General features: G+C 42.8%; 4 protein-coding genes, 1 non-coding gene and 1 pseudogene across 9 annotated transcripts; 4 read left to right on the forward strand and 2 right to left on the reverse strand.

Annotated features, from left to right (window-relative positions):
• Positions 1-8,031: 8,031 nt before the first annotated feature.
• Positions 8,032-17,730, forward strand: CENATAC (centrosomal AT-AC splicing factor). Of its 3 annotated transcripts, XM_037147190.2 has the most exons (11): positions 8,045-8,252; positions 8,396-8,559; positions 8,977-9,075; positions 13,433-13,499; positions 13,572-13,634; positions 13,967-14,031; positions 14,175-14,280; positions 15,900-15,930; positions 17,148-17,237; positions 17,319-17,451; positions 17,538-17,730. In XM_037147190.2, exons 1-11 carry the CDS (start codon positions 8,133-8,135, stop codon positions 17,596-17,598), a joined length of 999 nt encoding a protein of 332 aa, XP_037003085.2. In that variant the 5' UTR covers positions 8,045-8,132; the 3' UTR covers positions 17,599-17,730. The 3 variants fall into 3 exon arrangements, with proteins under 3 accessions (XP_053528483.1, XP_037003084.2, XP_037003085.2); XM_037147189.2 differs by having other exon boundaries at positions 8,039-8,252; positions 17,319-17,730; XM_053672508.1 differs by lacking the exons at positions 15,900-15,930; positions 17,148-17,237; positions 17,319-17,451; positions 17,538-17,730 and adding an exon at positions 15,155-15,369 and having other exon boundaries at positions 8,032-8,252.
• LOC119050816 (U2 spliceosomal RNA) lies at positions 16,304-16,488 on the forward strand. The gene has a single exon (XR_005082815.2). It is a non-coding gene; the product is annotated as a U2 spliceosomal RNA (small nuclear RNA).
• On the reverse strand, positions 17,696-20,240 carry RPS25 (ribosomal protein S25). 2 transcript variants are annotated; one of them, XM_053672517.1, is made up of 5 exons: positions 20,130-20,240; positions 19,806-19,901; positions 18,350-18,533; positions 17,834-17,931; positions 17,696-17,747 (listed from the first exon to the last, which is right to left on the reverse strand). In XM_053672517.1, exons 1-4 carry the CDS (start codon positions 20,130-20,132, stop codon positions 17,837-17,839), a joined length of 378 nt encoding a protein of 125 aa, XP_053528492.1. In that variant the 5' UTR covers positions 20,133-20,240; the 3' UTR covers positions 17,696-17,747; positions 17,834-17,836. The 2 variants fall into 2 exon arrangements, with proteins under 2 accessions (XP_053528492.1, XP_037003088.2); XM_037147193.2 differs by having other exon boundaries at positions 17,696-17,743; positions 17,833-17,931.
• A 51-nt stretch (positions 20,241-20,291) lies between these two features.
• Positions 20,292-24,390, forward strand: TRAPPC4 (trafficking protein particle complex subunit 4). Its single transcript, XM_037147192.2, has 5 exons — positions 20,292-20,805; positions 20,934-21,108; positions 22,864-22,967; positions 23,649-23,775; positions 24,037-24,390. The coding sequence occupies exons 1-5, from the start codon at positions 20,631-20,633 to the stop codon at positions 24,113-24,115; spliced, it is 660 nt and encodes a 219-aa protein (XP_037003087.1). The 5' UTR covers positions 20,292-20,630; the 3' UTR covers positions 24,116-24,390.
• A 656-nt stretch (positions 24,391-25,046) lies between these two features.
• On the reverse strand, positions 25,047-31,487 carry SLC37A4 (solute carrier family 37 member 4). 2 transcript variants are annotated; one of them, XM_037147187.2, is made up of 10 exons: positions 31,442-31,487; positions 29,845-30,187; positions 28,746-28,978; positions 28,197-28,440; positions 27,548-27,706; positions 27,224-27,309; positions 26,616-26,729; positions 26,331-26,396; positions 25,845-25,983; positions 25,047-25,731 (listed from the first exon to the last, which is right to left on the reverse strand). In XM_037147187.2, the coding sequence occupies exons 2-10, from the start codon at positions 29,990-29,992 to the stop codon at positions 25,565-25,567; spliced, it is 1,356 nt and encodes a 451-aa protein (XP_037003082.2). In that variant the 5' UTR covers positions 29,993-30,187; positions 31,442-31,487; the 3' UTR covers positions 25,047-25,564. The 2 variants fall into 2 exon arrangements, with proteins under 2 accessions (XP_037003082.2, XP_053528473.1); XM_053672498.1 differs by lacking the exons at positions 26,331-26,396; positions 31,442-31,487.
• Positions 31,488-33,253: 1,766 nt separating this feature from the next.
• LOC119050733 (small acidic protein-like) lies at positions 33,254-38,024 on the forward strand (annotated as a pseudogene).
• The last annotated feature ends 24,184 nt before the right edge of the window (positions 38,025-62,208 follow it).

Raw genomic sequence — 62,208 nt, forward strand, 5'->3', positions numbered from 1 at the left:
CCCAATCTGGGCTGTAGAGGGGCTGAGTCACCTGCATGATTTGATGTTTCATAAAAAAACTGCAGGAGACATGATGCATGAGTGGGAGTGTTGTCGTGATGAAGTGCCAGTCACCAGTTGCCCAAAGCTGCAGCCCTCTGAATCATCTAAATAGATTCAGTGGAGGAAACTTCAAGCTTAATGCAAACTTTGGTGCAGATTCGTTACTGTACATGCTTAGTCATTTTGAATGTGATGCCTTCACAGTACCCAAGCTCACTCAACAGCATCTACCACCCCCACTGACTAGTACAGTGAAGTCACCATTTTTCACACATGTGCGTTCCAATCCACTCTCCTTAGCTGCCAGGTTACACTGATGTTGTGCAAACCATTCTTCACATATTAACCATGGCTAGACTTTTTTCTGGACATACCTCGTCATGTGTGCCAATTTCCAACTAGCTCATGTTTTCAAATACAGTTTATTAATTGAAACATTTTATAAATTTCTCTCCCTTTATTTTTTAAAGATTTTGTTTATTTGTTTTTAGAGTGAGGGGAGGGAGGGAGAAAGAGAGGGAGAGAAACATCAGTGTGTGGTTGCCTCTCACATGGCTCCCACTGAGCACCTGGTCTGCAACCTAGGCATGTGCCCTGACTGGGAATCAAACTGGCAAGCCTTTGGTTCGCAGCCTGTGCTCAATCCACTGAGCTACAGCAGCCAGGGCTCCCTTTATTTTTTGCCACATTACAGTTAGCATTATATTGGTCTGTTTAAAATTATATGTGTAGGTAGTTATTTTTATTGGTAAAATTCATTTCAGGGTAGTAAAGATGGTCTTACAAAATACTTGCTCAATTCCTAGAGTGTTAAGGCTGATGGCATACACAAAATCAAGGAATGTTTACCATACAGTCCCTGTCTCAGTACTTAACCCACAGTGACACTGGTAATAAGTGAGAACAATACAATGGAATGTCACATTCATGTCCAAGCCCCCCCATGTCCAAACTCCCAGAGCCTAGCTAGTAAAAATGCACTGTTTGCTAAGAATTGTAGCTAGTAATTTCTCTGACAGGCAGGTTCAACATTCTTTGGAAGCACAGAGAAGATAGCAATTAGCTCTGTCTGAAGGAGCTGGGTAAGACTTCTCACAGCAAACATTAGCACTGGATCCTTTTGCCAGGTCTAGATTTAATAGCTAGTAGTTTTCCAGAAATGCTCAAAGCCAGCTCTGCCCTGCAGGGGTGGGGGTGGGAGGAGTGAGGGGGACAGGGCTAATAATGCTCCCAGGAAGCAGAGGTGGATGTCAAGGAGGTGGGAAAGAGCAGGGATGAGATGGGAAAAAGTGACTAGTGCCAAGAAAAGGTTAGACACATGCAGATGCCCAGTTGAAGCATGTGGAGAACTGCCTTTCCCCAATCTACCTGGAGATGCTTTGTGCTGATTTTCTCTTCCTGGACTGTCTGGATGCTAATTTTTATGTGATATTCACCTGAAGAATGAGTAGAGGGATGAAGTCATTAGTGTCATTCACTCTAGGCCAACCCAGCACGCTGCAACCACAGTTCACTCCCCTATCACCTGTAAGAGGGGCGGAGTCAGTGGCGAATCAGGGTCGGGCAGGAAAGATGGGTGGGACGAACAAAGGAGCACAAACAGCGGCTGGCAGATCCCAGTTGTGGGGTGGCAACGTGTGGAGCCAGTGAGGGCACAAGGTGGCTGGCTGACCGCGGTCAAACATTCGTGCGCAGATAAACCAAGTGAAGGAGCGAGCAGTGAGACAGACCACTCGTGCTAGGGCCCCAGAGATGGGAATTAAAGCCTGAACGCACCACTTGGAAAGACTTTCAGGGTCGAGGTGCCAGGAGAAGCTCCCAGGCTCACAGAGAGTTTGTTGGAGAGACCCACAGGGTCCTGGAGGGTACACAAGCCCATGCACCTGGGAACCAGCACCAGAAGGGCCCAATTTGCTTGTGGGAAGCAGCAGAGGGGACAGAAATCTGAGAGAGAGCAGAACAAATGCCACTGCCCCTCTCTGACCCCGCCCCCACATACAGCATCATAACCCAGTAACCTGGGTTGCCTTGCCCTAGTGAACACCTAAGGCCCCGCCCCTCATACATAACAGGTGTGAACAGACCAAAACATTATGGCTTAAGAACAGCTCAAAGCCCCAGAGCCAACAAATCTAAACAACCAAGAGATGGCTAACCTTTCAGATGCACAGTTCAAAATACCGGTGATCAGGGTGCTCACAGAATTGGTTGATTCTAGCCACAAATTAGAGGAACAAATGAAGGCTACATTAAGTGAAATGAAGGGAAATGCACAGGAAACCAATAATGATGGAAAGGAAACTGGGACTCAAATCAAGGGAGTGGACCAGAGGGAAGGAAAAAATGACCAAACAGAAAAGGATGAAGAAACAAGAATTCAAAAAAATGAGGAGAGGCTTAGGAACCTCCAGGACATCTTTAAATGTTCCAACATCCAAATTATAGGGGTACCAGAAGGGGAAGAGGAACAGCCACCAGTGGAAAACTTGTTTGAACAAATAATAAAGGAGAACTTCCCCAATCTGGCAAAAGCAATAGACTTCCAGGAAATCCAGGAAGCTCAGAGAGTCCCAAAGAAGTTGGACCCAGGAAGGAACACACCTAGGCACATCATCATTACATTAGCCAAGATTAAAATGAAGGAGAGAATCCTAGAAGCAGCAAGAGAGAAGGGGACAGTCACCTACAAAGGACTTCCCATCAGACTGTCAGCTGATTTCTCAAAAGAGACCTTACAGGCAAGAAGGGGCTGGAAAGAGGTATTCCAAGTCATGAAATCCAAAGACCTACAACCAAGATTGCTCTATCCAGCAAAGCTTTCATTTAGAATGGAAGGGTAGATAAAGTGCTTCTCAGATAAAGTCAAGTTCAAGGAGTTCATCATCACCAAGCCCTTATTATATGAAATGTTAAAGGGACTTATCTAAGAAAAAGAAGGTAAAAAACATGAACAGTGAAAGGACAGCAAACTCACAGTTATTAAGAACCACACCTAAAACAAAAGCAAACTAAGACGACAGCTAGTGGAACCATAGAAATGGAGATCACATGGAGGGTTAGCAACAGGGGAGTGGGAGGAGGAGAAGGGGAGATAAGGTACAGAGAATAAGTAGCATAGATGGTAGGTAGAATATAGACAGGCAGGAGGGCAGGAATAGTATGGGAATATAGAATTTAAAGAACTTGAGACACATGGACATAAACAAAAGGGGGGAATGGTGTGGGGAGGGGTGTGCAGGGTGGAGGGGAATGAAGGGGGGAATAGGACAACTGTAATGGCATAATCAATAAAATATATTTAAAAAATGAAAAACAGACTTTAAACATCTCAGAAATCCTACTTAAAAACCTGTGCAGGGTGGATATGGGGACTTAATAAAAAGGAGTATCAAAAATAACTCACTGCAAAACTCCAGGCTTTTGCTTGGTGGTATCATTCACTAGGAGTATGAAAATAAAGGATCTTCTGAAGAGAAAGATGTAGGGTAAATGGAGGCAGTCTGGTTTTCTCACCCAGATGTCTGGCAACTAAAGAAAGCAGTTTCCCATAATCTTGAGAATAGGCCTGATAAGTAGTATTCTCTTAGCCTTGAGACTGGGTCTGAAATATTCTGATAGCCCTGAGTGGGCTCACATGCACAGAATCTTGCTGTTATACAACCTGTTTTGGCTCTCTGTGAGCTTTGTTTCTTTTCAGTACTGAAGGGGGTTGGGACTTCCTGCTGGGTGCCATGCTGGGTGCCACGCAGAAGGACAGGTGACATGCAGTGTGATGTGCAGTAACACATGCAGGGGCACATGCAGTTTGCAGCATACATGGCTCACCCTGAATAAAGGCATGTAAAGCAACCCCACGATTCCATGAATATTCTTCTGTCTGCCCGAATCTTGTGAGTCTGTCAGGCCTAGAATGGTCACAACACAGATGTTGAGTTCCATTTCACACAAGGCCAGTTCAAATGGCAGCTGAATGAATATTTGGTGGTGGAGAACTTTAGGGAAACAATTTCAAAGCAAAATTGCAGATGGCTAAAAAGTTAGCAGGAGTTGAAGCAGATAGTGTAGACTCCTCTAAGCAGCTTTGGAGCATATGAGGGAAACTGATAGCTGGTTTGATCAATGGTTGTGGTTTGACAGAATGATCATCTTGGAAGGCCAAATGAAGTAATAGTTTGCCACAAGAATGTGGTGAAAATATTTCTGTATTTAATGTGTAAAGTGAAGCCAAGAGGACCTAGGACCTAGACCAGTGAGCATCTTAAACTTGACTGAGCATCAGAATCACATGAAAGGCTCATTAAGCCATGGATGGCTGGGCTCCACACCAGATCTTCTGATTCAGAAGGTCTGGGGTAGGGCCCAAGAATTTGCTTTTTTTTTCATTGTTGTTCAAGTACAGTCGTCCCCATTTTCCCCCCATTAGTCTTCTGTGCCCTACCCACCCCCACCTCCCACATTCAATACTCCCCCCTACCCCTCACCCCTGTTGTTGTCTTTGTCTGTGGGTCCTTTATACATGTTCCTCGTCTTGACCTTTCTTTCCCCATCCCAGTTATGCCCCTCCCCCACTCCCCTATGGTCACTGTCAGTTTGTTCTTTATTTCCCTGTCTCTGGTTAGAAACTGCATTTCTAACATGCTCCTGGATGCTGATGTTGCTGATCTGGAGGCCCCACCTTGTGAACTACTGGCTTAGACAATCTTTGGCTTAGAAAGGCTTGACTGTATATAGTAGGATGCTCTCTATACAGATCTTCCAAACAGCTCAAAGTTAGGGTGTGAGTGAGATTTTAAATTACTTCTTTTCTAAATATTAAAACCTATTTCAAACTTTACTATATAAAAATATTTCTCAAGTGTGTCATATGTCATTCTAAACATACATATTACATATAATTTAATGTCACCCTAGCCAGCTCAGTTGGTTGGAGCATTGTTCTGTGAACCAAAAGGTTGCAGATTCAATTCCTGGTCAGGGCACATGCCTGTTTCAGTTTTGGGTGTATAGGCAAGGGAACTAATCGATGTTTCTTGCATTGATATTTCTCACTCTCTCAGTCTCCCTCTCTACCCTTCTTTCTAAAATCAATAATAAGCATGTCCTCCAGTGAGAATTTAAAAAAAGAAGAAAAAAAAGAAAGAAAGAATGCCTTATACAAAGGGGGACCAAAAACACCCCCAGAATTTACTTATAAAAATTGTGTATTTATTCTTACATGTTTAGACTTCAGTCACCTTCAAAGTACTTTCCATTTGACGCAATACACCTACTGAGACTTTTTTTCCACTGCTCTAAGGTTTTTGAACTCATTGATTTTGATGCCTTTTAGTGCTTCTGCCATGGGTTTTTTTTCCTCCATCTCTTCCACATTGGCAAAATGTTCTGCTTTGAGGACTTTTCATTGGGGAAACAAGAAAAAAATCACTCCAGGAAAGAGCAGGTGAATAGAGAGGGTGGGGCATGGGGATCATGCCCTTTTTGGTCAAAAACTGCTAAAACATGGTGCTTGTAATCACCCATCATGAAACAGGCAAATATATTGAAAGCCTTCAAAAAAAAAACTCACTGGAGCTGAACACAGCCTCTCACAACACCACTAGCTAGTTCACTGATTCTGATGGGTTCCTAGAACACTACCTAGCAGGGGAAGACTACTACAAGGGACCTGCACTCCAGAAAATAATTCTGGGTTGGTTTTTTTTCAGGGGTGGGGGGGTTCCCCTTGTATCATCTATTTTCTCATACCTTTAAAAATTACAGAATAACTCTTAACTATTCTTATTGTCTGAGAAATACTTGGTTTCCAAACTAATTATAAATAATAATATTATGCATCACTTAAAATTTTTTATTATGGAAAATTTAAGACATACATATAGAAAGAACAAAATAACAAACTCCTATCTATGTACCCAGCTTCAACAGATTTTTACCTGTTACCCTATGTATTACCCACATCTCCATATTATTTTGAAGCAAATCCTGGATAGCCTATGATTTCGAGTGAAAATATCTCCTGTATTATTCTTGGTTCACGGATACTTCCTTAGCCTAGATGCTGAGGAGAATCTGTGGGCTCAAAGGGAAAGAGTTTTCAAAAAGTATTTCATGTAAATGGCTAATTGAGTTCTATATAGATTTATACCCGTTTATACATTCAGCAACAGATTTGTGAAAGAGATTAAAAGAAGTCAGAGTTCACAAAAATGGCTGCTGATTGTTCAGATTAGTTTTTGGCATATTTAAGAGATTCTCGTAAGATCCTCTTACATATTGGTAATCTTTTAAAAAATATTTTATTTATTTATCTTTAGAGGGGAAGGGAAGGAGAGAGGGAGAGAAACATAATGTGTGGTTGCCTCTCACGAGTTCCCTACTGGGACCTCACCTGCAACCCAGGCATGTGCCCTGACTTGGAATCGAACCGCGATACTCTGGTTCGCAGGCCCGTGATCAATCCACTGAGCTACAACAGCCAGGGCTACATATTGGTAATTTTTTAAAAAAGGGATGTGACTACCTAATATTATTTGATCAGTGACTTAAGTCATATAGTATTTACTGGCCATTATTTTAATGATAATTATAAGACAGTCTGTGGAAGTGTTATGTCTTTTTGCTAAAGGTACTTTATAGACTGAAGAAACAGAAACTATATAACTATGTTGAATTAATATCCCTGTTTTTTGCAGAAACAAAAATAATAAAATTTGAATGCAAGAAGGAGAAAACCACTGTTCTAGAGCAAAGCCTCTGGCAGCTGGTAGATGCTGAACAGTTCTATGAGTGACTGGGTAAGAGTAGTCATTTTCAGGAATGGAGGTCTTCCTATAGTTAATAGACCAGATGCAAGGTAAGGTTACATAGGAAGATGGAAGGTTAAAGTAGAACTTCAGTGTTTGGGTCCAGAGAAAGTACAATTTTAGGTCAAGAAGGTCCAGGATTGACCCTACCACAGAAATGATGGGAGGTCAAGGAATTGAGTGTTGCAAGGATTATCAAAATTGATCATATCTGGCAAAGGCTTGAGTCTAAAGGGAAGCTTTAACAGGAATTCAAGATCTGAAGAGGACTCTGGCTATTTTCTGGTCTTGAATTATGTAAAGGTGACTGTGTATATATCTACAGACATTGTGACCCATCCAGGTTAATGTACAGGTAACAAATCTACAAGAAGTCTGCGACTGCACCAGCGCTGCCTACTCATCTTTTAAGTAAGGGTGGACTAGGTCCCAGGCTTCTATGGAGGAACTCTAGGGTAAAGATCACAAAACCTAAGGATATCAGCTTTATAAAAAAGCATTTGCCTGAGGCCTGCCCTAGGGATTGGGATCAGCACCGACAGGATGGCTGCTGATTCTAACTGGCTTGAAAAGAATTAAAAATTCCACTAGTTAGCACTCGTACATATTAAATGATTTTTTACCTTTTATAATTTCCCTTTTACATCTTTACAGAAGCAATGCTTACAATACCTTTCTGGGGTGTGACTGATTAGGTCTTAGATGCCACCCTTAACATATCTTCTTTACAGACGGCTGGTACTGAAGAGCTCGGGGGCCCAAGGTGCTGTTTTCACTGCTTAACACCTGTGCAAACTTCCACAAAGATACTTCCTCCCCCAGCCTCAGTTTTTCCACTTGTAAAATGCCAATAATAGTACACTACATAGGGTTTTTGTGAGGATTAAGTGAGGTAGTTAATATAAAGCACTGGACACACAGTGAGCTCCCTATAAATACTAGTTATGATTTGTTACACTGTCCAATACGGGTCCTTGTCAATACCTCTACGTGTGTGGCTTACGGTGTTGCAGTTTTATTAACTGTTGCGTGTGCTCCTTCCCGCGCATCTGCACAGCAGCCTGACTACTTTTTCCGGTTAGCGTTTGGGAATGTTGATGACTTGGCTGCGTTTGAGCCTAGAGCCGGTGGACGAATTGCGCAGCCGCAGGAGAGTTTGCTGTGGTGCCCGCCAGTGGTACGGTGCAGCGGAGTGCTTCTGGCCTCGCCCCGCCCCCTGGGGGGTGATGAGGCAACAACCGATTGCGTAGGATCCGCCGCACGTCGCAGTTACCCACCTTTGGGCCGATGGCGCCGGCTCAACGCTGCGCATTGTGCCGCCAGACCTTCTTCTGTGGTCGTGGCCACGTCTACAGCCGCAAGCACCAGCGGCAGCTGAAGGTGGCTTTGGATCGGCTCCTACCCCAGGTGCGGCGGGTAGGCTGGAGTGGACCGCGGACGGCCTGGGCGCAGGGATGCGGGCGGTTCAGTGAGGACCCAAACGGGTGGGATCTGGGGGTTCTCGCGCGCGTTCCCACTTGGCCTCTTCCGGGTTACGCTCTCTCCCGCAGGTGGAGGCCGCTCGAAGGGCCATCCGCGCAGCTCAGGTAGAGCATTACGTGCCCGAGCACGATAGGTGCTGCTGGTGCGTGTGCTGCAGCTGTGAGGTGCAGAAGCACCTAAGTCACGGAAACCTGACAGTGCTCTACGGGGGGCTGCTGGAGCACCTGGCCAGGTGAGATTCGGGCCAGGACCCTCATCGAGCTTGTTCTCATACACACGTGGGAGGGAGGATTTAGGGTAGCCGAGAGGAGAAACGCTTTTTCGATTTGATCAGGGTCGATGAATTGTCACCTTACATAGGCTTTTGGCTGCTGTGGTCCCAGTGGTGTTGGTGTTCTAACTAGAAAAGCCAGCAGGGCCGCTATCTCAAGGTTAACTCCCAACACCTCCTCTTAAATTCTCAAGTTTTTATTGGAAAAGGGAGACTGGAAATCTGGAAGACTACTAATTAACAATATTTCTCTCTCTCGGCGTTGCCCAGAGGCAGAAATCCAGAAATGTCAGTTTGCATTACTTATTTCTTGTGCCTAAGAAACTGAGTAATAGTGTATAATCTGTCATTGAGATTATTCATACTCTCCATTCTCAGCCCAGAGCACAAGAAAGCAACTAACCGATTCTGGTGGGAGAACAAGGCTGAGGTTCATATGAAAGAGAAGTTTCTCATCTCCCCTCAAGATTATGTACAGTAAGTCACTGCTTATGAAAGATGAAGTACCAGAGTGGGATTTCTCTGGATCTGTGTCAAGTACAGGAGTTTCCTCTATTAATTGGAAAGTTGAGTAAAGACTTCATAACTATTCGTTTTCTTCATAGCACTCATTATTCTAGATAGTATATTGGACACAAAAGAAATATGATAGCATCTTTGAAAGATTTATATTCTAATTGGGGACTGGATTTGCAATGCATTTAGCAAATGGAGAACAATATATAATAAAAGTTGACTAATTAACTACTTAAATGTGTGGCACTATAGGAGATCCTTCTGCATGGTGTGGGCCCATCTCACACTCAGAAAGGATGTGCCTAGTCAGCCTAGGCATGGGAATGTAACCTGCAATCTTTTGTTTCTCAGAACAATGCTCCAACCAACTGGGCCCCTCTGGCCAGGGTTTTACTCTGTGTAGTTTTAGACTCTATTTGAACTGGCCTGTGGAGGACCCTCAGGAACAAGTGCAAGAAGCTGGTCAGCACAGAGGAAGTATGAGCCCTGACTGCCTCAAGAAGACAACACAGGCAGCCTCATGACACCACTTTTATTAGGACCATATTGAGATTATGGGATATGTAACCCAAGGGGATCCCAGAGCTAAAGTTAGAAAAACTCATGGTATCTATTATTCCTTTCTATTCAGTGTGGAGAATAATGAGGGGATGATAAGAAATGCTTAAATCCCACTACCTTGCCCACAGACCTGTGGTTCAGACTGGGAGGAGATGGGAATTTGAAGACAAAAACCACTCACTCCTCATACCTAACCCAGTGTCATATGATTTTGGTGGGTGAATAAAGTACAGTTGAGCAGAAAAGTTTTTAATTGAGAATTATGAGGATGGACTCTTGAAGCTTTTATTTAAATGTAGTTTTCAATTTTAACCCTATAAATTTCAAGCAGGCGTACACATACAAGACCAGACAAGGACAAGCCTGACTGATAAATAATGATAAAATGAGCCACTTTTGGGTTCAGACAATTTTTACTTACAGAGACAGCAAAAAGAGTAAGCCCAATTGCCAGCTTCCCAGGTCCTTGTCCCACATGCCAGAAAGGACTAGGCTGAAACAGAAAGGGCTAGGTGACATAAGCATGAGTTGTTGGGAGTTGCTGAGGAGCCAGACGTAGGCTGTAGGTACATGGGTTTAACATCTTCAGTTCTAGTCTGAGAAGGGCGGGACAGAAAGCCCCATACTTCATCAGAACTCCAGAGTTGATGAGAAGCTGCTTCATTGTAACCAATGTGCTCACTGCCTGCCACAATGAAAGCCAAACTTGTGAGACAAGGTGCTAGTGAAAAGGAAGAAGGTTTATTGAGATGCCCACAATCTGAGAAGACAGTCACTCTTGTCTCAAAGCCCATCTTAACATCTCAGAGCAGGCAGAGGGTGCAGGCAGAGGTGGGTTTTTTTTCCCCCCAGAGGTTTTTATAAGGAGGAAGAAGGAAAGCTGAACAAAGAAATCAAGGGAGGGGGTCATTGAAAAGTTCTCTACATACAATTTTTTTTTTAAGATTTTTATTTATTTTTAGCGAGAGGGAGAAAGAGAGGGAGAGAAACAGTGATATATCATTGCCTCTTGTGCATCCCCTACTGGGGACCTGACCCACAACCCAGGCAAGTGTCCTGACTGGGAAACGAACAAGCAACCCTTCAATTTGCAGGCTGGCTGGCACTCGGTCTACTGAGCCACACCAGCCAGGGCCCATTTGTGCTTCTTAATCCCTTCACCTATTTTCCCATCTGCCAAACACCCCTCTCATCTGGCAACCAACACAATGTTCTCTGTATGTATGATTCTATTTTTGCTCTTCTTATTTCTTTACTTTGTTTTTTAGATTTAATCTTTTATAGATATGTATTTATTGCCATTGTATTATTCATATTTTTTAATCTTTTAAAAATGATTTTATTTTTCTATAAAGGACACATGGACAGAACCAAGGGGGAGGGTAGAAGTAAGGGAGGGAGATGGGTTTGGAGGGGATGGGGAGGAGGCGGGGGAGAAAATATAGACAACAGTAATTGAACAACGATAAAATAATTTAAAGTTAAAAAAATATTTTATTTTTATTTATTTTTTTAGAGAGGGGAAGGAAGGGAGAAAGAGAGGGAGAGAAACATCGATTGGTTGCCTCTTGCATGTCCCCAACTGGGAATCTGGCCTGCAATTCAGGCATGTGCCCTAACTGGGAATTGAACCGACAATCCTTTGGTTTGTAGCCCATGCTCAGTCCACTGAGCTACACCAGCCAGGGCTATCTTTATTTTTTTTTTAATTCTTTTTTCTTCTTGCTGTTCTAATTGGTTGTTTTTTTTTTTGCTTCCTTATATCCCACATTACTGATTTGATTCTTGGCTTCATCCACTCTATTGTTGTTTCCCTATAAATTTTTTTTCATTTCAATTGAAAATGTATCCTTCGTTTCTGACTGCATCTCTTTTATGTTGTTGAGGTCCTCAGTAAGTTGATTGACCATCCTTATAACCAGTGTTTTGAACTCTACATATAGTAGATTGCTTGTCTCCATTTTCTTTTAGTTCTTCTTCTGTAGTTTTGACCTATTCTTTCATTTGGGATATGTTTCTTTGTCTTCTCATTTGGGCAGCCTCCCTGTGTTCGTTTCTATGTATTATGTAGAGCTACTTATGTCTCCCAGGCTTGGTAGAGTGGCTTACTGTCGTGTCCTATAGGGTCCTGTGGTACAGCGTCCTCTATTACTCAAACTGGGTACTCAAGGTGTACCCATCATGTGGGCTGTGTACACTACCTGTTGTAGTTCAGCCTTGATTGTTGTTGGCACTTCCAATGTTAGCCACCCACTGTGTTCTGTCCAGGGTCACACAGCATAAGCTCAAAACAATCTGCAGATGGCTCTACTTGTGCTGGACTTGGAGTTGCCCAGATGAGGCCATGCTGTGACTCAAGGCCAGCTGCTGCCAGTGCCAGGCCTGGGGCAACTTAGTGAAAGGTATGGGGCTTGCTGAAGCCAGATGCTGCTTGTTTGAGAGAATTTAGGAAAATCTGGAGCATGGGCCAAGACAAGCCATTTATATGGAAAAGCCACTGGAAACAGCTTGGGTGGGCCTGAAATTTGGTTGGGGCCAAGCCTCAGGGAATCACCTGGGTAGGGCAAACAGTGATAGCCAGGTTGATGGAGTCTCAAATATGGCGTTTCCTGCTGGCTCTATGGCTCTGTTTAGGGTGGGCTCAGAAAATGAACAATGGCTTCCACCAGCACTTCTGTCTGGGAGAAAGCTGCCCCCAGCTTTTGCCCTGATGCCAGACAATTTAGATCCTCCCCATATGTCTCTGATGCCTTTCAATCTGGTGCCCCTGCACTGGAGCTCAAAGGGAGTGAGTCCAAGTAAGTCTGTGCGCTGGCCCTTTAAGAGGAACTTCCTGGGATTCCAGAAGTTTCTGTCTTCCACACTCTCAACCCTCGCTGTTTTTTACAGCCAGAAGTTACAGAGACTTATCTTCCTGGCACTGGAATCCTGGTCCAGGGACCCCTCACTCCTGAGATATCCCTCCCAGTTCTTATCCGCCACACACAGGTGTGGGACCAGCCCATTCTGCATCTCTGCTCTCTCCTAGCAGTCTCAGTGTTGTTTCTTCCTTATTTCCGTAGTTGTAGGACTTCCACTCCGCTTAATTTCTGACAGTTCTGAATGATGGCTGTTTAATAGGTTAGTTGCAATTTTGATGTAGTAGTGCAAGAAGACTAGCCATGCCACCGACTTCCTACAGATAGGAAATCTGTACTTCTTAATCCCTTCACCTTTTTTACTTGTTCACCTTAGCTCTTTGTTTCTAAATATTACTTTCTACCAAAAGGAACTAGATCTCCTTGGAGAAGTGGTCAATTCAGGTTTGGTGCAGGGAAAGTAGTACATGGTGAGACCATGGAGTGGTCCAGAGGACAAAAGAGCTGGTTTGGAGGGGTTCTTACTGTCCACATATGGGATAATTTGAGTATCAAGAATAATAATTGATTTTTTTAAATGTGGTAATGGTTTCATGGTTTAATAGATTGTTTCTATTCTCAAGAGATGCATGCTGAAATATTTAAAGTCAAGTCTTATAATGTCTAAAACCCATTTTTAATCTGGCAAAAAAGGAGATATGTGTACAAAAGAGAAGTGGAGCCAGTATGGTAAAATGTTAACAGTGACTCTGGATGACGTACCAAGGTGTTCGTTGTACTATTTTCTTTCTGTGAATTTAAAATTACTCAAAATTTAAAGATAAAAGTTATTTACTGAGGATCTTTTCACAAGTAGCAGGACTTGGGGTCCTGGGCTGACTTGCCCTTTTTCTTTTTAGATTCAAGAAATCCATGGTGAAAGGTTTGGATTCTTACGAGGAGAAAGAGGATGAGGTGATCAAAGAGGTTAGTTAAAGGAAAGGCCTCTGAAGCACCCAGCCCCCATGATCTTGTACCTAAGCAGCCTTTCTCCCTCAGATGGCAGCTCAGATCCGGGAGGTGGAGCACAGCCGTCAGGAGGTGGTTCGGTCCGTCTTAGAGGTTGGTTTCCCTTGGAGAAGCCAGACCAGTATCCAAATCCACTGATTCCCGCTTCTCCCAGGTCCAACATTTCACCTGTCATCTCTAAGAAAACTCATCATCCTCATGCTTCACCTTCTCTGCTTGAATTCCCTTACCTGTGCATCAAAGGGCAGGTTTTGTCAGTGGACAAGATGTGGGCAGGGCTGGAACGGGAGAATTTACAAGATGGGAGAATTGGCATATGCAGTACCCTCCATATGCCAATTTGTTTCCTTTTGGAGGGTGGGAGCATAGCCTAGGCAGATTCTTAAGCATCCTAGACACATTTATTTTTCCTGAATCAAACTCAGCCTCAGGCAGTGCCAGACCCAGAAGAGGGCTCTTCGTTACCTGGAAGCTGGAAAGGGACTAACAGGTAAGAGAATCTCTCATTGGGAGTTTGACCTGTTAGAGCATTCTATAAATTTTTTGTAAGAATATGGGAACAAACGTTATCTTTGCTATCCTCATGGTTCAAGGACCTCCTTTGCCAGCCTGGCTCCTGTTTGTATTTTTCAGCCAAGTAGCCTCCACCTCAGAGAGGCCCTTATACTTGGACCTGCCACCAGCCCAAGAGCTTGACTGGATGGACACAGGACAATCTCTGACATTCATTGGCCACCAGGTACAATGGATAAGCCAGCCAGGAAAGAGTCAATGACCCATCAGCATCAAGAACACCTATCTCTCCTGGGTTTGCGGACCCAGTCTGCGGACTTTTCTCTCTTGCTGTAGTGTTCCATAGTATATAGTGTTTTCAGACATCTTTGCTAACCCTCCAACCATGCCTATTGCTGCCAATGCCATTTAGAAGGGTACCAAAACCTAAGTTGCATCCTCTAGAGAACCCACAATTCCAGCTTAATACACTTACAGCTATCCCACAGGTATCTAAAATTACCCCTCCTATATTTCCAAGAACCGTAGATGCAGATCCTTATCCCATTCATCTTCCACATGCTATCAAGTATGTCTGTTTTACCTCAGTACAAGCTGGCCCCTTAGAATAATTCCTACTCTTCCTTGCAACCCTGTTTCAAAAACAGAGTCACTGTATCACCTGCTATCTTTAGTTTATATTCCAGCTGTACTGTGCTTCCTTTTTGCACATGCAGTTGCCATTGCTAATACCATGTACCCCATTCTGCTGTGTATAATGTATTCCCATATATAATACACACCCACATTTTTGTGCACATTATACATGAATTATACCCATGTACAATGGGCATCCTTATTTTTCCCTCAAAAATTTGGGTAAAAAAGTGCACATTATACATGGCAAAATACAGTATCCTATGAGGAAAGGGTTTTTTGTTCACCTGGCATGTAGTTGGCACAGCTCCACTATTAAGACCATGAGTCTCTTGAGGACAGGACTTGCAATGATTTATTGTGTTTTAAATTTATTTTTAGAGAGAGGGGAAGGGAGAAGGAGGGAGAAGCATTGATGTGCGAGAGATACATCAATTAGTTGCCTCTCACATACCCCCAACCAGGGACCCAGCCAGCAAGCCAGGCATGTGACTGGGAATCAAATTGGTGACCTTTCGGTTTGTGGGCTGGCACTCAATCCACTGAGCCACACCAGCCAAGGCCTATGCTGCTGCTGCTGCTGCTGCTGCTGCTTCTTCTTCTATCTATTTATTTATTTATTTATTTATTTATTTATTTATTTATATGGGGACTGAGTGGTAATGGAAAAAATACAATAAAGATGAAATAAAAATGTAAAAATATATTCTATTTATTTTTAGAGAGGGAACACTGATGTGTGAAACATCCACCAGTTGCCTCTAGCACACTCGCTTCCAACTGGGGACCTGGCCTGCAACCCAGGCATGTGCCCTCACCAAGAATGGAACCTATAACCTTTCTGTTTGTGGGTAATCCCCAAACCACACCAGTCAGGGCTACTGTGTTCTTTTTTACTTACTTATTTTTAGAGGGAGGGGAATGGAGGGAGATGTGTGGTTGCCTCTCATGTGCCCCCTACTGGGGACCTGGCGAGCAACCCAGACATGTGCTTTGACTGGGAATCAAACCAATGACCCTTTGGTTCGCACAGTGGTGCTCAATCCACTGAGCCACACCAGCCAAGGTCTACTGCTAACAGGCTGTAGAATTAGCATTGTGGCACTAGTTCCATCCATCGCCTATAAAGTTTGCCTTTTCTCTGAGTATCCTTTCATATCTTGGCTTTCTATATCTAGGATTTTTTTTTTTCCCCATTTCCAACTACAGGACACACCAGGAGTTGGTAACATCCACTCAGGTAAGGCCCAGAACAGTGTTTCTCAGAGTAAGAGGCAATTAAAAAAAAAAACCAAAAAACAGTAATTAATTTTAGAGAGGAAGGGTGGGAGAAACTTCGATGCAAGAAATATCTGTTGCCTCATGTACACACCCCAACTTGGGTCCAAATCTACAACCCAGGCATGTGCCAACTGGGAATCTAACCAGCAACCTTTTCACTTTGTGGGATAATTGATACACAATTGAGCCATGCTGGACAGGGTGAGGCAGTTGTATATTTGTTACCCCCATCCTGCCCCTCCCACCTCCCTTCTGTTTCCACCCCCCCCCCGCCCCCGCTTGTTTTTGTCCATGTGTCCTTTATACTTGTTCCTGCATATTTTTAAAGTATAATTGCTTCTCAGACGTTTGGCTAAGTCAAGTGTAGTTGTCTGTTCTTAACAGTTTAATATTTAATATGTTCTCAGGACAATATATTAAATGGCTTTTTGGAACAGGAGGTTGGAATAGGAGGTTGCTCTATCCACTCTGTGCATCGACCTGGTATTGCAATACATCCAAGAAAGGTGCACCAGAAAAAAAAAAAAAAAACTGATTAAGATAAAGCACTAACTGCAGTTTAGCTATTAATAGATGAAGGTATAAAGATGTGATACACAATAGAATGTTACTCAGCAATAAAAAATGAAATCTTGCCATTTGCAACAAAATTGGTGGACCTAGAGGGTATTATGCTAACTAAAATAAGATAAAGACCAGTATCGTATCTCATGTGGAATCTAAAGAAACTAAATGAATAAACAAACATTTATAGGGAGTATGCTGATGACTTCCAAATAGGTTGGGGGATGGAAATGGGGGAAAAAAAGCACTATCTGATGAAGAACTTGGATCCTGCATATATCAAGAGCTCAAAACTCAATAAAGACATATAAAAAGATGCTCATCAGAAAGGCTAAAGTTAAAAACTGGACATGGACGTGTGAGAACTGTCACTCAATTGCTGGTGGAATGTAAAGTGGCACAACCACTTTGGAAAACAGTCCAAGTTTCTTAAAATCAAACATGATCAGCCATTCCAAATTGTAGCAGCTTTATTTTTAGCAGCCCCAAACTGGAAACAATCCAAATATGCTTCAACAAAACTTAACAGTGGGATAGTACTTAACACAGCTAAAACTCAATATAACTGCATATGCCAAGCACCTTAATTCTCAATAGGCCATTCTTTTCCAGGAGCCACACCTCCCTGGGTAGTCCAAGATGAGGAATACAGCTCTGGGAATCAACAAATAGGACCTTCCTATGAAGAATTTCTCAGAGAAAGTGAGTAAAGTAATTCAAGAATGGCAGTAAAGTGTTCTTTAAATCTTCCTACTCAAATAAACCATTTACTTATCATTACAGAGGAAAAACAGAAATTGAAGAAACTCCCCTCAGACAGAGTTGGGGCCAACTTTGATCATAGCTCCAACACCACTGCAGGGTGGCTGCCCTCTTTTGGCCGGGTCTGGAATAATGGACGCCGCTGGCAGTCCAGGTATGGGTCCTGTGTCTGGACCCCAACATACCACCCCTTTGGAAAGTCTCTCACTTTTGTCACGTTAACCCTTCATTTCCTTTCAGGCATCAATTCAAAATTGAAGATGCAGCCAGGAACAAACAGCAATCACACAAAGAAAACTAATGGTTTCCTGATACTTTTGTAACAACCATAGTCAGCAAACCCACACCTGCTATTATTCTTTGTATCTGCTTCTCTTAGAAAACACACACACACCCACTACTGGTTTAATAAAGTTTTATTTTTCAAAATGTACAGCTGGTGGGACCTGTAAAAAAAAAATTAAAAAGAATTAGTATAGTCTTGTAATGGGGATGCATACCTCCTACATTATGAGACCCTGGTATTCTTGCTCACCTGTTCATGCATCTTCACCAACAGCTGGGGCATCCCCACCTTTGGTGTTTCTGGTATAAATTACTTGAGCTCTGTGCTTTGAAACTAGTTTAATAAGTCCTAAGGAGAAAATACAAAGTTTTCACATAGCAAGTGACATTAGAAAGTGAATTTTATATTCCTTCCCAAAACAAAAATGCTGAATTCGAGCATGAGAATTTACTACTAGGTAGACCTGCCCACATTTCTTGGTAATAATCTAATCTTAATTATCCTTCTAGAGGGACCCATTACCTGCTCTTGAGATGGCCACCCTCATAGCACCTTATCCAAATTAGGCACTACACATAACTTCACTAACTGCCACAGGGGCCATGGCACGAAAAATGGCTGCCAGGGCTGACATGTTAAAATTGTATTACTAACAACCACTGGTTAGCCTATTTTTTACAATTCCAATAAAAACATTTGAGATGGCTAACACGATCAAGGCCAATTTAAATGTGCAAAACCACACCAGTACAACATTCCCTCTCACCTTTACTAAGGAGCTCCTGAAGGGCTGCCCTAGCCAAGGATCCACGGATCTTCAGTCGCTCAGAGACAACAGCTGGGGTTATAAGCTTGTAGTTGGGAACTTCCTTGCAAAGTTTATCATATGTTGCTTTGTCAAACAAGACTAGGTTATTGAGCTTGTCCCGAACTTTGCCTTTGGACCACTTCTGCTCACAAAAACAAAGGAAAAAGAATCAGTGCCCCTGGAAGAATCACCCTTTTTCTCCCAATCTGTGCCAGATTGTGCCAAATCTCTCTCTAAATGGCAACACTGAGGTCACTCTGTCCCTTGGCCTGCAAAAACATAAAATTGAGAATTTGCAAAAATTCTACAAATTAAGATAGAAATAACAGCAAGCCTGGATATAAAATAAAACAGACCTTGGTACCTAATGCCATCAGATACATTTTGAGACTTCTGGATATGGGCTGAGCCCCATCAGGCTTATTAAAATAATTATTCCAAACCAGGCATCAAAACAAGTTTGTTTTTTAAAAAATATTACTCCTCACTCTAGGCCATGCTTATTGGGAGAGGGAGAAGGAGAGGAACAGAAAAATACTGACTGGTTGCTTTCTGTAAGCACCCAGGAAGGGATAGGAGTACAGTGCCCCAAAACCTCAGCATGTGTCCTGACAAGAATGAAACTGGCGACCTTTATGTTTGCAGGATGATGCCAAACTAACCCAGGCCTAGTCAGGGTCATGTTTATTGAGTTCAGAGATAAGGGAAGAGAGGAGAGAGAAACACTGATTGGTTGACTCTGGCACACACCCTGAAATTTGTTTTTTATAGGACAACACTCCAACCAAGCTACGCCAGGCAGGGTCAAGACAAATGTTTGACACATATTTGTTTAGTTTCGAAGTAGTATGTATCACCCCATTCTTTAAGTGAGGGGAAAAATGAGAATGGTGATTAAGGGCATAGCTTTCATAATCTGACCCTAGCCCTGGCCAGGTAGCTCAGTTGGTTAGTTTTGTCCCATTAAGCCACTGTTACGGGTTCCATCCCTGGTCAGAACACATAAGAAAATCAACCAATAATCAGTGAAGCAACAAATCAATGTTTCTCAAACCAATCAATCAATTACAGTTAAAAATTAGCCCTAGCTGATGAGGCTCAGTGGAATGAACACTGGCCTGCGAAAAGATGGTTGCCAGTTCGATTTGTGATCAAGGCACATGCCTGGGTTGCGGGCCAACTCCCCAGCTGGGGGCAACCCATCCATGTTCCTTTTACATATTGATGTTTCCCTCCCTTTCTCCTTCCTTTCCCCTCTCAAAACAAATACAATCTTTATATGTATACTCAAGATTTAAAAAGTAATCAGACTCTATAACCCACAACGTTAAAGCCATTTGCTGTACGGCTTACTACAGCAATATGGAAGGGGCGCCTCCAGTCTTCCTTAATCTTAAGAGAAACTGACTCCCACCTTCTTTTTGGCTTTGCCGCCAGATTTGTTCACTGGGTCTTTGTCTTTCTTGGCAGACTTCCCAGCATCTTTCTTCTTCTTGTCGTCCTTGGGCGGCTGTTTAAGAAAGGCGGTTAAACAGCCAGCTCGTAACTCAACCTCATGCTCCCCTCCTTCTGCACCTTCTACCCCACTCCACTAGCGAGCACACGGCTGAGGCAATATACCGGCTCGTCTTCTGAGCCGCAACCGGCAGTTCGGGAGGCCCTCCTCCCAAAGGAGGCTCATCCGCCCCCTGTCACCGTCTGGCCCTCAGAACCGCACTAGCTTTGCACTGCTACTCACCATTGTGAAACTCGAGGAGCGCCGGATTTCAGTGCTCCCTGAGAAAATGTCGGACGAAAAGGAAGCACGGCCCACGAACAATCCCACAAACCACCGCCCCCAGCAAGTGCTTCCGGGGCAAGGGGTGGAGCCCCGCAAAAAAAAAAAAAAAAAAAAAAAAAAAAAAGGTTCGAACACCACCCGCTCCTTGAAGCTAGATTAGGTAGGGCCTTGAGCCCCTGGATTCCGGTTCCTCTGCCGCTTCCCTGGAATCCTGGTTTGGCTTTGCCTTTAGTTTTGAAGCAGTCACGTTGTACTAAGAACCGGGAAAGACCGAAAACTATCAGAACCCGGCAACTAATTTCCTGGCGTTTCACCCGCGTGTTGCCCCAAATGCGCAAGCGCTGCAACCGCCCGCACACCGGGAGCTGGTAGAAAGAAGTGGAGGGCGGGAGACGCATCCCGTGACTGCTGTTCAGGGCGAGGCTGGTGCATTCGAAGTCTTGAGCCGCAGCAGCGCTGATGGCGATTTTCAGTGTATATGTGGTGAACAAAGCTGGCGGCCTGATTTACCAACTCGACAGCTACGCACCACGGGCCGAGGCTGAGAAAACTTTCAGTTACCCACTTGATCTGCTGCTCAAGCTACATGACGAGCGAGTGCTAGTTGCCTTCGGCCAGCGCGACGGCATCCGGGGTTGGCTAGACTCGGGAAGGGGGGTCGGTACTGGGGCAGTAGGCGGGGGTGGAGGTGGGGGCTGGGTCCCTGTTCCCTCCGCGGCATCTGCGGAATGGGGCTTCATTTACCTTTGCTTCACCTTGCAGTGGGCCACGCAGTGCTGGCCATTAATGGCATGGACGTGAACGGCAAATACACAGCTGATGGGAAAGAGGTGCTGGAGTACCTAGGCAATCCTGCTAACTACCCGGTGTCCATTCGATTCGGCCGACCTCGCCTCACCTCCAATGAGAAGCTCATGTTGGCTTCAATGTTCCACTCGTAAGTCTTCCCTGCCCAGTGCCTTGTTGGCCTACACTTGGGTCTTAGACTGGCTGTGTTAGTGTGGTTGTATGAACGAGCAGTCGCCTGAGCCGCAGTGCTTACCTTTCTCTACTTCCTTTTAAATCATCAGTTATCCCCTGGGTGGTGTGGATCAGTGGATTGAGTAGGGACCTAAGGGTCGCTGGTCAGATTCCCAATCAGAGCACAAGCCTGGGTTGCTGAGCCAAGTGCTCATTGGGGGGCCCTCGAGAGGCAATGCACATTGATGTTTTCCTCTCTCTTACCCGCTCTGGAAATAAGTAAGTAGATCAGCTCGTGCGTTATAAAAGGAAAAAAGGCCCTGGCTGGTGTAGCTCAGTGGATTGAGCGTGGGCTGGGAACCAAAAGGTCTCCAGTTCGGTTCCCAGTCAGGGCACATGCCTGGGTTGCAGGCCAGATCCCCAGTGTGGGCCACATGAAAGGCAACCACACATTGATGTTTCTCTCCCTCTCTTTCTCCTTCCCTTGCCTTCTCTCTAAAAATAAATAAATAAAATCTTAGGAAAAAATAAAAGGAAAAAGAACTGATTCAGTATAATTATGTTTTAGCCAGTATTGGCAGTGGTGTGATGTTGCATAAATGAGCTTCAATTCTGAGCCTTAGTTTTTCCATGGGTATAGTAAGGCAATTGAACTAAACAATCTTTAAGATCTTTTTATGCTCTCAACTACAGTTTGAGATGTGCTGGCATACCGCTAACTGTGGCACATATTCCCAGTGTTAATTTGACCCAGAGTTTTTAATGTAAAATGTTGTAAAGTATAAATGTACAGTAAGCCCTCATTTAACCTCTTGCGTAGGTTCTACAACTTTAAGCAAAAGGAAGTACAGTTGACCTTTGAACAAGGAGGGAATTATGGGTGTGACCCCCTCCTCCCCTTTTTTTTTTTTAAATCTTCACCTGAGGACATGCTTACTGATAATTAGAGAAGGGAAGGGAGGGGGAGAGAGAAGGAAACATCTATTGCTGGCCTCTTGCAGGTGCCCAGACTGGGACTCTAACAGCAACCCAGGCATGTACCCTCATGGGGAATAGAACCTGCAACCTTTTGATTTATAGGACGACAATCCAACCACTGAGCCACACCAGCCTGGGTCGCCACATACAACTTTGACTCCCCAAAACAACTGCTGTTATCCATTGGCGTCTGCAGGGTATTGGTTACCGGACCCCTGCAGATAACCAAAATCCATGGAAATTCAAGTCCCTCTCATAAAATGGTGTAGAACAATGTATACAGTCAGCCTCCTGCATCCAGTCATTCCAAAATGCGGGTTGAAAATACTGTTTTTGATTCTAAGTTGGTTGAGTCCTTGTATTTGAAACCTGGGGATAGGGAAGGCTGACTATTTATTGGAAAAACTTGAGTGTAAGTGGATCTGTGTAGTTCAAACCCATATTTGTCAACTGTATAATGAATCCAGTTTTACCATAAGTTAATTGATATAAACAAAAGTTACTATGGCTTCTAATCAATATTACAATAAAAAAAGGTGTTATTTGAGGAATTGCTGTAAAATTCATGTAGAATTCAAGTGGATTTTAAAGAAAATTGGTATTGCTGTTAAGCAGTTCACACTGCCTCTTCTGATTGACCTGGCTGTAATATGAACTCCTCAGTGGGTAGGATCACTTCAGTGGAAAAGTTTGGGAAGCACTTCTACCTTACAGCAGTGGAGTACATTCCCAGCTTTGCCTTCTTTGCAAATAGGCTGTTCGCAATCGGCTCCCAACTATCTCCTGAACAGGGCAGCTCAGGCATTGAGATGCTGGAGACAGATACATTCAAACTGCACTGCTTCCAGACACTGACAGGTATGTGTCTCAGACAGTCCAAAGAGATGCAGTGGGACAGGCTGGGGAAAGGATTGACTAAAGCTTTGGTAAGCAGTGTTGGAGGCTGGGGGTGGGGGTGGGGAAGGGGAGGATAGCTTTTCCTGGGACAATTGCATAGACACATCTATTTATTTGTTTTGTGAATCCAAAGCTAATATTTAATCTGACTCTGATTTTGTCCACACCACCCAGCATGCTCGGCCCTGGTTATCCTGTGCACAAATAAAACTCACCTTAATGTTATCTCATATTGCACATGTTTTGGAAGGTATAAGTGTTGTTTCAAAATTATGGATGCCAAATGGAAATGACCTTTGGATCATGAGCATCACTGCTTCACTCCTTTAATGCAGATAATTGAAAATTGTCTGAGTTTGTCCCTCCTGGCACTTTCCGCTAAGGGAGCCCTAAGACTAGCAGTAAGAGACAGAGCCAAAACTCAAAGTATGGTCTCAGCCAGCTGGATGATGCAATAAAGTAACTTCAATTTTCTGGTCTCACAGATTTAAAATCTTACCTTTCCTGCTTTGTGGAGCAGTAAGGATAAAACAAATACAGGCTGATGAAAGAGCTTTACAAAATTGAAAGTGCTGTACAAATACAGGATGATGTTACTTGCTGCATTTTCTACCCTGTGTTAACCATTCCTGGTCCCTCCAGGGATCAAGTTTGTGGTGCTGGCAGACCCTCGGCAAGCTGGGATAGATTCTCTTCTCCGAAAGATTTATGAGATTTACTCAGACTTTGCCCTCAAGAATCCATTTTACTCCCTGGAAATGCCTATCAGGTAGGTGGTCCCATTCCCCAGATCAAATTCTCCTTGCCCCAACCTGTATGTTCTTTTCCAAAGTCATATTGAAGTGTAATACAAGTTATTTTTAAATAAAACAAGGTGAGTAGCCTTTTACTTATTTAAGAAACCAAGGACTCCTTGGAGTTTATGTCCTTCAAGCAGGCTCTTCAGTGGCTCTGCCTCTGCATCCAAAGTGGGGAGAGAGCCATAGTCCTCAAACTTTGTCTTTATTTGTGCCTTCTGGGTCTGGTGTAGGTGTGAGCTGTTTGACCAGAACCTGAAGTTAGCCCTGGAAGTGGCAGAGAAGGCTGGAACTTACGGACCTGGATCATAGGCTGAACCTGCAACAGCCCCTCCCTGCTTCCTAAATACTGAAAGATCCTATAGCAGGGTTCCTGCCAATTCCATTCCAATGGAAATCCCAGCAGCCTTGGTAGTACCCTTGAAAAGGGAAGGATGTTGAATCTGATGATGCAGTGATCCCTGAGCCTTAAAACTATGCTGTCTTCCCTCCTATATCTATCATGGTCCTACTTCCCAATTCTGTACAGATTTATTTATGGAGGAGGTAGGCCCACAAATGCTGTAATAAACATTCCTTTGATCTCACTGTCTGCTATCCTAATTGATGGTTTTGGGAAAGAGTTCCAGGAGGGGAGATGGGAATAATAGGGAATTCTGGGGAGATATTCTAGTAAAAAGCAAAAACAAATCTGTTCATTAAATGAATGAACATGGGACTTTGAATCACGGGCCATGGGTCTAGTTTCATAATTGCTACTGAATTCCTAGAGTGGTGGCACTGGTGGTGGTGATGGAATATTTATCAAATGTTTACAGCCAGGCTATACTGGTTTATTTCACTTAATCCTTACCCAAACTTCAGGGGGTACATTCTAATACAAGAGATTTAGCACATTACAATCTCTGTGTGCCTCCAAGTCTCAAAGTGAGTTATTGACTGCCTGAATTTGAACCCAAGCTTTCTGCCTCCCTCCATCAAGTTACTTAATATGCTTGAAACCCAGTAGCTTTATTTCTGAAATCATCATTGGATTACCCAGTTGGATTAGACAGTTCATGTCTTCTCTGTCTTTAAGTTGAAGACAGAAAGACATGAACTTAAAGGAATCCATGCCAGCTTTCCCTTTCCAGGGAAATGGCGTCTCACTTTCAGAGCAGGCACTGAAAGAGTATTTCCCAAAGAAAGCTGTCTCTGGCTTATACTACCCCCTTTTTAAAAAAAGGATGACTCACTGACAGTGTTTAGTATCAAATCTAGTTTTAATTTCTATAACAAGTCTTATCCTCCTACCCATATCGCCCTGTTGTACCCAGGATAATAAGAGTGATGGCCTCTCTTCCCCTGGAGCGTGAGGTATTGGCAGTAGTAGCTACCCCTTCTGAGAGGCCTTAGGGGAGAAGGCAGGGGCAATGGGTGCCCTGCAGCTGCAGGAGAAGCCTCACCTCTGGTAGGGATGGGATGGGATGAGGACAGGGAAGGACTCAGAAAAAGGGTATAGGAGACCCTGACTGCAGTAGTTTCCTATTTGAAGGCAGAAAATAAGAGTCCAAGAACAAAGGTTGTCTTTTAAATACAGCATAGGATGGGGAACTGGGACCTTACTAATGACTCATAATTTCCAGTGCCACCTGGGCTAGGGAAAGGAGCATAAAAGGGAAGCCAAACGTTCAGTGCTAGCCACAGCAGACCCCTCTTCTCCCAGCCCCATGCAGGTAAAAGGCCACCAGGTGGGAGAGGATGCTCTGGAGCCTGCACTCTTCATTCAGCCTTCTTGGGCACTCGGCCCATCTTGGTGCAGATGTTTCGTAGGACGAAGAAGGCAGCTGTGCTGACTGCACAGATCACTTCAGCCACCCAGAAGGCTGTGCTCCAGTTGTAGTGCTTGGCAATGGAGCTGAAGGGCAACCCAGCCAGAAAGCCACCCACTGCCAGGGAGGAGGGAAGAGCCAGTCATTTGTGAGACTAGAGCCAGTGGGGCCCAGCCCAGCGTCTAACTGGCCTATGTAGGGGAGAGGTAGAGACTAGGGGTATCACTTACCATTGGCCATTAGTCCCACAATGGCATGGGAGGTGCCACATAAGTTGGGAGGGGCACTCTCGTTGGCTATAACTCCAAACAAGGCAATGGGACCATAAGAAGAGAAACCAAACAGAGCTCCCAACACCAGGATCCAGAGCTGCAAGGGCCATGCAAGGTAGCATTTAGTCTGAGAAAGCCTACATAAGGCTTTTCCCACCACAGGAGAGAGGAGTGCTTGGTCCCCAGAAACAAATACTTGTAGTAGGGAGATGGTGACTCCCTCATCCCACTTCCCAATACAATTGACAGCGCAGAGCTGGAGGAGTGGGTTCTACACTGAGCCAACCCATGGGTATGGGTATTTGGGTACATGAAGGAAGTACAGAAATCATCCCTCCAAATCAGATGCTGTCTTTTCTCAATGTATGCAAACTGGATTGACTAGGGGTACGGCAGAATGGGTAGGACGAAAGTGAGAGAAACCAGAGATAAAGCATGAGTCACCTCATGTTCCTTAAAACCTGTGAGCTCAGCAAGAGGGTGAAGAGCCAGAGTCCAGAAAGCAATATCCTAGAGGAGCACAGAGAAGGCAAAAAACAAAACCAGAGTTGAGGAAGGGGCACTAAAGTACAGGGGAAAGGAACGGAGGTACAAACAGAACCGGAAAGGAAAATTGAGAAACAAAGAAAGTCGGGCCAGGCTGCTGCCAGGAAGGAGATTGAGTCAGTGGCCTTTGCTTTCTCATCATCTGTGGGTGGGTCTGCCCTGGGCCAGGCCCTCCTTATTTACCTTGGGGGAATCACTGGTCACAGTTACCCGGAAGAGGTACATGGACACTGTCATGCCAGCCATCATGAGCAGCAACAGGCCATGGCGAGGATTCCCGTAAGTAGATAGCCCTGCCTGTGGAGACAGTCCCAGCAAAGTCAGGCCCTAATAGCACCACTGGACTCTGACATAACAAGCCTCTCCTGACAGGTCTTTGGCAATCCCATCACAGTTCTTGGCCTGGGTGGCTCTGGGAAGCCCTGGGACCTGCTCATTGTGTTCTGAGACCAAACTCCACAATATCCCTTCCTCCATTTGAAGCAGGCTCAGGACACATTCTGGCAACTGCACCATCCCTCCCCAACCCCAGTTTTCCTGGGGCTGCAGAGAAGCCCACTGCTAAGCTGAGAAACTCTGGCTCACCTTGACATCAGTTAAAACCCTTTTCCCAAGAGCCTTATCTCCACATCCCTAGCAAAGACAGCCTAAACTCATTCCTACCTTACCCAGCCTATGCCAGGATATGCCAACCTGCCTGTAACCAAAGGCTCCCACCTATCTGGTGTCTGTCCCAGTCATGCTTGGTAAAACTTAAAGGGATTCTCCTTCCTGTCCTTCTGCCCACTCACCTTCGCCATGGCCCGGTCTGACAGGTAGCCAGCTGCAATACTACCTACAAGACCTCCAACCTCCAGGGCACTCATGTAGGAGCTACCTGCAGTAGGAGTTGTGGAAAGGGGAAAGAAAGGGTGGAAGGGTGTTACACATTAGGATTGTCCCAGGTTGGCTTAAACTGAGAGGTACAGGATCCCCAAGGATGACTGCTATAGCTGCCTGAGCAGTGTCTAGCCTCAGGGAAAGAAAAGGGGATAAAGAGATTTAGGCCTGAATTTCCCATCCTCTGCATTGGTTTCTGCTGTCTATGCCCACCTCTGTCCCAACACACATCTTACCCACGAGGGCTGACTGTCCTTTCTCCTGGATAAGGAAGAACTGGCCCCAGTCAGTACAGCAAGTCTTTACTCCAAACACCACAAGGTAGCTAGTGGAGAGCACCCACAGGTAAGGGGAAAGCAGCAGCTCCTGTAAGGTACTGTCCTCCTCCAAGGAGCCTGGGATAGAAAGTCAGGCCTGAGACTCTGCTTCCGCTGCCCTACCCTCTTTGAGCCCCCACCACTCATTAAGCAGCCACAGAAAGAGTCTATCCACATGGCCAAGAATCAGCAGGAAGTTACCCTTCATCCATTGCTCTGCCCTCTCCCCTCACTGCAAGCCTGAACAAATGAGATACTGATGTTGAGGGTGGATGGAGGAATGCCCCCAAGCCACTTTAGTTTAGGTGCTGTCCAGGACAGAGAAGCCTGGATCTGTTATGAGAAAGAGCCAAGGCATAATATGAATGTTTGTTGGCTCTGCCACTTGTCTGGTACTTAACTGCTTCTTGGGATGGATTTTTATCTACTTTCCACCCACTCTCTGTCACCATTCCAACCCCTACATCCATTGGCTAGCACAGGGCCAGGCATAACAGCCAGTCCTCGACAAAAGTCTGCCAAATGAATAATGAAAGCTGTCAAGGGGTAGGCTTGGGTGGGTGCTCACCCTTCTTGCCCTTGGAGGGGGTGGGGTTCAGGTTGCAGAGTCCAACATCAGCAGGTTCATTGTGGATGAGCAGGAGACAGAGGAAGGAGACAGCCACACACAGGGCCCCAGACAGGGCCAGGGTGCTGCGCCAGCTATAGCTCTGAGCGAGAAGGGTTGCCAGGATAGGGCCCAGCCCTCCAGCCAGGTTCATGCTGGTTGATAGGATGGCCCACCAAGTGCCAAATTGAGATGGCTCAAACCACTGTGGGGCAGAGAGGGACAGAGTACGTACCCAGCCTACAGTACATGTTGAAGGAGGGGATCAAGTGGAGCAGACCAGAAGCTCACATTACAGGGATGAGGGAGAGGGTGCTTCTACTTGGCAGGGCTATTTCCCTCATCTGCCACCTGATCCCACCATGTTCAGACTCCTAAAATATCTTGGCAAGCAATAGGAGTCAGACTAAAACTCCTGAGGAAATAGCTCTGGGTTGGGAGTGGAGGTGCTGGTGCTCCCACATGCTCTTCAGGCCAATTTAAACAGGCCTTTTGGAAGCAGACACTCACCTTTCTCAGGACCTTCCCACATGGGGGCCAGCCCAGCCCCTGTGCCAGGCCATTGAGGAACCAGAGGGCAGTGAAGACAGGCACTGTAGAACTCCAGGAAAAGACTATGTTGACCAGGCCAACCAGGAGCAGCCCAGATGAGAAGAGCCAGCGAGCACTCATTTGGTCAGACAGTACCCCACTCACAAACTTGCTAATGGCATAGGCTGCTGACTGGCTGCTGGTGATGAGCCCTGCAGTGGACAGGAGCAGGGAACAGAACACCTAGGGTTTAGGGGCCAGGGCAGAGGCACAGGATAGGTGGGAGACACATGGGATCAGGTGGGAAGAGGTGCTGGGCAGGGGGAGACAGCCTCCTTCCAAGAGGAGCAGGAGGACCTGTGCCGCAATCCTGAAACTTGTGCATGGACCCTGCAACTCCTCCTGACTTACCATCAGCCCTAGCCCCAGGCTGACCCATGATTTTTCAGCCTCTTGTAGAATTCAGCTGCAGCTGTCAGGAAGCAAGAAGAGGGCAGGAAAAGGCAGCACCCCTCCCTGGGATATATCTCTGACTGATTTCCCCTCACCCTGGATGCCAGCCCAGGGCCTCTGGCAGTTCTGTTGCCCCATCTTTGAACATGGGGTGAAGGGCTTAGAATTGGAGTCAGGGACCTTATTCTTCCTGAAAGGAAACCTGCTAGGCCATATGAAGTCATTGTGCCAACTCCCCAGTTCCCAGTGCTCACAATGTCAGTGGCCAGCAAGCACCCTAAGATCTCAGTGTACACCGGCACAGGTACAGAAACTGTACTCAAAAGTCCCTAAACACACTCAACATAAACAGCACCACTAGGGGTACATGTGGGTCACTGGCACACAGACATATTAGATAAGTAGCCTACCTCAGACATGCATGAATTGTACTCAGCACCCTTCTACCAAACCACATACATGGACCTCAGAGTTTCTTCATCTGGCATATGGAGACTGTGCCCTAGCCCCTGCTGTGCAGATACTCCACATAAGTTACATGGCTGTACACACCACACTGCCACACTCCTCCTGTCCTGCTGCTCCTGTATCCCTTGGCCCACCACCCTGCTCTTTTAGGGCTCACCCAAGTCATCCTTGTCCAAAGGGATCTCCTCTACCAACGATGGCATGACAAAGGAGAAGGTCTTGCGGTTGAAGTAATACAAGCTGTACCCTCCAAACATTGCCGAGAAGATCACAGTGCGATAATAACCATAGCCTTGGGTTGCCATGGTGGAAGCCAGCAAGCCCTACTGGCCAGGATCTGGAGTCTCTGACCACAGCTTCTGCCCGCTGCTCTTTCAGTGTGCAGATCTGCTGAGGTAGGCTTTTCCTGTTCCCTCCTCCACCCAGACTCCCAGGCTCCCTTTATAGCCACCTTCTGGACAATCATTAAGCCTGGGACAGGTCCTAGAGAACCCAGTGTCCTAAGGGAGACATAAAAAAAAAAAAAAGAAATAAACAGGTTAATGACCACCAAGCTTTTGGGGCTAGATGGGGCCCCACAGGGAGCAGTGCCTGTGAGCCAGGTCAGCACCCTGTGTCTCCATGATTTCTACCTTTCCCAGATCTTCCTTGTTCCTCAGCCTGTGAAACCACTTGTGATTAAAGGCTCAACCTAATTACTTTTGTCTACCAGAGCCCAGGGGAGGCAAGGTGGGATGAATTAGAGCAGCCTTCTCTAGTCCTGCTCCCTCAGTCACTACCTTCTCATTCATTCGACAAAGGTTTATTGAGGGTTTACTGGTTGTCAGGCACTGCAGTAGGTGCTGGGTTCATTTCTACACACATACTCAGTCAGACACATACCCCCAACACCATCACCTCCAAGTTTTCTAGAATTGACTTCAAGCCCTGTAACTCCCAATGCTCGGCACCCATAGGGGTGTAACATTTTATTGATAGTTACAGAGTTGTGAGCAAGGAGGAACTTCCTAGTTCAGGATACACATTATAACACCAAAAGCCCTACTAGGGGGTTGAGGTCGTGGTAGGATCATTCAGCTGCCTCTGGCCCCCTCTACCCTGTGACAACAGTGCGGGTTACCATCTGGTTGGTTGGGGACTGCAGGGTGGGTGGGTGACTAAACTGCCAGTGAGAAAGACGTCTCACCCACACACTTCAGGCGGCAGTGCCTAACTGCCAGCTTCCCAAGGCCTGGGCAACCTGCCACCCCAGCTTTTCTGCTCGGCTGGAAAAGCAACTAGAGCAGAAGAAGTAGGCGCAAGCGGAGCAGAAGACCACACGTTGTCTCCCAGAGGCCCGGCTTGGAGCGGGCTTGGAGCGTCCGGCGGCGAGAATGGGGAGGAGGGAGAGAGGTGGCAGGCTATTGGCACCTGCCCAGCCCCTTGACCTCAAACTACCCAGCACTCCAGACACTGGCTCCGAGCAGATCGGGCCAGGTGCAGGAGCTGGAGAGGTCCGGAGACACAGGACTGAGAAGACATAACGGAGCAGGCGTGTGTTGGTCACAAGCAGCCCCCTCGTCAGTGCTCAGACCCAGGAACTGTACCTCCCTCCCCAGCCACAGGAACAGCTCCGGATTGTAACGGAAGTTGGGGCAACCTTTGTTGGAGTTCCACCAAAGGAGCCCCAAGCGCTGAGACTCCCCCTCTAGCCACACCCTCAGGAGACACCCCTCCTCTGAGGTGTGGGAATGAGCCACACTACCATTTCCTACCTGAGCTGGAGAACGAGCCACACGAGCAGGGGGTGGGGCCAGGGGGGGGCGTTGCGCCTGCGCCCTGGGTGGGGCGGGGCCTCAGCCAGAGTCCCCGCCTTTCCAAGGGTTTAGGGTTAACCCTGCAAATAACACTGGTCCTTGGGCAAGAACCGCACCCTTTAGGGGCTGGGCTGTTATGTTCCACTTTCAAGTGATGGCCTTCAACAAACCTTTTTTTAGTGAGTGCCTCCCACTACCAATCACTGTTCCCAAGTTGTTCACAGTCTGGAAAAGGTAGAACACAATGTTTTCTGTAAGAAACTAATGTAGTCTTCAATAAACACAATTTGAACATTTAAGTTGTGGTTGGGCTGTTGGAAAGAGTCAAAAAGAAAAACAGAAGAAGCCTTTAAAGTACCCAGAATAAACCTTATATTCTTATCACGTACCCACCCCATTCTAAGAGTGTGACCTTGGATCATCTCTATGGGCCCCAGTTTCTTATCAGACTCAGAGGTTCATTGTCAAGACTCAGAGGATTTAGATAAGAGTTCAGAAAACATATATAATCATTTTCACAGAACCCACTGGAGAACTGCTGAAAGAATTCTAAGTTGTAAGCAAAGTAAGAAGGTGATCAGGGAAGAGAGGAGGTGGAGGTGAGATAAAATGGAACAATTTGTGGTTGAACTTTATAATTCAAAAGGTATCTACTGAATAGAACGCCCTGTGTATCAGGCACTACACTTTCATGGAGGTAGATCAGAGAACCAGGAAAATGAGTTTCTCCAAAAGTAAGCCAGACCAAAGAATTTCTGCTTTACCTAACAGACAGCCATTTAGGTTTTTTAAAAGTATAATATACATACAGTAAAATACACAATATGCACAAACCTTAAGTGTACAGCTCAATGATTTTTTAAATTTATGTTAATACCCCTGTGACCACCACCCAGATTAAGTTAACTTTTCTATCATTTTATTTTGGAAATTTTCAAACCTATAGAAAAGTTACAAGAATACTCTTTACCTCTTTTTTAAAATTCTGGCTTGAGGATTTATTTCTTGATTTTTTAGTGAGATATGAAAGGAGAAAGAGAAAAAAAATCAGTTGGTTACCTTCTGTATGAGCCCTAATTGGGGACTGATCCTGCAACCTAGGTATTGCCCTGACTGGAAATTGAACCTGAAACCTTTTGGTGTATGAGACAATGCTCCAATCAACTGAGCCACTGCACCAGGGCTTCACCTCTTGAATGTTAATATTTTGCAGTTTTCCTAGTATCTCTGTATAAATATACATTTTTTTTTGTATCAAACCATTTGAAAGTTAGTTGTAGACTTTGTGAAAATTCACCCCCTATATATTTTGTCCTGTATTACCCCAAGACCAAGGATATTCTTCTACATAACCACAATATAATTCTCACACTCAAGAAATGTATTTGTTAATATATAATTCACATTTAATGTCTACAATTATTTCAGAGATATCTTTTAGAGCTTACTAAAGATTCAGAATCCAATCAAGGATATACATTATATGCAGTTATTACTCTCTTATAATACCATTTTGAAATCTTTCTAAAAATATTTTTTTTAATTTTATTTATTTATTTTTACAGAGAGTGAAGAGGAGGGAGAAAGAGAGGGAGAGAAATATCAATGTGTGGTTGCCTTTCCCACACCCCCTACTGGGGACCTGGCCCACAACCCAGGCATGTACCTTGGCTGAAAATCAAACCAGCAACCCTTTGATTCACAGGGCTGACACTCAATCCACTGAGGACTCCCTGGCAGCAACGATAGTTTTGGGGACCCTGACTGGGAATGCTGAACCCCCTCACCATTCTCTTCAGCCTGCAATCAACCATTGGTGAGGGCCCATTTTAAAATCTCATGAGGACTTCTGGAATGGTGCTGATGGTCAATTGCAGGCTGAAGAGAATGGTGAGGGGGTTCAGCATTTCCAATTGGGGTCCCCCAAACTATAATTGCTGCCAGGGAGTTCCATCCACATAGGGGTGAAGCATTCAGCCTCCCCAGACAACGATCTTGGATCTAGTAATTGGGAGGCAGCAGACTTAGAGGAATAAGACAAGAAAAGTAATAAAGAACTGGAGTCTGAATATCAGGAAAGTATGGATAGCGAATTATCAGAAAAATAGCAATGATATTATAGACTTTGTTTCAATGAGGTAGAAGACCATAGTGAAGAAAGTGGTGTGGCTGGAGATGATGATGATGATGATAATGATGATGATGACGATGATGATTCACTTGATCCTGAAAGTTCAAATGACTCTGAAAGTGATTTACAGTCAGAGAAGAAGAATCTGCTGAAGAACTCCAGGCTACTGAGCACCCAATAAAGCAGAGGATCCCCAAACAAACAAACAAAAAAGATGTAAAAAGCAACTACCAAGTGATGTTGTTAAAAACAGTGATTCATAACTCCTTAGTCTTCACATAAAAAGTAAGCCTGCCCTGACTGGTGTGGCTCAGTAGGTTGGACATCATCCCCCACACTGAAAGGTTGCCCCTTCAATCCCCAGTCAGGGCACATGCCCAGATTGTGGGCCAGTTTCCCCACTTGTAGGTCCATGTGGAGAAGCAAACAATTAACATTTCTCTCTCACAGTGATGTTTTTCTTCCTTTCTCTCTCCATTCCCCTCTCTCTAAAAATAAATAAGTAAAAAAAAAAAAGTAAACCTAACTGTGGCCCTGGCCAGGTAACTCAGTTACAGCATGGCCCTGATATGCCAAGGTTTTGATCTGTGGTCAGGGAGCATATAGGAATCAACCAATTAATGCATAAATAAGTGAAACAACAAATCGATGTTTTTTTTTCTCTCTCTCTCCCTCCCTCTTCCTCTAAAATCAAATTTTTAATTAATTAATTAATTTTTTTAGATAGGGGGAAAGGAGGGAGAAAGAGGAGAGAAATGTCAATATGCAGTTGCCTCTTGCACACCCCCTACTGGAGACCTGGCCTACAACTAAGGCATGTGCCCTGGCTGGGAATTGAATCAGTGACCTTTTGGTTTGCAGGCCAGCACTCAATCCACTGAGCTACAGCAGCCAGGGCTAAAATAAATTTTTTAAAAAGATTAGTATCATTGTATTTGATGTAGTATAATATGTGCCCACAATTATCTATGTTAATGCTCAAATTGTCTACATTTGGCCAGCAGGAGCCCATATATGTTTAACTTTTAATTTTTTCTATTGTTCACGTTATACGTTATTATTAGCATAAATTTAGAAAAGACCAAAGAGAAGTTTTAAATGCCACTTATAATCTAACATTTCTGTTTTTATTCTTTTTTATATACATATGTGTGTACACATATATCTTAAAATATATAAATATAATCTTATAATTTTTTTTAGTTCAAATTATCCATTTACTTGTCAGCCTCCCCAACTACACAAATTGCCTGAGGATGGACTATGGTCCCTTTACAACTCTACCCAGGTAATGTTTGGTATGGAACAAATGCTCTGTAAATAAGTGGATGAGCAACCATTCATACCATCTAAACATTTTTTAATTCTTTTTTTAAAGATTTTATTTATTCATCTCTAGAGGGGGAAGAGAAGGAGAGAGGGAGAGAAACATTAATGTATGATTGCCCCTCGTGCATTCCCTGCTGGGAACTGGCCCACAACCCAGGCATGTGCCCTGACTGGGAATTGAACCTCAATCATTGGGTTCACAGGCCTGTGCTCAGTCCACTGAACTACACCAGCCCGGGCCCATCTAAACATTTTATATCTTGATTTTTTCTATTATTGCATAAATTTTTTAAACTTCAGCTCTTCAGTAGCACCAGCCATGTGATTATTTTTAAATTTGAGAGAGAGAGAGAGAGAGAGAGACATTCATTTGTTGTTCGACCTATTTATACATTCATACATTAATTGGTTGATTCCTGCATGTGTTCTGACTGGATATCAAACTCCTTGGTGTATCAGGATCATGCTCCAATCAAGTGAGCTAGCTGGCCAGAGCTGCATGAACATTTTCACAGAGTTAAGGACTTTGAGCTGAGGAAAGTGGAAGAAACTACTATTTGCTGACAATTAGTTTGCCATTGAGGAACAACAGACAAAAGAAACAAAAATTGGACAAAGCTACAGTTTCATTTCATTTCCTTCCTTCCTTCCTTCCTTCCTTCCTTCCTTCCTTCCTTCCTTCCTTCCTTCTTTCTTTCCTTCCTTCCTTCCTCCCTTTGAAAGAGAGAAAGAGAAACATTGATTCGTTGTTCCACTTATTTTTGCATTCATTGGTTGATTCTAGTATGTGTCCTGACCAGGGACTGAACTCACAACCTTGGTGTATAGGGACAATGCTCTAACCAACTGAGCACTTGACCAGGTAAAGCTTTGGTTTCAATGTGAAGTGCTAGGAGTTTCTACTAGAAAGAGACCAATGGGAATATAGAATCTTGCCTCAGTCACTGCTGATGTGACTAGCTGGCTAGAAGGGGAAGGGAGTGGATCTCAGAGGTCAGACTTAGAAAGTCTGGGAAATCTTTGCTCAGACACATTTGAAAAGACAGAAACACCTATTAAGGGCTCTGAAAGTGACCCAGAAACAGAGTTTAACAGTGTTTTAACATCTGCAGTACCAACTTCAGTAGAATTATGAACCTCCTCTCAGCCACAGCTCATGCTCAGTTATGTGCCTGTTTTCTCCCATTTGACTTCCCTCAAATAAAATATTGATTATATAACACACTTCAGCATAGCTATGAGAATGAAGTAAGAAAATATTGTAGGAGAAGGAGAAGAAACATTGTAAAGCATCTTATGGTCAGGTCATAGCAGGAACTCACATGCCAGTTTTCTCTCTATTTTCCAAGAAATAGAGAAATAAGGAAAGAAAATGAGAAGATGATATCGCCCCCAAAGCAAGGCAAACTTAACTAAGAGATAATAAAAATCTAATGTGAATAAGTGTAAATCATGCTGCATGCCTGAAAAAGAAACTACAATTTCGATACTGTCAAAATGTCAATCCTTTCCAAGTTCATTTGGAGTATTGAAACAATGCCAATTAAAATCTCAATAGGATTGCCCTGGTTGGGTGGCTCAGTTGGTTGGAGTGTTGTATGGTACAACAAATGGTTGCAGGTTCAATTCTTGGTCATGGCACATACCTAGGCTACCCATTCATTTGTTGCCCAGTTGGGGTGCATAGGGAAGGCAACTGATCAATCTCTCTCTCTCTCCCTCTTCCTCTCTTTCTAAAATCAATTTTTAAAAAATCCTTGGATAAGGATTTAAAAATAAATTTAAAATATCAATAGGATTTCTTGAAAATTGGATAAAATTATTTTAAAGATCATCTGGAGGAAAAAAAATAAGAATCAGAGTAAGAAACTTGAGCCAAAAAAGAGTAAACAGGATAGTTTCCACTGCCAAATATTAACAATTCTAAGGTTATGGTAATTGTATGGTTTAGAGCATAGCCACATGGAGCTGTGCTCTAAAGGAACAAGATGAAGTAGTAGCAACAGATCTTCACATACATGACTTAAACTATGATAAATAAGATATTCCAAATCAATTGGGGAAGTGGATTAATTAACAAATAGTATGAGATAATTGTTTAGCTATTTAGGAAAAACCAGTGTAAATAGATTAAAGAGTGATATTTAAGAAAATAAAACCACTAAATTCATCTCTGGCTAAAGAAGTATTTACCAATCTTAACAACTGAAGATCATCAAAGAAAACACAATGTATATGACCACATTAAAACATACTAAAAGTGAAGATATCTCTGATAAGATGTGTTAAGGGTTGCTGGCTACAAGCATCAATATGAGTCCAGAGTCACACATGGGAGGAAGGGAGGTAGGCCTGTCAATTAACATAAAAACATAGAGAAATTCCTAGAAAATGGATGATAGATTCTGTGTGTGTGTCTGGAATATGGGTGGAGGGTAGTAGTAGGAGCACAGAGTAACAGAGGACCATGAACTGTGGATAGAAGATAGGGCAAGGGAAACTTTTCAGGTCTGTAACTAGGTCTCTCTCAATATTATGTTGGGCAGTTCATTTCTTGCTCTTGTTACTACTTAAGGGCAGAAAAACAACCAATAGAACGTCAACAGGTAGGGGCATCAACTTTCAACATAGGTACAGGCAGATTAGCTGAATCCTAGCATTTACACTGCCACCTCAAAACTGAAAGGCAAGACTTCTGGCCAAGATGGAAGCATATGTAGACACACTTTGTTTCCTCGCACAACCAAAAGAAGGACAACGACAAATTTAAAAACAAAAATAACCAGAACTACCAGAAAATTGAACTGTATGGAAGTCTAACAACCAAGAAATTAAAGAAGAAACATTCATCCAGACTGGAAGAGGGGCAGAGACAGGCAGCCAGGGTGGAGAGGACTTGTGGCAAGGAGGCAGCTGGAGGACCAGGGCAGGCAAGGTGGTGGCTGGCAGACTGGGTGAGACAGCAGCTAGAAGACCAGGTGGTCCCACATTTGCATGCAGATAAACCGGGAGGAACAACTGGGGAGTGAGACAGACTGCACAACCCAGGGTTCCAGCATGGGGAAATAAAGCCTCAAAACCTCTGGCTGTAAATATCTTTGGGGGTTGCAGCAGTGGGAGAAACTCCCAGCTTCACAGGAGATTTCATTGGAGAGACCCACAGGATCCTAGAACATACACAAACCTATCCACCCAGGAATCAGCACCAGAAGGGCTCAGTTTGCTTGTGGGTAGCAGGGGGAGTGACAGAAAGCCAGCTGAGAGTTAAGCAAGTGGCATTGTTCCCTCTTGGACCCCTCCACCACATACAGCAGTACAACACAGCAATGTGGGTAGCCCTGCCCTGGCAAATACCTTAGGCTCTGCCCCTTACTATGTAATAGGTGAGCAGAGATAAATAAGGCCCAAATGAAAGCACAGATCAAAGCTTCAAAAATAGAACTAAGCCACAAAGAGATAGCCAACCTATCAGATGCACAGTTCAAAACACTGGTAATCAGGATGCTCACAGAAATGTTTGATTAGGGTCACAAAATAGAGGAAGAAATGAAGGCTATGCAAAGTGAAATAAAGCAAAATGTACTGGGAACCAACACTGACAGGAAGGAAACTGGGACTCAAATCAATAATTTGGACTCAAAGAAAGAAATAGACATTCAGCCAGAACAGAATGATGAAACAAGAATTCCAAAAAATGAGGAGAGGCATAGAAACCTCTGAGACAACTTTAAATGTTCCAACATCCGAATTATAGTGGTGCCAGGAGGAGAAGAGGAACAGCGAAAAATTGAAAACTTATTTTAAAAAGTAATGAAGAACTTCCTTAATCTGACAAAGAAAATAGACATCCAGAAAATCCAGGAAGCTCAGAGCACCCCGAAGAAGCTAGACCCAAGGAAGCACACACCAAAGCACATCATTACTACATTACCCAAGATTAAAAATAAGGAAGGAATCTTAAAAACAGCAAGAGAAAAGGAGACTGTTACTTACAAAAGTTTCATAAGACTATCAGCTGATTTTGCAAAAGAAACCTTGCAGGCAAGAAGGGACTGAAAAGAAGTATTCCAAGTCATGAAAGGCAAGGACCTACATCCAATATTACTCTATCCAGCAAAGCTGTCATTTAGAATGGAAGGTCAGACAAAGGGCTTTCCAGATAAGGTCAAGTTAAAGGAGTTCATCATCACCAAGCCCTTATTATATGAAATGTTAAAGGGACTTATCTAAGAAAAATAAGATGATCAAAACTATAAACAGTAAATTGACAATCTCACAACTATCAACAATTGAACCTAAAAAAACAAACAAACAAAAAATACAATAACAAACTAAGCAAACAACTAGAAGAGGAACAGAATCACAGAAATGGAGATCACATGGAGAGTTATTAGTAGGGAGGGAAAGAATGGGGGAAAGGTGCAGGGAATAAGAAGCATAACTGGTAGGTACAAAATAGACAGGGGGAGGTTAAGAATAGTATGGGAAATGGAGAAGCCAAAGAACATATATGAACAACCCATGGACATGAACTAAGGGGCAGGAATGCTAGTAGGAAGGGGATGAAGAATGGAGGGAAATAAAGGGGAGATAAAATGGGACACCCATAATAGCATAATCAATAGAGTATACATTTAAAAAAATCTGAAAGGCAAAATTATTCTAACTGAGGAAGGGAGCTCCCCAAAAAGGAGTTGTGTCTTAAATAACTTTTACCATCAGAAAGAGCTCTGTTCCACATATCATACTCTTTCAGACACATGCCTCACCCCATCAGGAGTGGCATATGCTAGGACCCTTCCTTAGAAGTTGGCCAACCAAGATGGCAAACATCCACAGGGGAATATGAGCTCAAGAGGTGAAATTCTAGACAACCTAAGAAAGAAATCATTACAAGAATAAATTAAACAAATTGAACAATCTATAATAGGAAAGGCCAATTGGTAGGCCAAGGAATTAAAATAAACACATGAAATATCCTCAAAAATATTTTTAAAAGATTCATGAAAATAGAGGAAAAACAATGTCATCAAGGATGGTTTGCATCTAGTAATGTTTCAGATCAATACTCCTGCCAATAGCAAAGGAATTGCTGGTAAAAATATGAAATAAATTATTGAAGGTACCAAAGAGCAACCAAAGCAACAAGTTATCAAATGGCTTTAGCTGTCATCTATTATTATATAACAAAAGTATAACCGAGCTGAGCAAGTGAGCCAAATTCTGATGCAATGGTATTTTGCAGAGAAAAGATTTAATTGTAAGGCAGTCATACAAGGAAACAGGAGACAAGGCTCAGATCCATCTCCCCAAACAAAGGCCTGAGATGCGTTTTAAGAAGTGAGGGTAAGAAGAAGTATTATTTATTTCAGAGAGAGAAAGGGGAGAGAGAGAGCAAGAGAAACATCAATTTGTTGTTCCATTTATTATGCATTCATTGGTTCTTCTGGTATGTGTCCTGGCCCAGGATGGAACCCACAATCTTGGAGTATCAGGATGATGCTCTAACCAATTGAACCACCCCACCAGAGCAAGGTTATACACATTTTTGGTTCTGATTTTGATTGGTTGGAGTCACAGATTCCTAATAATATCTGGTTTTCATCCTAGCCGGGCAATAGTTTTGGGCACCTCCTGCTTCCAAAATCAGTCCACGAGGACAAAATCTTTGCATGTTGTTTCCTTGGTAGTGTGAATTTTGGTTGCATGGGGACACATTGGGAATTTTGTTAACTGTGAATACTCACATTGGCTAGACTGGTTTCAGCTAATGTTAGTGGGTTATGGCTGTCTCTGTAGAGGGACATAGGAACAGCCTCCTGCTGTTTTCTGCAATATTCTTAAAAAAAAAAAAACACCTTGGCTTGTGTCAGGTTTCAAAATCACCTCAAAATTATATTGCTTAAAACATAATGAGTATTTTATTATGGCTCATGAGTCCTTGGATCAGCTGGATAGTTCTTCTGATCCAAGCTAGGCTCAGCTGATGTGTTTGAGTCAGCAGGTGGGTTGGCTGGTGGTTGACTGATTTCAGATGGGCCCAAATGAAACAATCCCTTTCTGCTTCATACAGTCTCTCATATTCCAGCAGAGTAACTTGGATTTATTCTCATGGCAGTTCCCAAGGCAAGGATCTAAGACAGAATTGAAGCATGCAAGCCTCCTGATGTGTAGTTCCTGAAGTGGTACATTGTTGCTTCTGTGTCTTCTATTGGCCAAAGCAGGCTATAAAACCAACAAGATTCAAGGCATGGGGAAACAGACTGTCTGTCTATTGGGATGAGTTGCAAAATCCCATTGCAAAAATTGTAGATGAAGAATTGTAGTCATTTTTTTTGGAATAAATGTGCCACAGATGTTAAGATCCCAGAGTGAAGAGAAGCATAGAGAAGTGAGCCTACAATTAGGTGGTGTTTGCATCACCAAGGCATTTGCCAGTTCAGAAAAACCTGCTGGGAGGGAGGGAAGCTCACCATGGCTTTCAGAAGTCTGATAGGACTGGGGTAACAAAAATTAGAGTTCAAGGCTCACGAGAGAGAAAGCACTCTGAGAAACAGCCCAGGCACTGAGGACTTCTGAGGGGCTGTACTTAAGGATAAACATGAAATATACAACCTTCACAAAGACTATAGTACAATCAAATCAGCTCAAAACTTGCTTGGATTAAGGCAGTGATTCACAAAGTATAATTTTCAGACCCCTAAGGTTTTTTTATTTTTTTATTTTTGGAGACAGGGGACAGGAAGGAGAAAGAGAGGGAGAGAAACATCAATGTGTGGTTGCCTCTCATGTGTTCCCCACTGGGGACCTGGCCTGCAACCCAGGCATGTGCCCTGACTTGGAATTGAACCGGTGACCCTTTGCTTCACAGGCCCGCGCTCAATCCACTGAGCTACACCAGCCAGGGCCCCCTAAGGTTTTTTAAGGGATCAGGAAGGTCAAAACGATCTTTATGATAACACTGAGGTACAGTTTGATTATTTTTTAGTATATTAACATCTGCATTAATGATGTAAAAGCAAATGAAAGATTTGGCTGTTAGCCCCTTGGTGTGAATCAAGGCAGTGGCATCAAACCATATTAATAATCACTGTTTTCTTCACTACCACACATTCAAAGTTTAAAAAGAAAAAGAAAAAGGGAAAAGCCAGTTGCACTTAAAACTGACCTTGATTAAGAAAAAAAGATAATTTTATTAATTTTGAACTCAAGCACTCATCTTTTTAACATTTTGTGTGATAAAATGTGAAGTATGCCTAAAGTACTTCAATGCTTATGGAAGTACAATGGTTTCCTGAGAAAAAGCACCTATGCAATTGTTTGAGTTGTGAGCTGAACTAGCCTTTTCTTTCATGGAACATTGTTTTTACTTGAAATAACAACTGAGAGACAAGATATAGTTATCCAGATGTGGGTATTTGGCAGAAGTTTTCTCCAAAATGAACAAAGTAATCCTGCCATATCAAGGACAACTAACAGTGTTTGTTGCCAAAACTTTAAAATTTGAGCTCAACAGCCTTCCACTCTTTTAACATATATTCAATGACATCAGTGATGGTATTACCATATATCATTTTTTGGCATTGTCTAGTAAAATGTGCTAACATTTGGAAGATCTGCATAATTCAGTGAACCAACATTTTCCAAATGACCAATGTGTGATGTTACAAAATCACACATGGGTAAAAGATCCTTTCAAAAAGTGCAGGACAGATCAATAGATTTTAATTTAACAGTGTATGAAAAGGTCATTGTCTTGGTTTCAGATTCTTCTTCACAACCAATCTTTAAAAAAACTACCACTTATCTAGTTTAATGTAGTATCAACAAAGAATATTCACAAATATCTGAAAAGGCTATTAACCTCCCTCTTCAATTACATTTCTGTATGAGGCTGGAGGTCCTTCATATACTTCAACCAAAATAACACAGGCAACAGCTTGACTACAGAAACAGATATGAGAATATAGTGGTCTTTCTTAAAGCCAGACATTATAGAAATTTGCATACATGTTAAACAATCCCTCTGTTTTCACGAATTTCAAAAATAATTATTTTTCACAAAAATGTTACTTATGTTGACATGTAGTAGTCAACATACTAGTGTTACTTTAAAGTGTATTTTTAAAAAAATTGCCCTGGCTGGTTTGGCTCAGTGGATCAAGTGCCAGCCTGTAAACCAGAGGGTCGCCAGTTCAATTTCCAGTCAGGTCACATGCCTGGTTGTGGTCCGGTCCCCAGTAGGGGGTGCACGAGGGGCAACCACACACTGATGTTTCTCTCCCTCTTTTTCTCTTTCCCTTCCCCTCTCTCTAAAAATAGTTAAAGAAAATCTTTTTTTTTTTAAGGATACAAGTTGTTTTAAAAAATGTGGCATCGGTAAACATGGCTTGCCTCCTCACACAACCATACCAAAATTACAACTAAAATATAGAACGACCAATACTCAGAACTATCAGAAATTGAGTTGAATGAAAATCTAACAATTATGGAATTAAAGAAACCACATCCATCCAGACTGCTAAGAGGGACAGAAACATGGAATGAGCTGGTCCCACATCCACATGTGGTAGATAAAAATTTGAGAGGGATATCTTGGGCGCGAAGAATCCCAGAACCACAGCTGGCCTCCCAACCAAGGGTTCAAGTGCCACAAGGAGAAGTCCTCATAACTTCTGGCTGCAAAAACTGGGGATTGAGTCAGTGAAAGAAACTTTTGGAGTCCCAGGCAGTTTCCCTTAAGGAACTCATACATAGACTTACTCAGATTCATTCCCTCTGAGCTCTAACATCAGGGTAGCATATCCATGGGTCATTCAGATAAGTTCTTTGGCTACTCCCTTTCCTGTACTGTACTTTACATCCTCATGGCTATTCTGTAACTACCTATTTGTACTTTTTTTTAAAGGTTTTATTTATTTATAGAGAAAGGAGAAGGGAAAGAGAAAGAGAGGGAGAGAAACATCAGTGCGTGGTTGCCTCTTGTGCACCTCCAACTGGGGACCTGGCCCGCAACCCAGGCATGTGCCCTGACTGGGAACCAAACTGGTAACTCTTTGGTTCAGACTGGTGCTCAACCCACTGAGCCATACCAGCCAGGGCTATTTGTACTCCTCAATCCCCTCACCTCTTCCCCCATTACCCTACATCTCCCTCCCATCTGGCAACCATCCAAACACTCTTCAAGATTCTGTTTCTGTTCTTATTCGTTTAGTCTGTTTTTTAGATCCAATTGTTGATAGATATGTAGTTATTGCCATTTTATTGTTCATAGTTTTGACCTTATTTTTCTTAATACGTGCCTTTAACATTTCATATAATAATGATTTGGTGATAATGAACTCCTTCAGGTTTTTCTTTTTGGGGAAGCTCTTTAGCAGTCCTTCAATTCTAAATGATAGCTTTGCTGGGTAGACTGATCTTGGCTGTAGTCTTTCACTTTTCATGACTTTGAATATTTCTTGCCAATCCCTTCTAGCCTGCAAAATTTCTTTTGAGAAATAAGGGGACAGTCTTATAGGAACTCGCCTGTAGGTAAATAACTTCTTTTCTCTTGCTGCTCTTAAGATTCTCTCTTTATCTTTAAGCTTTGGAATTTTAATTATGATGTGTCTTGGAGTGGGCCTCTTTGCATCCATCTTGTTTGGGACTCTCTGTGCTTCCTGGACTCGTTTGTCTATTTTCCTTACCAAATCAAGAAACTTTTCTTTCATTATTTTTTCTTTTTATAATATATTTTATTAATTATGCCATTACAGTTGTTCTATTTCCCCCCTTCATTCCCCTCCACCCTGCACACCCCCTCCCCCACCATTCCCCCCCTTTAGTTTATGACCACATGTCTAAAGTTCTTTAGATTCTATATTTCCCATACTATTCTTGCCCTCCCCCTATCTATTTTCTACCTACCATCTATGCTACTTATTTTCTGTACCTTCTCCCCCCTTCTCCTTCTCCCACTCCCCTGTTGCTAACCCTCCATGTGATCTTCATTTCTATGGTTCTCCTCCTGATTTAGCTGTCCTCTTAGTTTGCTTTTGTTTTAGGTGTGGTTCTTAATAACTGTGAGTTTGCTGTCCTTTCACTGTTCATCTTTTTTATCTTCTTTTTCTTAGGTAAATCCCCTTAACATTTCATATAATAAGGGCTTGGTGATGATGAACTTCTTGAATTTGATCTTATCTGAGAAGCACTTTATCTGCCCTTCCATTCTAAATGAAAGCTTTGCTGGATAGAGCAATCTTGGATGTAGGTCTTTGGATTTCATGACTTGGAATACTTCTTTCCAGCCCCTTCTTGCCTGTAAGGTCTCTTTTGAGAAATCAGCTGACAGTCTGATGGGAAGTCCTTTGTAGGTGACTGTCCCCTTATCTCTTGCTGCTCCTAGGATTCTCTCCCTCATTTTAATCCTGGCTAATGTAATGATGATGTGCCTTGGTGTGTTCCTTCTTGGGTCCAACTTCTTTGGGACTCTCTGAGCTTCCTGGATTTCCTGGAAGTCTATTTCCTTTGCCAGATTGGGGAAGTTCTCCTTTATTATTTGTTCAAACGAGTTTTCCACTTGTGGCAGTTCCTCCTCCCCTTCTGGCACCCCTATAATTCGGATGTTGGAACGTTTAAAGATGTCCTGAAGGTTCCTAAGCCTCTCCTCATTTTTTTGAATTCTTGTTTCTTCATCCTTTTCTGTTTGGTCATTTTTTTCCATCTTCTGGTCCACTCCTTTGATTTGAGTCCCAGTTTCCTTTCCATTACTATTGGTTTCCTGTGTTCCCTTCATTTCAGTTAGTTTAGATTCCGTATGTTCCTCTAATTTGTGAATAAAATCAACCAGTTGTGTGAACATCCTGATCACCAGTGTTTTGAACCGTGCATCTGAAAGTTTGGCTAGTTCTTCATCGCTTAGATTTATCGGCTCTGGGGCTCTGAGTTGTTCTTGAGCCATGTTTTGATCTGTTTGTGCCTGTTATGTATGAGGAGCAGAGCCTTAGTTGTTCACCAGGGCAGGGCCACCAGGGCAGGGTCGCTGGTTTGTGATGCTGTATGTAGGGGCATGGTCAGAGAGGGACAATGGCGGTCCCCTGTGCCGCTTTCTGCCACTGAGGCCTGCATGGTCTGTCTCACCACTGCTAGCTCCTTCACTGGTTTGTCTGCACTGGAATGTGTGACCACGGTCTGCCCTCAGTGGATCTGCCACCTTGTACTCTCAGTGGGTCCAATGCTTTGCGCCCTCAGTGGATCCGCCCATGGCTGCTGGCGCACCTGGGTCACGTGCCCGGGTCGTCTGGTGGATTTTTCCTGCCTGACCCCACTCTGCTGCTGGCTCTGCCCCTCTTACCAGTTTGGCTGAAGGGTTCGTTGTTGTCAGACTTCCGTGTAGTTCAATTTTTTGTGGTTTGGCTGTGTTTTTGTTGCTAAAACTTTGTTGTTTTTAAACTTGGTTGTGTGAGAAGGTGCAGTGCTTCCACCTATGCCTCCATCTTGACGGAAGTCCCTCATTATTTTTTCAAATATATTTCCAACATTTTGCCCATTCTCTTCTCCTTCTGGCACCTCTATGCTGTGAATGTTGGGAATGCTTGAGGTTTCCCAGAGACTGGTTACACTATCCTAATTTTTTTTGTGGGGGGGGATTCTTTTTCTCCTTGTTGTTCTGATTGGTTGTTTTTTGTTTCTTATATTCCAAATCATTGATCTGATTCTCAGCTTCATTCACTCTACTGTTGTTTCCCTGTAAATTGTTCTTTACTTCAATTAGTGTAGCCTTCATTTCTGACTGGATTTTTTTATGCTATTGAGGTCTTCACTAAGTTTCTTGAGCATCCTTATGGCCAGTTTTTGAACTCTGCATCTGACAGACTGTTTATCTCCACTTTGCTTAGTTCTTTTTCTGGAGTTTTGATCTGTTTTTTCATTTGGGCCATATTTGTCTCTTCATTTTGGCAGCCTCCCTCTCTTTGTTTCTATGTATTAAGTAGAGCTTCTCTGATTCTGTCTTAGTAGTGTGGCCTAATGTAGGAAAATACCTATAGGGTCCAGTGGTACAGCCTCCACTAACACCCAAGCTGGGTACTTAAGGTGCACCTTTCATGTGGGCTAAGTACACTGCCCTCTTGTAGTTGACCATTGGTTGCTGTTGGCAGGCCAATGGGAGGGATCTACATGGGCTAGTCAGCTTCAAGGACTGGCTGTGATCACTGACCACCAACCTCTGCCCTCCATGGTGGAACAGCTGTGCAGGGGTAGTGCATGTCTCAGCTGTGCTCAGACATGGCCTGTAGTTGTCCCCTAGGTGTGCAGGCTCTGGGGTTTCCTGGGTGCTGCAGGCCAAGGTCAACCCCTGCCTGTGTTCTGCCTGGGGCCACCCTGCCTAGGCTATAAAGCAATCTGAGATGGCTGCCACTTGTGTTGGATTTGGAGATTCCCAGTTAAAGCCAAGCTGTGAATCTAGGCTGGCTGTTACTAGTGCCAGGTCTGGGCCACTTAGCAAGAATTATGTGGATTTGAGGCTCACTGAGACTGGTTGCTACTTGTTTGAGAGGATTTAGGCTATTGTGAAGCATGAGCCAAGACCAGCCATTCATTTGAGAAAGACATTGTTAACAACTGTAGGTTGGGTGGGGTGGGGCCTTGGGAGATCTCTAGGGTAGGTCAGTGTTAGCCAGATTGATGGAGTCTCAGATATGGCACCTGTGTGCTGGTTCTGTGTCTCTGCGTGGGGAGGGTTCAGAAAAGGGACAATTGCTTCTGCCTACCTTTCTGTCAGGGAGAAAGCTGTCCCCCAGCTTTCACCTTGATGCCAAACACTTCAGTTCTTCTGTATTCCACTGGTGCCTTTCAAGCTGTTACCATGGTACTGGAGGGAGTGAACTCAGAGGGAGTGAGTCTAAGTCTATATGTGGGTTCTTTAAGGGGAACTGCTTAGGACTCCAGAAGTTTCTTCCACTGACTCAATCCCCACTGGTTTTTGCAGCCATAAGTTATGGGGACTTACCTTCCTGGCACTGGAACCCTGGTCTGGGTGGCCTGGTGTAGGGCTAGGACTCCTTGCTCCCAAGTTATTCCTCTAGAATTATCCATCACACATGGATGTGGGAACAGCCCACTTCATGTCTTTTGCCCCTCCTACCAGCCTGAGAGTATATGGTTTCTTTAATTCCATAGTTGTCAGACTTCCATCAACTTGTTTTATGACAATTCTGAGTAATTGTTGTTCTATACTTTGTTGTAATTTTGATGTGGTTGTGTGAGGAAGTGAGCTGTGTTTACCTATGTCACCATCTTGACTGAAAGTCATAGATTTTTAAAAAGGCTTTATTTGTTTATTTTTAGAGGGGAAAGGAAGGAAAAAGAGAGGGAGAGAAACATCAGTGTGGGGTGGCCTCTTGCACTCCCCCCACTGGGGACCTGGCTTGCAACACAGGCACATGTCCTAGACTGGGAATTGTACCAGCAATCCTTTGCTTTGCAGACTGGCACCCAATCCACTGAGCTACACTAGCCAGCACCAAACAGAGATTTTTCAAAGAATTGTGTTAATATGTCCATGAAGTCAAGTGACCAGTAGGAATCTAGAAACTATAAAAAAGACTCACTTGGATACTTTTAAACAGAAAAAATACAGTAACTTAAAATAAAAACTTAAAATATCAGACATAAGAATTGAAAAATAATTAAGTTTACTTTTGTCTAAAAAAAGCAAGAGCCAAACAAAAAACTATATTTATAATTGTAATGATTAATTTCATGTGTCAACTTGGAGGGTGTTCCTGGATGAGATTAACAATTACGTCAGTGAACTTTGGGTAAAGCAAATTGCTGCCCATAATGTGGGTAGGTCCCAAGCAAGAGGAAGTTCTCCAGCAAAATGCCTTGAGACTTCATTAGTACCATTGACTTTTCTTTGGACTGGAACTGCACCATTGACTTTCCTTGGTCTCCAGCCTGCCAGACTAAACTGAAGTTTTTGGACATACCAACCTTCATAATCATACGAGCCAGTTCCTTATAATAATCTTTCATATATATCTCTCTATCCTTTGGTTCTATTTTTTTTTCAGAGAACCCTAAGACAATAACAATCCAGAAGGAAAATTATAGATGATATCAACATAAGGGTGATAACTAGAAGATTTTAGACTAAAGAGTTAACTTGTTATGGAGATAATTCAATGAAATAGAAAACAAACTACAATATAGTGTAACAAAGATATACTGAAAAACTAAAAATAGAAAATACTCTAAAAATATTAAGAAAAAATTATGTGTTCACAGTCCGTGCTGCACTACCACCCCTCTCTAATGCCAGTGCCACCTCTAGTTTGCAGATCTCCAGCAGAAGGAGAAGGTGGTAAGTAAAGAAGTCTATATTCCATGGCTCCTACAAAGCAGACCACCACAAATCCACTGGTGGTAAAGCATGCAGGAAGCAAGCAACTGCCTACTAAAGCTGCTTGCAAGAGTGTACCATCTGTATTGCAGGGGAAAGAAACCTTGTGGTTTCAGGCCTGGTACTGTAGCACCCCATGAAATCAGACATTATCAGAGGTCCATTGAACTGTTTCATAAACTTCCTTTCCAGCATCTGTTTATGAGAAATTGCTCAGGACTCAAAACAGATCTGCACTTTCAGAGTGCAGCTATTAGTGCTTTGCAGGAAGCAATGCGGTCTATCTGGTTGGCCTCTGTGAAGACACCAACCTGTGTCATTTCAAACATTAACAGTTATGCCAAATGACATCCAGTTAGCATGCCACATACATAGAGAATGTGCTTAAGAATCCACTACGATTGGAAACATTTCATTTTTAAAAAACGTTACTTCTTTCTGTTATTGGTAGTTCTGAATATTACGGGGTTTTTTTTTCCCCATGGGGTCAAAAGCTACCTAAGTATATAATTGCAAGTGGAAAATAGGGGGTAGAAATCAGGTAGTTTTTTTTTTTCATCTTCATGTTTGTGTGAATTTTTTTAACATTAATGCGGGAACATAAAGCACTAATGCAAGTCAAAATGTTTCAGTGAACGAGTTTTAGCAGTTCAACTTTATATAATTATAAATAAACTTAAATTGTTCTGGACAATGCAAGCATTTGAATTTTTAAAATATTATTTATTGATTTTTATTATATTTAAAATATATGTTTTAAATTTATTCTTAGAGAAAGGGGAAGGGAGGGAGAAAGAGAGGGAGTAAAATATCAATCAGTTGCCTCTTGTAAGAGCCCCAAACTGGGGACCAAACCCACAACCCAGGCATATTCCCTGATTGCTTTGCAGGAGGACGCCCAACAAACTGAGCCACACCAATTAGTGCTATTTATTGATTTTAGAGGAAGAGGGGAAGGGAGAGAGAAAGAGGAAGGGAGAAATATCGATTTGTTCCGCTTATTCATGTAACCACTAGTTGATATAAAAATATTTTCAATTTTATTTCTTTATTTTTAGAGAGAGAGGAAGGGGAGGAGAAAGAGAGGAAAAGAAACATTCATAGGTTGCTTCATGAACTGGGGACCTAGCCCACACCCAGGCGTATGCCCTGACTGGGAATTAAACTGGCAACCTTTTGGTTTGCAGGCAGGCACTCAGTCCACTGAGCCACACCAGTCAGGGGTTGTTAGTTGATTCTTGTATGTGTCCTGACTAGGTATTAAACACACAACCTTGGTGTATCAGGATGATGCTCTAACCCACTGAACTACCTGACCAGGACCTCATTTGAATTTTTTTAAAACAAGTAAATTTCTGCATTGGCTGGGTTATTCACTTGTTTGGAGCATTGTCCAAACAAGCATGCAGGAAGGTGGCAGGTTTGATTCTTGGTCAGGGCACATACCTAAGTTGAGCGTTCGACTTCTGTTGGGGTCATGTATGTGAGGCAACCAGTAGATGCTTCTTTTTCACATCCATGTTTCTGTCTCTCTCCCTTCCTCTCTCTCTAAAAGCAATAAAAAAGCATATCCTCAGTAAGGATTAAAAAATAATAAATAAAACAAGTAAATTTCTTATGGATGGCAACTAAATGGTACTTGTAACATTTTTATCATACAGTAGATTCCATCCATTCACTATACATTTCTAACTGAGTTGTCCTACATGCAAGTACATGTTTGTTTTTCTTAAGATTTAATTTAATTTATTTTTTTAGAGAGGGGGCAGGAGAGAGAAAGAGTGAAACATTCGCTTGCCTCTCATGTGCACCCCAACCGGGACCCAACCTGCAACCCAGGCACATACACTGACCAGGAATCGAACTGGTAACCTTTTCCTTTGCAGGATGGCACTCAACTAACTGAGTCACACCAATTAGGGCTGCAAGTACCTGTTTATGTTATCTGCCTTCTCCGCTGTTCCTGTATTTTGCTATTAAAATGCATTAAACTATTAAAAGAAAAAATAAAAATAAACTGCTACTCTGCCCTGCAAAATTATACATATGTTTCCCTCTTTATAGTATGAGTATAAATAACTAAACATAGAGCAAATATTTTTCTTTTTTAAATTTTTATTTTATTGATTATGCCATTACAGTTGTTCTATTTCCCCCCTTCATTCCCCTCCACCCTGCACCTTCCACCCCCACCATTCCCCCTCTTTAGTTTATGACCATGTGTCTCAAGTTCTTTAGATTCTATATTTCCCATACTATTCTTGCCCTCCCCCTATCTATTTTCTACCTACTGTCTATGCTACTTATTTTCTGTACCTTCTCCCCCCTTCTCCTCCTCCCACTCCCCTGTTGCTAAACCTCCATGAGATCTCCATTTCTATGGTTCCACTCCTGATCTAGCTGTCCTTTTAGTTTGCTTTTGTTTTAGATGTAGTTGTTGTTAACAACTATGAGTTTGCTGTCCTTTCACTGTTCATCTTTTTTATCTTCTTTTTCTTAGCTAAGTCCCTTTACATTTCATATAATAAGGGCTTGGTGATGATGAACTCCTTGAATTTAATCTTATCTGAGAAGCACTTTATCTGTCCTTCCATTCTAAATGAAAGCTCTGCTGGATAGAGCAATCTTGGTTGTAGGTCTTTGGATTTCATGACTTGGAATACCTCTTTCCAGCCCCTTCTTGCCTGTAAAGTCTCTCTTGAGAAATACGCTGATAGTCTGATGGGAACTCCTTTGTAGGTGACTGTCCCCTTATCTCTTGCTGCTTCTAGAATTCTCTCCTTCATTTTAATCTTGGCTAATGTAATGATGATGTGCCTTGGTGTGTTCCTTCTTGGGTCCAACTTCTTTGGGACTCTCTGAGCTTCCTGGATTTCCTGGAAGTCTATTTCCTTTGCCAGATTGGGGAAATTCTCCTTTATTATTTGTTCAAATAAGTTTTCCACTGGTGGCTGTTTCTCTTCCCCTTCTGGTACCCTTATAATTTGGATGTTGGAGCGTTTAAAGATGTCCTGGAGGTTCCTAAGCCTCTCCTCATTTTTTTGAATTCTTGTTTCTTCATCCTTTTCTGTTTGGTCATTTTTTCCTTCCTTCTGGTCCACTCCCTTGATTTGAGTCCCAGTTTCCTTTCCATCACTATGGGTTTCCTGTGCAATTCCCGTCATTTCAATTAGTTTAGGCTTCATATGTTCCTCTAATTTGTGAATAAAATCAACCAGTTCTGTGAGGATCCTGATCACCAGTGTTCTGAACTGTGCATCTGAAAGTTTTGCTATTTCTTCATCACTTAGAGTTATGGGCTCTGGGGCTTTGATATCTTCCTTTGATATCTTCCATTTTTGGTCTGTTCCCACCTGTTAAATATGAGGAGCCGAGCCTTAGGAGTGGGGCAGGGCCACCAGGGCGGGGTTGCTGGTTTGTGATGCTGTATGTGGGGGTGGGGTCAGCGGGGAAATGGTGGCCCCCTCTGTCGCCTCCGCTGCTGGGCCCTGCTCAGTCCCATCTCACCGCCCACTCCCTCACCGGTCTATCTGTGCAGGAATGGGCCACCACAGTCAACCCACCGCCCTGCGCCCTGGCTGGGTCCACCAGTCGCTCACTGGGTTGCTCACTGGGTCCATCCTTTGCAACCCCACGCCTGGGATCTGCGCGCCTGAGTCCGTCTGACTGAGTTTTCCTGTGCAACCCCACTCTGCCAGCTGCTGGCTTCGCCCCTCTTACCGGTCAGGCTAAAGAATTTGTTGTTATCAGACTTCCGAAAAGTTCAATTTTCTGTTGCTAATAATTTGTTGTCTTGAAACTTGGTTGTGTGAGAAAGCACAGCGTCTTCACCTATGCCTCTATCTTGGCAGAAGTACATAGAACAAATTTTTTAAATAAGAAAACTATGGACACATTAAAAAAAATGAGTTATAATTTATAAAGCATATAATTCACCATTTTAAAGTGTTTAACTTGATGGTTTTACTATATTCACAGGGCTGGACAACCATCACTGCTATCTGATTTAAGAATATTTTCATGGACCCAAAACAAAACCTTGTACACATAAACACTCACTTCCTATTTCTCTCTTCCCCTAGCCCTTGACAATCACTAATCTACTTTCTGACTGCATGACTCTACCTATTCTGGACAGTTCATGTGAACAGAATTATACAATATGTGTCTGTTGTACTTGGCTGCTTTCACTTCTTTCATGTTTTCAAAGTTCACCCATACTGTAGCATGTATCACAACTTTGTTCTTTTTTATGGATGAGTATTGTCCTGTCATATTAAACCACATCTTGTTTATTTGTTCATTCATTGATGGATACTTGGGTTTTTCTACCTTTTGGCTATTGTGAATATTGCTGTTATGAAAATGTGCCTACAATTATCTGTTTGAGTTCCTGTTTTCAACTTTTTCAATATATTACCTAGGAGTAGAATTTCTGAGCCACGTGGTAATTATATGTTTATCTTTTCGAGGAACAAACATTTTCACAGAGCCTGACCATTTACTTTCACATCACCAGTATGTGAGGATTCTAATTTCTCCATAGCCTCATCAATACTCATCATTTTTCTTTTTTTTAAATTTAATTTATTTATTTTTAGAGAGAGGGGAAGGGAAGGAGAAAGAGTGGGGGAGAAATTCCCATCAGTGTGTGGTTGCCTCTCATGCATCCTCCACTCAGGACCTGATCTGCAACCCAGGCATGTGCCCTGACTGGGAACTGAACAGTGACCCTTTGCTTCACATGCCCATGCCCAATCCACTGAGCTACACCAGCCAGGGCTCATTATTTTTCTTCTTAAGAATTATTATTAGCCCTGGCTGGTGTAGCTCGGTGGATTGAGCGTGGGCCTGCGAACCAGACAATCGCAGTTCGATTCCCAGTCAGGGCACATTCCTGGGTTGCAGGCCAGTTCCCTGCAGGCCAATTCCCAGCAGGGGACGCATGAAAGGCAACCATACACTGATGTTTCTCTTGCTCTCTCCTTCCCTTCCCCTCTAAAGATAAATAAATTAAATTTAAAAAAGAAAGAAAGTGACAAATAGGTGTAATGTGATATCTTAGATGTCATTCCAGAGCAGGAAAATGACAATAGATAAAAACTAAGGGAACTGAATAAAGTATGAATTAAAAAAAAAAAAAAGAATTATTATTATACTGAGATTCATCCCAGGGATGCAAGGATGGTTCAATATTCACAAATCAGTAAATGTAATACATCACGTAAACAAAAGCAAAGACAAAAATCACATGATCTTATCAATAGATGCAGAAAAACTATTTGATAAGGTACAGCACCCATTTATGATAAAAACACTCAGCAAAGTGGGAATAGAGGGAGCATTCCTCAACATAATAAAGGCCATATATGAAAGACCTATAGCCAATATCATACTCAATGGGCAAAAACTAAAAGCTTTTCCACTAAGATCAGGAACAAGACAAGGTTGTCCATTTTCACTACTTCTTTTCAATATAGTATTGGAAGTTTTAACCACAGCAATTAGACAAGAAAAAGAAATAAAAGGCATCCAAATAGGAAAAGGAGGAAATAAAACTGTCACTGTTTGCAGATGACATGATAGTGTACATGGAAAATCCTATAAACTCCACCCAAAAACTGCTTGACCTAATAAATGAATTTGGCAAAACAGTGGGATACAAAGTCAATATCCAGAAATCAAAGGTGTTTTGTATACCAACAATGAAACAGCAGAAGCAGAAATCAGGGAAAAAATACCATTCGATATAGCAAAAATAAAAATAAATACCTAGGAATAAACCTAACCAAGGAGGTAAAAGACCTGTATGCAGGAAACTACACAACACTGAAGAAAGAAATCAAGGAAGACACAAACAAATGGAAGCATATACCATGTTCATGGACTGGAAGAATTAACATCATCAAAATGTCCATACTACCCAAAGCAATTTACAGATTCAATGCAATTCAATGCAATTCAATGGAGTTTATTAAAGTACCAATGGCACATTTCACAGATATAGAACAAACACTTTAAAAATTTATATGGAACCATAAACGACCCTGAATATCAGCTGCAATTCTGAGAAATAAGAGCAAAGTAGGAGAAATCACAATACCTGATACCAAACTGTATTACAAGGCCACTGTAATCAAAACAGCCTGGTACTGGCATAAAAACAGGCACATAGACCAATGGAACAGAACAGAGAGCCCAGAAATAAACCCAAGTCTCTACGGGCAATTAATATTCAACAAAGGGGGCAGCAACATAAAATGGACTAAAAACAGCCTCTTCAACAAATGGTGTTGGGAGAACTGGACAGCTATGTGCAAAAAAATGGAACTTAAGCACCAACTTACACCATACAACAAAATAAATTCAAGGTGGATAAAAGACTTAAATATAAACCATGGCACCATTAAAGTCCTAGAGGAGAACATTGGCAGGAAAATCTCAGATATTTCATGCAGCAACATTTTTACTGATATGTCCCCTAGAGCAAGGGACATAAAGGAAAGAATAAACAAATGGGATCTCATCAAAATAAAAGGCTTCTGCACAGCTAAATAAAACAATATTAAAATAAAAAGAGATCCAACTATATGGGAAAACATATTTGCCAATGATACATCAGACAAGGGTTTAATCTCCAAAATATACAAAGAACTTACAGGACTCCACTCTAAGACAAGCAACCCAATTAAAAAGTGGGTAAAGGACTTGAACAGACCCTTCTCCAAGGAGGACATACAGAGGATCCAGAGACACATGAAAAGATGCTCAATATTGTTAGCTATCAGAGAGATGCAAATTAAAACCACATCGAGATACCATTTCATACTAGTTAGAATGGCCATCATAAACAAAGCAACAAACAACAAGTGTTGAAGAGGTTGTGGAGAAAAGGTGACCCTAGTTCACTGTTGGTGGGATTGCAGACTGGTACAACCACTATGGAAAACAGTATAGAATTTTCTAAGAACACTAAAAATGGATCTGCCTTTTGACCCAGCAATTCCACTGCTAGGATTATATCCTAAGAACACTGTAACACCAATCCAAAAGAACCTATGCACCCCAATGTTCAAAGCAGCTCAATTTACAACAGCCAAGTGTTAGAAGCAACCTAGGTGCCCATCAGTAAATGAATGGATCCAAAAACTATGGTCCATAAACACAATGGAATTCTATGCAGCAGCAGAAAGAAAGAAAGAGCTCCTACCCTTTGCAACAGCATGGATGGAACTGGGAAGCATTATGCTGAGTAAAATAAGCCAAGCAGTGAAAGACAAATACCATATGATCTCACCTGTAACAGGAACATAAACAACAAAACAAACAAGCAAGCAAAATATAACCAAATACACTGAAATAGAGAACAGGCTGACAGTGACCAGAGGGGAGAGGGGAAGGAATTTCGGGGAAAAGAGGAAGGGTTTACTGGAACTAGTATAAAGGACACATGGATAAAAACTAAGGGAGGGGTGGAAATGGGAGGGAGGTGGGGAGCACTGGGGACATGGGCTGGGATGGGAGTAAAAGACAGAAAACTGTACTTGAACAACAATTAAAATAAACAAATTTAAAAAAAAAAGAATTTTTTATCATAGACCTCTTACATCTCTAGTAGGTATTAGCGGTACCTTATTGTGGCTTAGCTTTCCATTTCCCTGACAGATAATGAAGTGAGCATATTTTCATGTGCATATTAGCACTTTTAGATTTTTAAAGAAATACCTATTCAAATTTTTTGCCTATCTTTTAATTGGGTAGTTTGTCTTTTTGTTGTTAAGGTTGTGGGTGTTCTTTATTATTATTATATTACTAAACTTATTGGATACATGATTTACAAAAAAACTTCTTTCATTCTGTGGGTTGCCTTTTCACTCTCTCTTTTTTAGAGATTTTATTTACTTATTTCTAGAGAGATGGGAAGGGAAGGAGAGAGGGAAAGAAACATCAGTGTATGGTTGCCTCTCCTGCACCCCATACTGAGGACTTGGCCTGCAACCCTAGACCTGGAATTTAACTGGCAACTCTTTGGTTTGCAGGCTGGCACTCAAATCGCTGAGCCACACCAGTCAGGGCTCTTTTCACTCTCTTTGTAATGTTCTTTGAAACCCCAAAGTTTTTAATTTGATGAAATCCAATTTATCAATTTTTCTTTTATTGCATGTGTTTTTGGTGTCATAATTATGAAACTATTGCCAAATCCAATTCTCCTGTTTTCATCTATGTGTTTTATAGTTTTAGATCTTAAATTTAGGTCTTCAATCAATTTTGAGTTAATTCTTGAATATGGCATAAGGCAAGGTTCCAATTTTATTTTTTTGTATGTGGATACCAGTTTCCCAGCACTGTTTGTAAAGAGAATTTTCTTTTCCTATTAAGTGCTCTTGGCACCCTTGTCAAAACTCAGTTGACTCTATATGCCTGGGCTTATTTTGGGGTTCTCAATTCTATTTCATTAGCCTACATGTGTATCCATATACCAGTGCCACAGTTTTGATGACTGTAGCTTTAGTAAATTGTAAAAATGGAAAATGTGGGTCCTCCAACTTTCTTCTTTTTCAAGACTGCCTTGAGTATCTGTAGTTCCTTGGATTTCCATATATCTTAAGATCATATTATCAATTTCTTCAAAGAAACCTGATGGGGAGAGTTGGACTTCCACCAAGATGGAGGCATAGGTGGAAGCACTGTGCCTTCTCACACAACCAAGTTTAAAAACAACAAAGTTTTAGCAACAAAAGTGCAGCCAAACCACAGAAAATTGAACTATACGGAATTCTGACAACAACGAACCCTTCAGCCAAACTGGTAAGAGGGGCAGAGCCAGCAGCAGAGCGGGGTCAGGCAGGAAAGATCCACTGGACCAACCGGGGCTCGAGACCCAGGTACGCCAGCAGCCATGGGCGGATCCCATGTGTGGAGTAGCGGGCGGACCCACTGAGGGTGCAAGGCGGTGGACTCACTGAGAGCTGACCACAGTCACACATTCACGCACATATAAACCAGTCAAGGAGCGAGTGGTGAGACAGACCTTGCAGGCCCCAGTGGCAGGAAGCAGCACAGGGGACCGCCATTGTCCCTCTCTGACCACACCCTCACATACAGCATCACAAACCAGCGACCTAGGTGGCCCTGCCCTGGTGAACAACTAAGTCTCCACTCCTCATACATAACAGGCACAAACAAATCAAAACATGGCTCAAGAACAACTCAGAGCCCCAGAGCCAATAAATCTAAGCAATGAAGAAATAGTCAAACTTTCAGATGCACAGTTCAAAACACTGGTGATCAGGATGCTCACACAACTGGTTGATTATAGTCACAAATTAGAGGAACATATGAAGCCTAAACTAATTGAAATGAATGGAAATGCACAGGAAACCAATAGTAATGGAAAGGAAACTGGGACTCAAATCAAGGGAGTGGACCAGAAGGAAGGAAAAAATGACCAAACAGAAAAGAATGAAGAAACAAGAATTCAAAAAAATGAGGAGAGGCTTAGGAACCTTCAGGACATCTTTAAACGTTCCAACATCCGAATTATAGGGGTGCCAGAAGGGGAAGAGGAACCGCCACAAGTGGAAAACTTGTTTGAACAAATAATAAAGGAGAACTTCCCTAATCTGGCAAAGGAAATAGACTTCCAGGAAATCCAGAAAGCTCAGAGAGTCCCAAAGAAGTTGGACCCAAGAAGGAACACACCAAGGCACATCATCATTACATTAGCCAAGATTAAAATGAAGGAGAGAATCCTAGGAGCAGCAAGAGATAAGGGGACAGTCACCTACAAAGGACTTCCCATCAGACTGTCAGCTGATTTCTCAAAAGAGACCTTACAGGCAAGAAGGGGCTGGAAAGAGGTATTCCAAGTCATGAAATCCAAAGACCTACAACCAAGATTACTCTATCCAGCAAAGCTTTCATTTAGAATGGAAGGACAGATAAAGTGCTTCTCAGATAAGATTAAATTCACGGAGTTCATCATCACCAAGCCCTTATTATATGAAATGTAAAGGGACTTAGCTAAGAAAAAGAAGATAAAAAAGATGAACAGTGAAAGGACAGCAAACTCACAGTTATTAAGAACCACACCTAAAACAAAAGCAAACTAAGAGGACAGCTAAATCAGGAGCAGAACCATAGAAATGAAGATCACATGGAGGGTTAGCAACAGGGGAGTGGGAGAAGGAGGGGGGAGAAGGTACAGAAAATAAGTAGCATAGATGGTAGGTAGAAAATAGGTAGGGGGAGGGCAAGAATAGTATGGGAAATACAGAATCTAAAGAACTTTAGACATGTGGTCATAAACTAAAGGGGGGAATAGTGGGGGAGGGGTGTGCAGGGTGGAGGGGAATGAAGGGGGGAAATAGAACAACTGTAATGGCATAATCAATAAAATATATTTTTAAAAAAACTAAAAATAAAAAAAGAAGAAACCAGATGGGGTTTTGATAGGTATTGCATTGAATTCAAGATCAACTTGGAGAGTATTATCATTTTAGCAATATTAAGTGTTCTAGTCCATGAATATGGACGTCTTTCCAATTATTTAGCTCTTCTTTAATTTCCTTCAGCAGTGTTTTATAGTTTTCAGTGCATAAGTCTAATATCTCCTTGGTTAATTTTTTCCTAAGTGTTCGATTATTCTTTCTTTTAAAAAGATTTTTATTTACTTATTTTTAGAGAGGGGAAGGGAGAGAGAGAGAGAAACATCAATGTTTGGCTGCCTCTCTCATGCCCACCACTAGAGACCTGGCCTGCAACCAGGAATATGCCCTGACTAGGAATCAAACCAGCAACCCTTTGGCTCGGACTGGAATTCAATCCATTGAGCCACACCAGCCAGGGCAGTATTTTATTATTCTTGATGTTATTGTAAGTGGAGTAGATTTGTTAAATTTCTTTTTTATTTGTTCACTGTCAATGTATAGAAATACAACTGGCTCTAGCTGGTGTGGCTCAGTGGATTGAGTGCTGGCCTGCGAATGAACGGGTTGCTGGTTCAATTCCCAATCAGGACATATGCCTAGGTTGCTGGCCAGGTCACCAGTAGGGGGGTTGTGAGAGGGGTAAGGGATCGATGGATCTCTTGCACATTGAAGTTTCTTTCCCTCTTTCTATCTCCCTTACCCTCTCTCTAAAAAGGAGTGAATAAAATATTTTAAAAATTTAAAAGAAAGAAATACAATTGATCTTTCAGTGTTGCTTTTGCATCTTACAACTTTGCTGAATTATTTATTAGTGCTAATAAATTTTTCTATGGATTCTTTAGGGTTTCTTCTTCTTCTTTTTTTTTTTTTAGATTTTATTTATTTATTTTTAGAGAGAGGGGAAAGGAGAGAGAAAGAGAAGAAGAGAAACATCAATGTTTGGTTGCTTCTTGGGCACCCCCTACTGGGGACCTGGCCTACAACCCAGGCATGTACCCTGACTGGGAATCAAACTGGCAATCCTTTGGTTCGCAGGCCAGCACTCACCAGCAAGGGCAAATAAATAAAATCTTAAATAAATAAAAATAGTGGCTATTAAAAAGCTCAGTACTGCAGTACCTGCAGCCATCTAGGTTGGTGCTCGGGTTTTTGGAGTCTTCCCTTTCTCAGCACACACACCCCTCTTGAGCCTGTGCTTTCTCTCTCAAACAGGGGAGGATTGAAAGAGATGATGCCTGTAAAGTGCTGGGGACAAGGGCAACCATCAATCCATTAAAAAATGGGAGTCTCAGCCCTGGCTGGTGTAGCTCAGTGGATTGAGCACGGGCCTGTGAACCAGACAATCGAGGTTCGATTCCCAGTCAGGGTACATGCCTGGGTTGCAGGCCGGTTCTCTGCAGGCCACTTCCCAGCAGGGGATGCACAAAAGGCAACCATACATTGATGTTTCTCTCCCTCTCTCCTTCCCTTCCCCTCTGAAGATAAATAAATAAAATTTTTATGAAAAAAAAATGGGAGTCTCCAGCAAAAAGAAAATACAAGAAAAACACTCATTACTGCTCTGGCTGGATAGCTAGGTTAGTTGGAGTGTTGTCTTGTACACCAAAAGGTTGTGGGAAGTTCTAATCCCGATCAGGGCACATACCTAGATTGTGATTTTGATCCCCAGTTGGGTTGTGTACAGGAGGCAACCAATCAGCATTTCTTGCATTGATGTTTCTCTCTCTCTCTCTCAAATCAATAAACATATCCTGGAGTGAGGATTTAAAAAAAAGGTCAGTACTTTTATTTTTTTAAAGATTTTTTAAAACTTATTTTTAGACATAGGGGAAGGAAGGGAGAGAAACATCAATGTGCGGCTGCCTCTCATGCACCCCCCACTGGGGACCTGGTCCACAACCCAGGCATGTGCACTGCCTGGGAATTGAACCTGTGACATTTTAGTTCACAGGCCAGCGCTCAATCCACTATGCCACACCAGCCAGGGCAAAAACTCAGTACTTTTAAATTCAGAAATTGTTAATGACATGCTTATGATGTTAAATATATAACTATGTAAATACATGTATAATTACATACCCAAATGAGCTAAGAACTTAAAATCTGAACAAAGATGTTTATAGAAGCTTTATTCATAATTGCTGAAACTTAGAAAAATAACCAGATGTTTTTCAGTACGTGAGTGGTACATCCAGACAATGAAATATTTTTGAGACATGGAGGAAACTGAACTGCATATTATGAAGTGAAAGCCAGTCTGAAAAGGTTACATACTATAATTCCAACTATATTGCCATTTTGGAAAAGGAAAAACTATGGAGGCGGTAAAAAGATCTGTGGTTGGCAGGGGTTGGAGAGGAAGGAGGGATGGATGAATTGGCAGAGGATTTGTAGGACAATAAAATATACTCTGTGACATGTAATGGTGAATACGTGTCATTATACATCT

The sequence above is a fragment of the Artibeus jamaicensis genome, unplaced genomic scaffold, assembly GCF_021234435.1.
Source record: "Artibeus jamaicensis isolate MK-2021 breed Jamaican fruit bat unplaced genomic scaffold, CSHL_Jam_final contig_196, whole genome shotgun sequence".
Taxonomy (NCBI): domain Eukaryota; kingdom Metazoa; phylum Chordata; class Mammalia; order Chiroptera; family Phyllostomidae; genus Artibeus; species Artibeus jamaicensis.

Excerpts from the sequence above, each read along its gene's own strand:
- CENATAC (XM_037147189.2), top strand. The coding sequence starts at position 8,133 with ATGGCGCCGGCTCAACGCTGCGCATTGTGCCGCCAGACCTTCTTCTGT. Across the intron at positions 8,560-8,976 it reads CTGCTGGAGCACCTGGCCAG|CCCAGAGCACAAGAAAGCAA; the intron begins GTGAGATTCGGG and ends CTCCATTCTCAG. Across the intron at positions 14,281-15,899 it reads TGACATTCATTGGCCACCAG|GACACACCAGGAGTTGGTAA; the intron begins GTACAATGGATA and ends TTCCAACTACAG.
- SLC37A4 (XM_037147187.2), bottom strand. The coding sequence starts at position 29,992 with ATGGCAACCCAAGGCTATGGTTATTATCGCACTGTGATCTTCTCGGCA. Across the intron at positions 27,707-28,196 it reads CCCCTCCAAGGGCAAGAAGG|GCTCCTTGGAGGAGGACAGT; the intron begins GTGAGCACCCAC and ends TTTCTATCCCAG. Across the intron at positions 26,397-26,615 it reads TGACCAGTGATTCCCCCAAG|GATATTGCTTTCTGGACTCT; the intron begins GTAAATAAGGAG and ends GTGCTCCTCTAG.
- TRAPPC4 (XM_037147192.2), top strand. The coding sequence starts at position 20,631 with ATGGCGATTTTCAGTGTATATGTGGTGAACAAAGCTGGCGGCCTGATT. Across the intron at positions 20,806-20,933 it reads CCAGCGCGACGGCATCCGGG|TGGGCCACGCAGTGCTGGCC; the intron begins GTTGGCTAGACT and ends TTCACCTTGCAG. Across the intron at positions 23,776-24,036 it reads TCCCTGGAAATGCCTATCAG|GTGTGAGCTGTTTGACCAGA; the intron begins GTAGGTGGTCCC and ends GGTCTGGTGTAG.
- RPS25 (XM_053672517.1), bottom strand. Across the intron at positions 18,534-19,805 it reads GCGGCAAAGCCAAAAAGAAG|AAGTGGTCCAAAGGCAAAGT; the intron begins GTGGGAGTCAGT and ends TTTTGTGAGCAG. Across the intron at positions 17,932-18,349 it reads TCAGGAGCTCCTTAGTAAAG|GACTTATTAAACTAGTTTCA; the intron begins GTGAGAGGGAAT and ends TTTTCTCCTTAG.